This window comes from Oryza glaberrima, chromosome 3, assembly GCF_000147395.1.
Source record: "Oryza glaberrima chromosome 3, OglaRS2, whole genome shotgun sequence".
Classification (NCBI taxonomy): Eukaryota; Viridiplantae; Streptophyta; class Magnoliopsida; order Poales; family Poaceae; genus Oryza; species Oryza glaberrima.
In genome coordinates, this window is record NC_068328.1 from 13,230,538 (window position 1) to 13,299,794 (window position 69,257).

Below are 69,257 nucleotides of genomic sequence, written 5' to 3' on the forward strand. Positions count from 1 at the left end.
TCCAAGATCATCTCGGTACCGATTGATAAGCATTCGCGTCTTCTGGTTCCACGGACACAACACCGATCAATAATGTCTTCTTCGTTTTCATACCAACTAGCTATGGTGTCCAGCGTAATACATTCCAGTGATGTCGTGCTCTCGAGAATATGGCATGTTAGCTCGACCATGCTCTTTGCAGAGCAGAAGCCAATCATCGTCACATTTTTTAGATTCTTGTGCTTCTTGTGTTCAGCCATCAGCCTCATAGGTGAGGCATCGTCAAAAACAGAGCAATGCTCCATGTACTCCTGTACTACCTGCAAAGGACAAAAAAAAAAAAAAGGGTAATGCCTAATAATATGAACCTTAGAATCTTAGATACTGTAGTTGATATCTTTTGCAAGAAAAAAAAAAAGAAGTAACTTACCCTCAAGATGAAAGTCTCTAGAACAGGAGAAGCATCCAGGAAATAAACCAAAGACAAATAATCGCATTCTGGGGAAATGCTACATGCTGGAGCAAGCTCTGTGCTCAAGTACTTGAGGTGGAGGAATTTGGCAGTGACCATTGGAGCATCAACCCTCTGCATAATTTTAATTAAATCCCAGGGTATGGCTACTGGTATATGTCATCACAAGTATCTAAAAAATATAGAGTTTCAGATTATACCTCAGTGACTGACGACACGACAACATACGGAAGCTTGGTAATAACATAGCAGAGGACATCGAACTTTTTTAAACAGGTCATATTCAAATCCTTCACTCACAATAATTGTCCAAGTGAGAATTGTACTGTGCTACCGGTGAAGTTAAAAGTGGAGAGGTTCAAAGCTTTGATCTCTATCATCTGTAGCATATTGCACGCAAACACATTCAGGTAGCTGAGTTGCTTCAGGAGTGGTACCTTCAGGCAGATTATCTCACTGCACTTCATAAGTTCCAACTCCTTCAAAGCAAAAGTATTGGCAAGAAGGCACCCTAACTCGTCCCCTGTAATAAGCACTTGGCACAAACGCAACTTTGTTAGGCTTCTCAAGCAAAGGCCAACCAAGGAACAACCATTGATGTCAAGATACCGAAGCGACCTTCCACTCCCACCAAATAAAAGTGAGCATGGGAAGCTGTACACTTTCCTGTGCTTCAAAGGCAACACAAGGGTGATTTCTTGAATCCCTGGCTTAATTGCATTCTGGAGCCAATTATTGAGATCACAAGTGTTGAGATTGGGACAGTCAAAGATGTCAAGGTTGAGTGTCTTGATTCCATTGCCCGAGTGATTTGTCAGTATGTGGTCAACTATGCAAGTGAAAGCCCTTGATATATCACTTTTTCTACATGCATTTTGTTCTAAGCCCAGTGTTCTCTTACTGAAGATGAGGTTGGGGTGGCATCTCCATGAATGCAGAAATGCACGAGACACACAAGCAGCACGGGAGGCATCTCGCAGTGGCATTAGGGAATGTATATGGCTCCAGATGTCCTGTATAAGGATTGAAAGAATAGTTAAACATTGGGATCAGAAAGGCAGATGGCCACCTCAACAAAAAATAGGACCACACAGAATAGCATTCTACCTCAGGTGCTTTATTATGCATATTTGCACAATATGTGCTGCATCAAATAAGTAGAAAATAATGTGTTTGACAATTAACAGATACTTTCTCCTTTCTTTGAATCCAGCTAGTTGAGATTTCCTTTCATAAGTGGATACATTTTGACTGCCGCCTTCTATATTGCGTGCATGTATCTTAATTTCTGTACTTTGTAGATTTTTACCAGCAGTTGTTCAAATCATAATTATGGTTAATGTATAAAAATGTGTGAATACATTCACATTTCGAACGGATATCAAACTATGTTGGTTTCTACTCCAACAGTATACCATATAAGATAAAGTGCCAAAGTTCAATTTTGAAAACCATGTCGATAAAATATGCCCTATAAAAACATGAATGTTATTTGATTTCAGAATATTGTACTAAGCAGAACTATAGAAGCATCCTAAATGAGCTTTTTCTACATGATGCATCCTTTACCTGTATTTCCTAGTTACGATTATCTAATTGATTGGAGTGAGGGCCTTTTTCATTTACTTCCACTGACTCCTAAATGCCTCACGGTTATTTAGCATGTGGAAAGGGACTTGCTAAGCAGAAACATCTGACTCTCCAAACATCTTCTTTATGTATCAACATGTCAACTACTATCAGGCTGGCTTTTAACTGATCATGGTTCTTTTAGGTCGCAAATTTCTGTTTGAGAGAGTAACCTTTTTATGTCACTTCTCTTTGGTCGATCCGCCGCTCTGGCGTGTTGATTCTGTAGTTTTTTTCTCCTACTTAATACAAAGCTGTGCAATTCTTTTGCACATTCCCTTAAAAGATGGATTATGACAGGATGAAATTTGTCCATTTGTATTTCCAGGCTTTTAACTGGGGCGATCAAAGCTCTCCAGGTTTTTAAAAACTGGACCTTCTAAATGAACTCTTCTATTATGGTTGGTAATAGGCCATGTAATTAAACTCAAGAAAGCTAGAGACTTACTCCTTAATGTCATAATAGCAAAGTAGAAGGTCTGTTCTTAAATTTCGGTTTAGCTATCTATAGGTCGACCAAATTGTGCAGTTACAGCAGTCATACAGATATTCCACTTGTGATATAAATCTTCCGTAATCAATAGTTTGCAACACATACCTCTGGAAAGTTTGGCCATGAATATCTTAATCTTTTACCACATTGATAATTATTACCCTTTCTTTCAGAAGCAATCGATCCATCTGCTGCAAATCAAGTATTGTTATGAACAATACAGATATTAACAGGTCTTTAACAGCAGGAAACACGGTTTTAACAGAATTTCGAGTGAAGAGGTAGTAAAATAAAGAGGGGGGGGGGGGGGGGGGGGGAACTTGAACAGCAGAAACACAAAGTTTAAGGAGATATTTCGAGTGAAGAATCTGGTGTGGCAGGCAGAGATAGATAGATCGATCGATAGCCGAGAGGATCGAACAGGGAAGGAGGCTTACCGTGGGGTTTCTGCGCCTTCTGACGACGTCGGCGCCACTCCCGCTGCCGCTGCCTAGCCATGAGCCGCTTCAGCGATAGCATCCCCATTGATGATGTTGATGATAATTGATACCACCACGGTGGTTCGTCTCCAGATCGAGACGGGAAATACCTCAGATCAATCCCTCGATCTGCCCTGCCCGACCGAGGGAACTCGCGTCGGCGGCGGCGGCGAGGAAGACGACGACGGCGACGGCGACGGCGACGAAAAGGAGAAAACCGGACGAGGAGCGGACATGCGCAGCCCAGCCCAAGGCATAGCGTTCCTATGAAAGCGACACGGCCCAAAATCGCGCTGGACGGCACACGCCGTATCAGCCAGCCAGCCTATTTGTAGTTGGAATAGTTCACTGTGAGTCCCTTAACTAGTGGCAGAATCTGATTCGTATTCCGGAACCACACCGAATATGTCAGGAGAGCACTACGTGTCGGACGTATGGCGCGAGACGAAAAATCGGACGCATCCATGAGCCATCCGATCCGCGCGCTCGCCGTCAACCGTTTGATGTCAACAAGAATACATGCATGCAAAACAAATTTTAAACTATTTTTTCTCTTAAATTATGTATCCAAATCATGATCCGATTACACCATTAAATTCGTTACAATTAAATCTTTAAAACAAGACCACACATGGATATATTCCGATGAAAATTTTTTTAGCTTATTATTGAATTATTTTTAAATGTTGCACGCTGTTCCACCAAATATATCGAAATTGTTTCACTAGGTAGATCGAAAATGTTTCAATCGTTTAAATCGGGTGTTGTTTCACCTTATATAAAAACAATGTTTCAACAAATTGTGAAAGAATGTTTCAAGTCATTGCAACATTTGATCCATACAAAGTGAAACATTATAAGTACACTAGGTGAAACATTTTTGGTGGTACAAAAAATAAAACGAATTTCCTTAATAGAGGGTGTCCATAATATGTGGGTGATTTGTTGCAAAAGAATATTTCAATTCACTGCAACATTAGATCTATACACAGTGAAACATTGTGAGTACATTAGGTGAAATATTTTTAGTGGAACAAAACATTAAACGGATTCCCTTAATAGAGGGTTTCCATAATATGTGGGTGATTTGTTGTAACGGAATATGTAGTGGGGACACGTGGCAGCACGAGGACACGTGTGGGAGAGACGTGGTGGGCCCTGGCGGCTGGCATTCTCTGTGTCCTGAGCGTCCGACGCAAATCATAGGATCGGACGTCCGGGACGAAGCGTTTTCCGAAAGTCTTCGTTGGCCCGATGACTCCAATGAGAGCGCTACGGCTCGGACGTCCGATATCCCGCCAAATATCGGACACCCAGCCCAGCTCTGAGCGTATGTGCATGTGCATGTTGCTGCACTTTATTTTTCACTCCACAATCATGAGGAATCTTTCCATCTGACGTCTCATGTCCCAACAAAAATTGGTTGGTCAAATGTTCCTAGTTGACCATTGAGTGAAACATCAAATTATATATGGTGAAACAAAAAAATCAGCAACTGAAACATTTAAAAATTTTATGAAACATGATGAAGATACACGTTGAAACATGTCGCTACCACATATGAAACAACTAGTGTTAACAGATTGAAACATATGTTTTTCTTTTATCAAAATATAATCATATGATATCTTGTTGTAAAGATTTAATTACAACGAATACAACGGTGTGATCAGATCATAGATTGAATAATTAGTTTATGAGAAAAATCATTTTAAAGCTCGCAAAAATGCATACATGTATGCATGTATGAGGTGGAGAGAGATAGGATTTCTCTCTCTCCCCCTTGGGTTGTCTGCGGGGATAGCTGGAGCGGCATGGCGGGGGCTCCGGCCTCGGTGGCTTTCAAAGCCTCCTTCTTCACAACAGGATCCAAAATCCCGCCCTAGAGTTCATCTACCTCCCCTTCCAAAACTTCTTATCCTTCTCCTTCTTGCTAATCTCTATCGATCCATCCATCCATTGCCTCACAAGCACCTCATTCTTTTTTCCTTTGATTCTTCGCTACTAACGCCACCAAAACAAACAACAGATTTACAGTAAACAGAAATAACCCCCACCAAAAATAAGGGAGAATAATTTTTTTTAAAAAAAGGAAGCGAAATTAAGGAAGGGCCTAATATCAAATAATTAGAAGGGGTGAGGCTTTGAACCCAAGTGGTCTAGCCCACCACATTGTAAAGATAGCCGAAAGACCCCTGGGCGTTTCTCAACTTTTTTTTGGGAGGGGGAGGGGGTGTTAGCGTTCTCCGTTGTGACGAGAGGCATGCGCTCATTGTGGACGCCACTGCACCTGTCGCGCACGCCTTCACATGCGACACGACACGCTTCCCTACGCCACTGCTAGGCCCTGCCACCCCCGCGGCGGCGGTGGCGGAGAAGCCGAACACGACTGCGTGGTCGGCCTACCTCTCGTCCGCACACTGTACAACGCGGATGGCTGGGCGCGCCATACTTCTTTGCCATGCGATGTTGTTGTGCGCCCGCACGGCGCTGCCACGTTGCCCGGGCATGAGTTCAACCTCACCAAGGTGGTGGCCAAGGCCACCGGCCCATGCTCCGGTGGCGGGCTTGGACTACTACTTCCCCTGTCGATGCAGTTCCCTGACTTGCTCCGCCATCGCTGCCGCCGCCGCTCCACCGCCCACCCTCCCGCCGCCTGCCACCTGGGGCTTCAGCTCTCACCGTAGACGACCGGATAGGGAGAGAAAGGGGAGAGAGAGAGGGGGGAGGAGGAAGGAGAAAGAGAGGCTGACATGTGGGATCCCCATGTCAATGGGTCCCACAATATTTATTTTGTGAATGATAAATGGGTCCCACGTATTTTTTAATTCTAATGTTATATAAGCGTCACGCCAACACCGCCACATAGGTGCCACGTCAATGAAACCGCCTTCAAAATCACCGAGGGAGTTAAAATTACACCGCTTTTAATAGTTGAGGGGTCGAGATATCCGGTATTGCGGTTCAAGGTTATGAATTATATTCAACCACTAGGTACGTAAGGGAGTCAAAGTGGACTTATTCCTTTGCACTTCCCCTTTGTTCCCGCTGGTCTAAAAGTTTTTCGAAAACGATTAGGCTCGGGCACCCCATGCCTAACGAAATATCGAGTGCCTTGTCAGCCACTCATTCCGCATGCCTTCTTTGCTACCGCCGACCTCGCCTGCACCGCCATCGCCTGCACCGGCTTTCGCTGCGTCATCACTGAGCCCTCCTTCCTCCATCGGATACGCGCCATCAACAACCCGCCGTTGCTCGCAATGTTGTCAATTTCACCTGCCCCTTCCTCTCGTCGTCCTTGGATCTCTGGCGCCACCGCGACATTTCTTGATGGCCATGTCCTCTTCTTCTGTGACGCTGACGGCCCCCGCGAAGACCGAAGGTGAGCACCGAGAGGCAGTTGTCGGCAACCCTGTGTTCGCCGGAGAGGATAAAGATGCAGTCCAAACCAGTTTTTTTTTTTGTGTGTGTTTCAGCTAGTGTACTCGTGTTTGGATCAAATATTGCAGTGGATATTTTAATAATGTTTCATATTTTAATCGTTGATGTACATAGGGTTTGTTGATGTTTCAATGGTTAGAAATCAATGTTTTATATGCTGTAGCAGAATGTTTGAAGTGTGATTCGGTTATGTTTCATTGTTTTAAATGCTGATATTTTTCTCAAGTACTGATACATTTTCTTACAAAGAGGTGAAACAATACCTGATTTTTGAGGAAATATTGCAATGGGGTTTTGATGGTGTTTCATATCCATGTCCTTGACTGATATGGATTGTTGGTGTTCTATTAGGGTGAAATTGGATGTTTCATATGTTAAATCAAAATGTTTCAGTCGTAGTTCAAATGTGTTCCAACATTTTAAGAGTTTGAAACATTTTCGATCTAGCATATGAAACTTTTTTTCCGATTAGTAAAACAACGCCCGATTTTCGAGAAACAAAACGAATGCCCAATTAATAGTTACTTCAAAGGTTTTTGTCCGTTTGGCACCGTCTCAACTCTAGCTTTACCTCTTGTGAAGCTATAACCCAACCAAATGGTTTCAGCTCCGTCCAAAATCACTACAACAAATATATCTTGTAGAGACATTTTCCTAATACTATAGAGACATTTATAAAATGCCTTCACAGTGTTATAGAGACATTTTGAAGAGTGTCTCATAAGTGCCTTTTGGTGTATTGTCTCTACAAACTAAGAGGCATTTTGTAAGATGTCTCTATGCAAATAGAGGCACTTTGTAGAGGCATTAATATATTGAGGCAACTATAGCAAATCAATATGAAAAAAAAAAGAAAAATATTATCCCTTACCAATCCTTGAACTCATGACCTCTTGAGTTGGCTATTTTTTATCTTCAATGCACTAACCATCTCAACCTCATTTAATTATATATAAATATATGATTTGTGTTACTTATATCTAATTACTTGATATATATATATTAATATTTGAAAAAAATGCCTTTACATCGTTTAAAATGCCTTAAGAAAATGCCTTTACATATGAGGTAAATTTTAAAGTGCCGAAAGGATGTCTCTACAAAATAAATTTAATAAAGTATACTAAAAATGTCTCTAAAGTGTCCCTAAAGTGTCCCTAGAGTAAAAATATTTTAGGCAATTTTCAAAGTGCCTCTAAAAAGTGTCTCTAGACTATAGAGCTTTAAAACTTAGAGGCATTTTGATTAGAGGCATTTTGAAAATTGTCTCTACAAAAGAGCCTCTATATAAGGTTTTTGTTGTAGTGAATGGAAGTGCTCTCACAATCAACATTTATCTAGCCACATCATTCTATGAATTTTGTTCGTTGAAGGGCAAAACGGAAGTCTCAGCTGATGTGAAATTGAAGTTAAAAGACCTTTAATTCTCCTCTATTAATATGCATTTCATCGTTGTAGTTATAATACGTTCATGCAGGTTAGTTGGAAGATTATCAATCTCCCCAGCCATATGACTGAGGAGTTGAAAGTCCATTTTAGTTATCACGTAGCAACGTGCAAACCGTTGCTCACCTATTATTTTTTATTAGGACGGATGAAAAATTATCACCTCTTCTTTTGCAAAAAGAAAACAAAATCTGACCTATTGCTATGAATCAATCGCAAAAGTTAAAAAAAAAACGATGTTGCTTCTGCTTCACACAGATTTTGCATAAAGCAGTGTTACAAAGCTTATGGAAATATACTACCTTCTTTTCTAATATATGACGTTGTACTTTTAAAACATTAATCATTCTTATTATTCCAACTTTTTAAAAATATAAAGTTATTTAAGCCAAACTTAAAGATCATTTAATTTATCAAGTTATAATAAGAGAAATAATAATTACATAATATTTTTAAATAAGATGGATGATCAAACATATATTAAAATTCAGCGATGTCATACGTTAAAAAACAATAACGGATAGAGTACTTAGGTTCACACAAAGTCCTCAAGGTACATATTTTTCAGTAGTTAGTTATTGGGTTGCTTCTGCTTCACACTACGGTGGCCATGGATGTGTGAATTGTGATGTGTCTCTACTTGGAGGAGAAGGCCTTGCGCACTCTGGAGCTCACCCTGGTCTTCCCCTTCCCTTGCTGCTCCTTGTCACCGCCGCCCTCCTTCGCGTCCGCCGCGGCGGTGGTGACATCAGCGGCAGCAGCAGCAGCCGGCGGCGGCACGGGCACCGGAATCCCCGGTGGCGGCCTCGTCGTCGTTGCCGCCACCTTCTCGGCGGCAGGTGCGCTCCCGGTCGTCGACGCATGTGCATGCCCATGGCGACGCGACGGTGGCGGCGGCCTTGCAGCCGGCGCCGACGGCAACACGACAGGCGCCGGAGCGTTGCCGCCCGCAGGCTTGGCAGCCGGTTTCACTACCGCCGGCGGCAGCACGACGGGCGCCGGAGCGTGGCCTGCCGCCGGTGGCAGCACCGGCCTCGGTGGGCCGCCGCCGTGCGTCGTCGTCGTCGCAGGCTGCATGTCTACTGTACTTCCAGGCGCACCACCACCACCGTCGTCGTCCTGGCCGTGGCGGACGCCGAGGCGGCGGAGAGGCCGGAACGCCGGGCGGGCGTGGAAAGCTCTCTGGAGCCTGTCACAGAAGCTCGGCGGCTTCTCGCCGGCGGCGGCGGCAGACTCCTTCTTCTCCGTCTGCATCCTGCACAAACTACAAACTAAGTCTTCAACTGCAGCGAAATGGAGACTGAACTCGTAGTGTTTATATAGGCCAAAAAAAAAAAAGAAGAAAAAAAATTACTAACTTACAAGCGAAGTGAACCGAATGGAGTGCATTGTGTTGTATCCCTTCTTTTTTTTTCTTCAGATACCCAGCGCACAAACTAAAAAGACGGCGTATCATGCATGAACCGACGAGAAATGGCATCGCATTCTCCACATCCACAAGACAAAAGGACAACAAAAGTGTCTCCTTTTAAACCGTCGATCTCCACCGCCAGCTTGACAAATTAGATGTTCAGTTAATGAATTAATTAACCGCGAAGAAGAGCATGACACAGTGTAACATAGATCACCACAAGTCCACTAATGTTCACACGTGGAGAAAAGTTTGGTGTAGCATGAAATTAATTAGTACTATTAATTCTTTAGATCTAATTCACATCCGCACGTTGCGCAACCTTTAGATCTAATTCTTTAGCTAGGCTCGATTCACACTTCGAGGTCATCCAATTTTACGTGCCCATACAACACATCCCATTTGCACATATGTTATTACTAGTATAACACAACTATAAATTAGCACATATTTTAATCTATCATGCATATGTACGAAACCCTAGCCGCCCGCCACCACCCACTCCCCCTCATCCTCCGCCTCGCCACCGTCGGAGCACGTTGCCTTCTCTAGGCGGCGAGCATGGGATGGTGGTAGTAGGGCCAAACCTTGGCGAGGCTCGCCTCCTGCGCAAGGGAGACGGTGAGGAGTACGACAAGCTGAAGGCGCGGGGCGCTGGTATAGTGTCGTCACGTCTAGATCCGGTGCGTGGTTGGATCCGGTGTCTCCGCGTCAATTTTGGCCAGGGTAGCAGTTGACGCACCTGCGGGTGTCGGGTGGCCGGCGTGGCTAGCAGCAGTGATAATAGGAGGTGGCGGGCTCCTCCACCTCCTGCCCCGTCACCGCTCGAGCCACTGGATGGCACCGGTGCAACCTAGGGAAGTCGCTGGATCTGGGGCCTCTGCCCTTGGTTCCGACTGTGGGTGACGGGCCTCCCACTGGCCGGCAAGCGGATGGTGGTGGCGGTAGAGAGGGCTCCCCCTCCTAGCGTGCGGACATCAACAATAGCTCCTGCTCACAGGGCAACGACAATGCCCTCGAGATGACGATGGCGCGACTGCAGCAGGCCGACCCGTTCGACGGAGTGGTGGCGACGCGGTTCCGCAGGCAATGGCATTGAGGGGTCTAGTGGAAGACGGTGGCAGTAGGGCTTTTGCTTTGCTGGTCAACAACGAGGGGTGATGGGCCACTGGTTTTGGGACATCCGGACATCCGGTGTCTCTGTTGGTGGTGATGGCGGTTCCAGTTCCTGGTGGTTGGGTGTGGCCATGATGCAGGAGAGAAGGTCATCTCAGCACGCTGCAATGCTAAAGTTTGCTTGCACACTTGAGAGCGGGCGCAACATCGATAGTTGGTTGTCTTCATAGTGGTAGGTTGGTGGAGGCCTAGGCAAAAGGGTGAATGGCGACGCTAGCGGGCGTCGATTCCTCCTTGGAGACGTCCTTTTGGTTTCTCTATCGTGCTGTGCTTGGAGCTAACCCATAGCAACTATGCTCCACTTTGGCTTCTATGGGTGGCTTTTGGGAATTTGGAGCTGCTGCGTCATGTTGACGAGCTTGGTAACGATGACTCAAAGCTATGGTCGGTTCTAAGAGGTTCTGTATGCTGTCCTTTAGGGAAGTCGGAGCTGCTACGCGGTTACAAGCTTGGCAACGATGACTTAAGTCAGAGTATAACTGTCATGTTTCGCTCCATTGTAGAGTTGCAAGCTTGTTGGTTTGCAAGTCTCTCCTGATCCCTAGCGTTTCTTGATCAAGTTGGAGTTGCCCGATCGCGTGGGTACCTATGTGATGACGATAATGCCATGTCTCCGCCCATGTGAGGGAGCCTTTGCTTGTCTTCTCGCTTGCTTCTTTTTGCAAATCTTGTGGTGAACAACATTTACTTAGTGAACCTAGCTGTTCTGCTTTTGCGGCCTTGTAGTTTAGGTTGGTTAGTTGTGAGTTTGTTGTAGTTGTGGTTTTTGTCCCTTTTTTCCTAATTAACTGTGCACTGTAAGGTTTAGTCTCGTTTTGTCCTTAGAATGAGTCACCTTCTAACGTCGATAACGGCCTAAACGTTCGAAAAAAAAAGACATGCGTTAAAAAGTCAATGACGTTAAGCGAATGCCCTTCTTGGTAGTTTTAAACTTTTTTTCCATACTTGTACACTTCGAATAAAACATGATCTTAACTACTTAAAAAATCTGCAAGTTTCTTATCATCACATGCGATTTTGTCGGTCGCCTTTTGGCATGCATATGACTGGGCCATGGAAACATGCTAGGCCCCATGTTTGCCACGTGCATAAGATAAGAGACTTAGCAGTATCGTACGTTGAGACGGCGAACCACATCCTCAACTGCGTGTTTGCTTGGCAGGTCTGGCTCCGTGTGCTGTCGCCTCCTGGATGGCTGCCCTCTCTCCCCCAGTGGCAACTGGTTCTAGGACTGGTGGCCGTCCTCCAGGGCCTACTTATCAGAGCATCTCCGTGCTACCTTTGACTTCCTGGTGCTCTTGGTCTCTTGGTAGCTGTGGAAGGAACAAAACTCTAGGGTTTTCGACTCTGCGCTCTCTTCTGTCTCCGTGGTTCTGGAGTCCATCCACTCGGAGGACCATCTGTGGTCTTTAGCTGGCATTACCGCTTTTGGGGATTTATTGGGAGTCTAGCGTAGATTGGCCCCTTCCCGCTGCTTGGAGTTTGTGTTTAGCCGCCGTAGTTTTCTTAGCTCAGCCTTTTATTTTGCCTTTTCTCCCTTCCCTTGTATAAGCTGGTCTAGCTGATTGCGTCGTGTAACTATAACTCTTTTCTTCTAATATATTAACGTGCAATTATTTTGCACGTTCGTGAAAAAGGTTTCATCGTATGTATAGCAGTTCTTGTTGGTGCGTGCGTGCGGTACCGTAGTCCTCCTTTTGGAATCGACAGCGCCGCCGCCCGATCCATCGTCCCGCCCAGCGAGGCTCCAATTGATATTGTTTTTGAGCGGGGCGAAGTGACCCCCGGCCGAGGCTCGGCGCGCTGTGGCCACCCCCAATAATGAGTCAATTTTTCCTGGGCACGCAAGTATCCAGCTCGCGTGGCCGGCCAGGCGTCGTGGCCTCCACCCTTGTCAACATCGGACGCAAACCGCGAAGCCGAAGTGGAGACATAAGAGAGTGGACTGAGCGGTGAGGGCATTGGGATGAGGATTCAGAACCCTAAGCCAAGGTACGTTGCAGTCGCGAACTGGCGAGGAAGCGGAGCGGTGCTGCAGGACGGAGCCACGGCGGTGAGGCTTCTCGATTTGGTTTTGCTCTAATCCTCAATCGTCTCATGGCCTCCCTCTCCTCACAAAATCGTAATCCTTGAGGTGCTCTCCATCCTAGCTCGCCGACGCCAGCCGTTACATTCTGGGTCGGCGCCGGCCTTCGGCTACTCTACTCGAGTGCAATCTCATGATCTCATCTACCACGACAGTGTTGTTGTGGATGCACTTCGGCGGCGGATGCAGCAGCATCGTCATCCGAGTCTTCAACACCCTGATCAACGCTGCGTTGCTATGTCTTCTCCAATCTCCATTGGTATGGAAAGCGCGGGCGTCTGCCACCGCTACCAGCGGGCACCACGATGACCACAAGAACCAATAACTGGCGCGAGGTGAACCAACCCAAGGTAGCAAGAGAGTCTCACAAGACAACTGCAGAAGCGCAACACACTGAATGTTCTGCAGTTCAAATTCTCTGACGCTATTCAGAACAAAACGTAAAGGTGTTGTATATAAGGGCAACAAATTGGTCCCTAGCACTAACAGGCCAACATATTCCATCTTAAGCCTCACAGCTCATAATCAAACCAAGATTGCCTTAAGGAAAAGAAGGCTGGTATCAAGAGCCTCTGCAGGACAACAATCAATCATCATAACAACATAATTCAGCTTTACTAAGAATCAACTGACTCTGTATAAATAACCAGGGTAAACAAAAGGGGTCAAGGAAATTGTAAGTTACTTGTCTCAAGATATAGTGCAAGTTTAGTACAGGTGCTGAAATATGATCCTCACAAAAACCAGACTTGTCCCATCTGCCGGGTAATTTTTCACTTAGTTCAGACACCATCTTCCAAGTGGTAAAACTTTAATAAGTACTAACTGAAGCACATAAAGGTTTCAGTGCAAGGGGATCCCTCCACCAGCATATTCAACCTCCTGCCAGCAGAGAATAAAACTCAATCAGTTCGAGCAACCACTGCTATATATATACATGGTATCAATCCATATAGATCATAAAAGTAAATAGTGGCAAACTAACATTCTAGACTTTCAGTTAGAAGTATCGGTGGCTAAGGGAGAAAGTTTATCAAAAGGGATAAAATTTTGGTCGCAATATTTACAATTTGTACCAGTAAATGTGTGCATACATTAAAAGAAAAAAGAGCCAAGTCTCTAACAGAAATTCAAGTTTGGGCTTTTGGCTATTTTGTTGAAGCAATTGACATAGCCAGAACAAAAAAAAAAAAAAGAGAGAGATGTGGATATCATACAGGTGAACATGAACCTGTTGTGACTAGTCGCCACACATCATGAATTGTACCATACAATATTTTAGGGGGAGTCTTCAAGCTATGGTACTTCTCAGTTCTAAATTCCTCAAAATGTTTCAATCTCAAATTTTGTATTATTTATCTTTGTTGGGCAAAAACTAACTGTGTATATATCCCAAGTTTCATGCCAATCAGGAGGTAAATAAACAATCTCACAAAACAAGTTTCACTGAGATTGGACAAATATCAAAAGGTTTTGTGCAGTTTGCAGGTTATAGTGAAGTTGCAGATGCCATGAACAGGTGAAGCAATTAACAGAACAAGCAACTGGTAGCAGCAAGTTGATTGAGTCCCAGTTTTCACAGTATTTGCCATCAATTATGCAAGGACGAACTACCTCCAGTCACAAATACTTGGTCGTTTTTAACATTGTCATGGGTTCCTAATTGTAACTTTACCAATAATTCTATTGTAATAGACTTGAAAACCCCAATAAAGTAATCATATTATAAAGTACTTTTTGAAACAAATCGACACATGACTCTCATATCCAATCTAAATATTTTTAGAAGATACCAATACTCAATTTTTTTAAAAAAAAAAAGACCGGATGTATGTCCAAAAGGACAAGTATTTCGTGATCAGAGAGAGTAACACACATTCCCAGTACAACAAACCTAAAAGTGACCAGATAAATTCAAGAAGTAATTTGGGTGGTATCAGCAACATACCCGAGCAGGAGCCAGTGAAAACACCCAATCTGATGCATTTGTTGGAAGAAGACCCAACGTATTGAGCTGTAGAAGAAGCAGCTAAGTGCCCAAAGTGCTTACAGAGAAACATGAAAATTCTGACTAAACCATGGTACTATAACTTACCTTCCATACACCTAAACCCATAGCTGCCAAGTTGAGAGCAATAAAGACCAACTTAGGTGCTAGAGTATCCACCCTTGGGTCCTTGAATGGTTCAAAAACTGCAAAAGTACAGAAGGTTTATTAAGGAAAAAAACTCAACACCTAGACTACAGTACTGAATGTCACGAGCATTTTTGTTGTCACAACTTCTGGTACATGGCTGCTAAAATATGGACAACATGAATGTGGACTGTAGCCAATCAATATCAGTCACAAGTCCAGAATAATACTTCATTGTTACATACAAGCAACTGAAGGTTCAATCATCATGTGCCAGAAGATAGAAGGCTGATGCGAGTTAATCATGAGCATTTTATGCAACAGAATAGCCATCTTTGCATATTTTTATTCAGGTTGACAGTGATATTCATTTTTACGAATCAGCTCCACTGTAAAACAAGCAACGTTATTAATCATTGATATGTCCAATTCTCTTGTATTTTCGTATACTTTTGTTGGTCTATTACTACAGTTCAGGTAAAGGTTTTTTTTTTTTTGGAAACGTAAGATGATTTTGTTATAAACAATATAGTAAAATTAACAACTATAATTTTAGGGATGATGTAGCATGAACACACATCTAAAAATTTCAGGAGTATGAAAAGCATCCACATTAATTTTTTAGCATAATATGCCTAGGTATTACATGCGCTTTACAGACAATCTAGGTGACAAGCAGCAGGTGACCAGGCATTAAGAATTCTTAACATGAATACACATCAGGTTGACCAACAAAAGATAGACCACAATATGGAAGCCCAGGTACAAGCAGCCAGACTACGCGGACGCCAGAAAAGAAATTGCATAAAAGAGGCTAAACTATTCATTGATCAGGAGCTCAGGACTTGCCAGTATGAATCGGTAGCACTAACACTGTTAATCTCGAGCTAAATTAGCAAGTGACACCAACCAAATATAGGCAGGAGGAAGTACCTTTGCCAACAGAGCGGAGGGCGCTGATGGGCTGCCACAGAGCGGAGAACGTGATACCTATGCTAAACAGGTGGACGGTGCTCCCGGCCATCCACATCATGAAACCCATCATCATCAGGTTCTTGAACGGCGCCTGCGCCACCTCCCACGCTTTCTGCCCACACCACGAGCACAGACAGTATAGTCAACACACACAGACCTAAAACCTAGATACCAGCATATGCAATTGCAAGCGAAATTTCGAGCACTCCGCGGAGATAACGAGGCAGCAAGATCTGACGCGTCCTAGATTCGACAGAATTCGTCGATTCACACCGAATTTCTCGTACAGCCATGGAAGAAATCTAAAACTCCGGATCTACCGTACAATCACGCAGGGAAAGAGGGGGAGATCGAGCTCACCTGCGCCTTCCACGCGGTCTCGGAATCCTTCCGCTGCCGCGCGCCGGCGGCGTCGTCCTGCGGGAGGCCAAGAGAGCACACGAGTCAATCCCGCGATCCAGGCGGGAGGGGGAAGAGAATAGAGCAGTTGGACGAAAGACGGGGGGGGAAGAAGAGGTAGTACCGCGTCCGGGGCGGATCTGGTGAAGCCGGGCGGGTCGGGGATGGAGGAGTGGGAGGAGGAGGAGGAGGAGGCGTCGTGGAGCTCCACCGCCCAGCGGCGGGCGAGGCCCTTGCCCTTCTCCATCGCCGGCGGCCGGTGAGGATGCGGGAGACGACGGATCTCCTCCGGCTCTCTCCGGGTTTGGGCTTCGTTGGCGATCGACTGTCGAGGGCGAGTCGACGGGGACTCCCAACACCAAGTTCCAATTAGTGAATCCCGTCAAATTACCGGAAGGCCCCTACCGCAAGTTGTATCTACGAGTTGCTCCCGGGTAAACTAGTACAGCAAGCACACAAGACTGGGCCACTTTGGGCCCAAATTAGGGCCAGGCCCATCCCATTAAAAGCCTTAGAGCCGTTTTTATGGACCTTCTTTGGAGGACCCTTTTTAAGAGCTTGTTTAGCATAGCTTCAACTCTGCTAGACCTTTTTAGGAAACTAGAGCACGGCCAAATAATTTCAGTTTCATCCAAAAAATAAGTGAAACAGGTTAAAGTGTTCTCGCAAAATGAATTAGAGAGATTGAGTTGGGTTTAGGCCTTAGAATATAGTACAACCTTTTTTTTAGAAGAGTAGTTTAAAGATGGAAAAATTACAACCAAATTTAAGCAAAGGACTTAAAAGAATTGGAAAAATAATTAGGTGCTTCTATCTTCTCTGCCCACAGCAAGACTTGGAGTTGGACGACACGATTGACGATGGTGATTGCACAATGAATTGCTGAAGATGTTGCCTTAGCACAAACTCAGTTGAGGCCTCACATCGATGGAGGTTAAGACCTTGGCATTCCATAGAAGCAATCAGCCACACACCTTGGATAAACATCACTAAAGCCGAAGAAGTTGGCCGACATTGGAGCAGGAGCATCGAGGATGATAGCCAAAACATTGATTGACAATGAGGACAAAGATTGCATGACATACTGCAGAAAATGGCACCAAGGAGCTTACCCAAATGAGCCCTCCGCTGACTAGAGGTTAAGGCTTCTAAGGTATTGCTCAAAACTCAGTTACCTGTCAAATTGTTGTCAACGACAAAGGAAAAGACGGTTGCCCTTGTACAAAGCTCACTAGAGATAGGTGATATGGCTGGCACAACCTTGACCTTACTAGATCTGGCGCGGTGGTGGAAACTAGCACGTAGACTATGAAGAATGCCACCAAGAGGAGCTCCTATGCACTCTCCGTGGAAACCAGGGCAAGGATGACCAGCCCCGATGACCTCCCTGGGAACCAAAAGAATAAAGCTACCCAAATAACATGACCTAATGAAAAGATCTGACTATATATTTTTTAAAAGGAATCAACACGAGACTGTGTTATTTCATTAAAAATAGAGGGAACAAAGTATAACCCTTAGGGGTAACGAAAGAAAGAAACTGGAAAAGAAAGATCTGACTATTACTGTGGATTTACAAGGAGGGTGGAGACCCAACCCCTCTACCTCCCATCACCAATGACAGGGCCATAGGAACTGAGGAGAAAGAGGGGTTGAGGAGGAAGAAAAAAGCCTTTCTCTCTCTATCATCTAGAGTTCACGAGAACAGTTAAGAAACCTTGAGACGATTGTTTTCAAGGACTCGTAAAGTCACGTTTGGAAGAGCTAGATGTTCTTGGAAGTTGATGACTGATGGGAATATAGAGATCCCATGTTTTCCAGCTTCCGATTAGTAGTTCATTTTTAAATTCCATAGTTACTAATTCTTATAATCTAGATAGAGAGCTGAGTATTCTGGATTCTAGAAGTAGTTGCGGCTGCAATAAAGCCCTGAAGCCAAATAGGGCATATAGATGTATTTGCTTTTGAATTTTATTTTGAGAATATTTTTCTCTGCCACTTTTGTTTCGCGGCCTGGTTAGCTTTACACAATTGCTATGAAACTCTATTAACTTGTTTGTTCAAGAGCTAAGACTACATTGTTCTTGCCATATGGGTGTCTCGTGTTTCTTTGTTACGAGTGTTAAATAAGCAGTGCAATGGCTCTTGTATTTTTGACTTTTTGTCTCTCGAGAGGACATTCCCTCATTTTAGACATTTGTCTCTTATAGGCATTGCCACATAGTCCTTCTCATTCTATCACTCGACTTTGATCCCATGCATGTCCCTACAGCTAAAAGAAAACACTCGCATTGCTTGTGGCCATGAATTTTCGCTCCCATTTTACAGCTCTCCCCACAGCAAACGACATTGCAGGCTTGCAGCGGTAGAGCTCAACGTGTGGCTGTGCTTTTCCTTCCCCCACGCCATTGCACCGGACCAGCTTCGCATCTTCCCCTCCCACTCCCAGCAGCGAAGGAAAAATCCCGGGAGATCACAGCTGGCCCAATCACGTCTCCCCGCGCCACCCCCTATCCACCTTACCCCACCCCTCCTTATCCTCCTCCCTCCTCGCCACCCGCCAAAAAAAAACCATCTCTCTCTCGCGACCTCTCCCCGTGTTCACCACGCCGTCCCCGAAGTTTACAGTCTCCACCATGGAGGAGGTCCTGCTGCGCCACGCCCGCCTCCCGAGGCCCACCGCGCCCACCGCGCGCCGTAGCCGCCGCCTCCGCGTCGTCGCCGTCGCGCTCCGGACCAGGCCCACCAGCCTCGCCGTCCCGGGCTTCCCTCCCGCGCCCGCGCCCGCGCCCGCGCCCGAGCACGTGCTGCTGCCGTCGCCGTCCGTGGCCGCCGGCGCCGCCGAGGTGCTGCTCGCCGCGGGGGTGCCGCCCGCCGACCTCAGGCGGGCCGCGGGGATGTGCCCCGAGCTGCTGTCCGTGCCCGTGGGGACCATCACGGCGGCGCTGCGGTTCTTGACCGACGAGGCGGGGGTCCCGGCGGAGGACCTGCCGCGGGTGCTGCGGCGGCGGCCCAGGCTGCTGGTGTCCCCCGTCGCCGCGCGGCTCCGCCCCACGCTCTACTTCCTCCGCGCGCTCGGCGTGCCGGACCTGCCGCGCCGCGCCGACCTGCTCTCCTTCTCCGTCGAGGACAAGCTCCTCCCGCGGATCGAGTTCCTCGAGTCGCTCGGCCTCCCCTCCCGCGCCGCGCGCTCCATGGCGCGCCGCTTCCCGGCGCTCTTCTACTACGGCATCGACGGCAACATGCGGCCCAAGGCGGAGTACCTCCTCGGCGACATGGCCCGGGACGCCGACGACCTCTTCGAGTTCCCGGAGTACTTCTCCTACGCGCTCGCCACGCGCATCGCGCCGCGCCACGAGGCCTGCGCCGCGCGGGGCGTCAGGATGCCGCTGCCGGCCATGCTCCGGCCGGGCGACGACAAGTTCAGGGCCACCCTCGCCGGCTGCGTCGGCTCCACGCCGCCGCGGAGGCGGTCGCCGCTATGGCACGCCTACTGGGTGGACGACGCCGGCGAGGTGGAGGAGATCGGGGCGGCGTCGCAGCCGTGACACGCGACGCGACGCGACGTGAGCGCGGCATGTGCATTATTTAGTAGTAAGTAGCGGGTGTTCGTTGCCTGTGTAAGCTGTGCATAAACCACATTGTCATCATCTCTGTAAGTAACATAAATCATCCGGTTGATTTCTCCTGTTAATCAATCATCAATGGAAGCTCTTATAGTTCACACTGATATACCTTCAGCTAATGGCAATGGGTCCTCATTACACTCTTTAAGGTAGTATACTAGATAGATTTCTTAGATCAAAATGGAACAGGTTAGTCGCAGTTCTGAACAACCTACATATATAGCTCTCAATCTCTCATCAATTTGAGTCATTCCAATTTTTATAGGCTCAATACTTCAAATCCGTTTTGGTAGTCATTTCAGCAAAAATAAAACTAAAACAACTAGATCTACAACTAGATCTTGATAAAAACTAAAACAAAAATATTCCTTTACCTCAGCACCATAACCCTTGGCGTTGAGACTCAATATCTCAGCACCAAATCCATTTGGTGATGACACCTCTAACGTAAAACTTAAAATGATACTACACGCAACTAGATAAGCAAGTGAATGTGGTGCATTGGTAAGTGGTCTTGTTTTGTCATTAAGATCATAGTTTGAATCGTCACTGTAGCATGATTATTATTATTTTTTTTTTGACAAGAGGCTGGGAGCTATTCCGAAGTGACAAAACCAAGCTGAGAAAGTCATGGCAGTGAAACCGAAGAGGTGGCGCCAAGATGTTGGGTGTCAGTACCCAGGTCCATAAAACTAAGGTAGAGGTTCGATTTTGGTTATAGTTTTATCAAGATCTATTTATAAAAATAAGTTTTATCAAAAGGTCAAAGTGTCAAACTAGTATAATAAAGATAAACATATACCAGTCAAAAGTAAAAGAATGAGATAAATCTAGTCTAAAAGAAAACTAACGTTAAAAAATCTCGAATTATAATTCATTTTTTTATTTATAGTATTAAAGAATGTTGCAGTTTATGGCGACTAAATTAAGATCAGACAACCCACTCATAAAAAAAGAGTCATGTTCATCTTGAGCCGTAAACTTGACCAAGTTCATTGCACCTTTGTGTAGCAGAAACGGAAATTAAGATCAGACAGTTCACTCATAACAAAAGGAGTCATGTTCGTCTTGAGCCGGAAACTCGTCCAAGTTCAATGTACCTTTGTGGAGCAGTGGAGCAGAAACGGGAATATCATACGGAGTACAAAACAGTGAATATAGATGAAGATTTGTTTAGCAGGTGAAAATATGTCCCAGTCTCTAATGTATACACGGTAAGACGATGGAACCAAAATGTCACGGTATCTTGTTGCGACACAGGAATTTGCGTAATGGATCGAACAACCCAGATAATGCACTTTCTTTTTTCCCCCTTAGAAACACGCTACAAACGGTGAGCTTACAACAATGCATGCTCACTCCATGAATACGCACAAGCACTCTACCCCTGTAAACACTTCTAAAAGATTAGACTATTACATCTTAATATTAATATTAACGAAGTCATCACATATTTCTAGCTATTTAATGGATGTAACATCTACTTCTCAAAGCATAGTAATTAGTCGTAAATGCCAACACTGTAGGTCAAGTCTAAAACTTAAATCCAGATAGGTTAGTTCCACTCTAAAAAATCTTAGGGCATGCTCATTTTGATATCATTTTAAATCATATCATTATTCGGTAAAATTAACAAGTTTATTTTCAGATAATGGTAATACTTAGGAAGTTTTGGTAACATCACATTTAGCCTATCCTACTAAAATTTAGCAATATTATTAAACTAAAATTTTGGTATTACTAAATTTTGAAAAGGGTTCATTTTGATACTAATTGTAAAAACATAAACGATTTTTGTGTACGAGACCTTACGATTTTTATAAACGGGCAACAACTTGCCGCATTTAGAAAAATCAGGTAGTATTTTCACATACGGCTCCTTAAGACGCCCATATGAAAAAAATCGATTTTTCCATACGGGCTCTTAAGTGGTCCGCATACAAAAATAAGCCGATTTTGCTAAACATCACACGGGTGATTTTTTCGTTGATATTTGACAGATTTTTGCCCCTACAATTATGCGCCGAGATCAGTACACGATTCTGCGTCGATGTTGTCGTGAGGTGGAGATGATACCTCGTGGGTCCCACGTTTGCCGCTGATCACGATTCACAAGAAATTTACATCCTAGCTACGTGTAAATATCCTATATAACTAAAATAAAATATAAAATTACAGTACTATTTAACTAAAATTGTATATGTAAATTCAGTTGATATTAATTACAATCCTATTTAACTAAATTTATATTTGTAAATTCAGTTGATTTAACATGTAAGTGCACTGTAATTTTGATAAAAATATTATGTAAGTAAATATGTACTTATTATTTTCTTTAAAATATAAAATTACAGTCCTATATAACTAAAATTACATTTGTAAATTTAGTTGATTTGACATATAAGTGCACTTTAATTTTCATAAAAATAATGTGGAAGTAAATATGTACTTATTATTTTCTTTAAAATATAAAATTACATTCTTATATAATTAAAATTACATATGTAAATTTAGTTGATATGGCATGTAAGTGCACTGTATTTTTTATTAAAATATTGTGTAAGTAAATTTGCATTAGTTATTTTATTTCAAATATAAAATTACAGTCCTATATAACTAAAATTACATATGTAAATTTAGTTGATATGACATGTAAGTGCACTGTAATTTTGATAAAAATGTCGTGTAAGTAAATTTGTATTAGTTATTTTATTTTCTAGTCTGTTGGATGCAAATCCAAGGGAAGAAAAAATCTGGGTGATTTTTTCTCAAAAATCACCCGAGTGATGCATAGGCGGTCCCAAAATAAGCTGTACTATTCGATAATATTTGATTACTATTTCATATCCGGATTTCTGATTCCGAAAAAAAATATAAAAAATATAATAGAGCTAGTTTCCACCCGTGATTCGTTTTCATCCCTAACAAACCTCGCAAAACCGTCATTCGCGAAACGTCATGGTGTTGTGTACTTATTATCCGTTTGGAGGGCAGGGCCGGAGGGCCCGTTGGCACATACTGGTCCTGTGGGCTTTTAAGCGGCGTCGCCGGTGGCCACGCACGCACCCAACTCTCACCTACTCTGCTTCTGCTGCCCTCCTGCATCGACTCACTCCTCCACTCCCGTGTCGTCGTCGTCGTCGTCGTCGTCTGCTTCGTCGGCCGCCGCGCGCCGCCCGCGATGGCGTCGTCGGGGGACAGCAGCGGCAAGCAGCGGAGCGACAAGGAGTGGCGCGCCGTCCTCTCCCCGGAGCAGTTCCGCATCCTCCGCCTCAAGGGCACCGAGTCAGTATCCATCTCCTCCCCTTCTTCCCCCTCCTCCCGTCGCAGCTGCCAGCCACGGCAATCTTCTCTAGTTATTAGTCGCCATGTTCGCCCATCCATCATCCATGGGTTATCCATGGGGAAAGATTCGATTCCCCATCGAGGAAAAATCGCCGCGCTTATTAGCCGCACCCGCAGTTTTGTGAATCGATGATCCGTGCGATGCTGTCGTTCCCTTCCTGCCTGCCTCATCTCCTCAATGGGCTCGTGATGGATGGATTGCTGCCGTGGGGATTTGTCGATTGAGATTGAATTGGATGGAGCTAGATGTTCATCAAATGTTCTCGATTTGTTGTGTTATTGGTTGTTTTTTTTTTCTTTTTTGCCACACCGACGAGTGATTCTGGCCCTCTAAAGTGCCATTGACTTTGTTGGTCTACTTAACTATGCTTCATGCCAATGCTTATTGGAGCCTCCTATAAACTACTGCAAGTTGTCCTCTCCTCATATAATTAGTATATAAGCCAACATGTCCAAGTTGACTTACGATAGATACCAAGGAATCTGGAGGGCATAGGGGATGTACGGTCAGTGGCTGAGTGCCACTTGTTAAATCTATATTTTAGTTATAAGTCTGTTCATGCCTGATGGGATTCACAAACCAATATAACAGAGCCATTTTCTGAAACCATGATATAATGAGAGTGTGTGCAGAAAGAATGACAGAGCTGATTTGAGTGTTAGACTTCCCAAAATTACAGATTCATGGAATTAGTTTCATTGCAAGTTCTACAAAATTCTAAATTGGATTCTGGAAGGTGACTGGAGCGCTATCCTAATCTAACAAAGGGATGTATTTGTTTGTATCACTATTGTTTTCCACTATGGGGATGCAATCTAGGCTCTTTATATGTCCACTCCTTTATACAGGCACTGGTTCCTGGTGGAAAATATACAGGCGCTGGAAACGGGTTAGTACATGTTTATAAATGATTTCAAGTGTGTGACACTTGGAAATGGAATGGTTGCCCTCTCATAGAGTTTAGTTGAATAGGAAATTAAAAGTTAGTGCTACCTTCAACATTCCTTCATGTGTACATAATTAGACATCCATGTGTAGTGTTAATTGAACAGTTGTTATGGACCTAAACCTGTTTGACATGGCATTACGAGCTTTAGACATTCAAGGTGCAAAACTGTATATTTTTGGAAGCTTATGCTGCTCCATAGCCTGTGTCTCGTAGAAGAACAGAACATTGAATTATGTGGAACTATGGATTTACTGGTGCAAGTCCATTCTCAATTACTAGGTTGATTGAACTCTGAATGTGTTATGGTTATAGGGACCAGGGCAGCAGCATCCCAGCCCTTAGTTATTTAAATTAGAAGTATGGTTAAATTGGAAAGGGTTAGTTTGGGCCTTAAGCCATTAGGAATTGGAATAAGTAAGAGTTCCAATTGTTAGGGCCACTTGCACAAATATAAGTTAACTAGCAAAGTACCCGTGCGTTGCAACGGGAAGAAAAGACAAGAAAATTGAGAGAAATAGAGTGTGGTTGGCAGATGGCCTAGTGAGATGGGTTGGGATTCCAATTTCTAGCAATGGATAGAAAAGATATATACCTTTCTTTATGATAAAACTTAGGTTGTCGATTTTATTTTAAATTCTCTCTGATGGTTGCAAATTAGTCCTAAAATCTTGTAGTCGCAGTTGCATGGCATTTAATTTTCTCCCGCTTGTCATCTTTTGTCTTTTTTTCTATTGAGCCAATATATTTTTCATCCTCATCTGTAAGAGAGAAATTCTCGGTGTCATCTAACTCCGGCGTATCAAACTTGAACTATAATCAAATTAACCATCTCTATGCCCATTGCCCATATAAAATTTGATTTCATTGTTCAAATCATGTCTCCTAACCCATGCATTGATGCACACGTTACCATATGCCATGGAAAAGTAATCGGTCAACCCAGTAAACAATATCTAGTCAAATCTTGAACAGTAACGGGCCTAAATCAAACTAGCCCAAAATTTCCCTTTTCTTTTCGTTCTATTTTTTTCTTCTGGCCAGATGGCTCCTCGCCACCTCAAATGAATACGTAGTATTTTTATTATGCTGAAATTGCTAGGCCGTTAGGCTGAATCGGATTGCTCGATCCAGCAATCTCACGACATAGGAAAACCGATGTGCACTGTGACAATGTAAAAAAGAAAACAGAAACGATTCGTTAGCGCGCAAGTCACGCTAAACCGACACAGACGGGCTGAACACGCGGACGACGTACACAGGACTCGGAAACAATGAATGAGGATTAGGACACTGCCTCGGAGGATCGGACTAATTGACGGACGAACCAAAAAATTGTTTGAAGCAGATTTTAGAATATCTCAAGTTCTCCCTCGCCTTGTTGTCCCTGACTTCCTCCACGTGACGTCCTTGTTGCCACGGTTCTCTTCCACTGGCTGCCGGGAACAACACCTCCATTGAAACAATCACTACTAGCCCATAACAAAATGAACGGTCAATTGCTAGGTGGATTGAGCTCTGATTGAATGGTCAGGCTGTTTAGATTTTCCTCAATTATCGTCACTTGAGAGGTAAGCTGTTTACTGACGGATATATGTTGGAACACTGCATATGGCATGTTGTCGGGTAAAATAGCGTAGTTATTAAGACCATGACCGCTTTGTTTGTTACTTGATGTGAAATGATTTCTAGAAATGTTGCCACTATGCTGAAGCAGATGTCCTTTCAAAGATATTACTAAACTCTAGTTTCCATCCAGGTTACCTGGAACAGGTGAGTACAACAAGTTCTATGGTGATGGGGTCTACAACTGTGCTGGCTGTGGAACACCCCTGTACAAATCCACAACCAAGTTTGATTCTGGTTGTGGCTGGCCAGCATTTTTTGAGGGACTTCCTGGAGCCATAAACCGAACAGTACGCTTGCATAACCATTTACTAAATCCTTAAAAAGTTCTTTTTTTCTCGTAAGGAATACTGAATTTTGTATTGCGTTTTTGTAGCCGGATCCTGATGGAAGGAGGGTAGAAATCACGTGTGCAGCTTGCGGTGGGCATTTGGGTCACGTGTTCAAAGGAGAAGGCTTCAAGACGCCTACTGATGAGCGTCACTGTGTGAACAGTGTTTCGATCAAGTTCACCCCGGCCTCCTAATTCCTTTCCCAGGTCATTATTATTGGAGGTGAATTCCCCAGGGCTAAAGCTGTGGAAAGCACTACAAAATAATGAATAAAATCACAGAGACATATCCTGTTTGTCCATATATGAATCATCTCCTGTTAATTTAGCTGTAAACTTGTAACTTAAGATTGCTGGGAATGGTAAATGAATGAATAAATGAATCTGGTTCATTAGTTACTGCTCTGTATTTCACGTTGCTTTGTTCAATTATTATATTATATTCAAACCATATGGTTAACTGGTTAAGTACAAATGTGGGTGTGGCCAACAATTTCTTCAGGTAATAATAACTTAACTTAGCAAAGTACTCCATGCTCATTCAAATCATCCTTCGTACTATATCCTAGTGGGGTTGTTTCTCAGATGTATTGCACTTGCAGCACAATATCAGTTTGTCTTTGGTTCGCCAAAATGTACTATTCTGAAACAACTTGAAGTACAATTGATTATATTTTGGCCAAACAGGTAGTGGCAGAAACTAGCTTCCATGCTTACCAAGATTTCCTGCTTAATTATTGCTCAGATAAACTGTGTACTCCACCCGGATTTAGTATCCGTACAGTAGAGGATGCGGTGCTGATGGCGACGGCCAACGTGTGCATATGGTCCCAGTGTTCGTAATCGATCGGAGAGGAGCAGTTAGATGAGCATGCATCATCAACTTTTCACTTCGTCAGTGAGGGAAGGGCCCTCATGTTTAGGAAATTGACCAGGATTATTCAGCTAAATGAACAGTCCTGACAATATCTCCCTTCAATTACTTCCAGATTGCAGCTTTGCAAGCGCTTGGCCTTGAAAAGAAATTTTGAACTTTGTTTCCTTTTCACCCCGATTACATGAACAGCAGGCACTGCGCCATCATGTTCACCACAAAAGCCCACGATCTTAGCTTCATTAACCCAAGAGAAACTTCAAACTTTCTATTGCTACACGTATAAGAAAGGGATCTCCTATGGAACATTTGGCAAAAAATCCCTTTGATCTCAACTATTTTTTGATTGTATGATTGCATCAATAGTATATTATCCTTCCGGAGAAGACAAGGAGCTTCCGGAGACAGAGGAAGAGTCCGAGTACGATTCTTGACACGGCTCTGATAATCCAAAATTCGATAGAAAACCCATCAAATTCCTGTCAATGATTGCATCGCAAAACCAATTATAAAAGTTACCAAATGAAGACATTACTTGCTGTATCAATTATAACAATAATCCTGCTTTAAGTAACTGTCCGTGCTGAAGCATATCCGTGTTTCTGGGATGCAGGAAAATCCTGCCAAAAATGCGACTCTGTGACAGCTTTGATTGCCTGATACCGACCGTGTACCGTGGCTGTGTGAGTGTTACACAAACCCCTGGAACCAGTACGTATTTTAACCAATCAAACGGCTAAAAATTGCACTTATATATGCACATGTACACACTACGGATACCAAACGACTCTTTAATTACGTCATTACGCTACTACGACGAGGACCATCTAAACCGACGCACAAAGTACTCACTCATCCCTCTACCACGTATAGAGAGCGAGAGCTACGTCGTCGAACACTCTAGGCGCGTGTAACGCGTGTTCACCGCGGCGGCGTCGCCGTCGTCGACGTCCATGGCGTCCACGGTGAGGCGCGCGTTCCGGTGCCTCCTCGACGGCCTCCGCTCCCTGCCGCCGCGCCGCCGCCGAGCGGGCGCCGGCGGCGGGGCCGCGCGGAGGTCATCCAAGGCGCCGCCCCGCGTCGTCGTCATCCGCCGGTTCAGCGGCAAGCTGGATCCCCGTCGGGCCAGCGCGTCGGGCGGGCCGCCGACGCCGCCTGCGGCGGCGGCGGCGGCGCCCGTCACCATCCGCGTGGCGACGTTCAACGCCGCCATGTTCTCCATGGCGCCCGCCGTGCCGTCGCCGCCGGATCACGACGACTACGACGGCGACGGCGAAGGGTGCTCCACGTGGCGCGCCCCGGCCTCCTCCTCCTCCGGCAGCCGGCTGGCGCGGCGGCCCAAGAAGGGCATCCTCAAGGCGCAGAGCAGCTCGAGCGCGCCGCCGCCGCCGCCGTCCCCCGACGTCGAGCTGCTACGGCGGCGGCGGCACGTGTCGATCAGCCTCCCCGACGACGACGACGAGATCGCCCCGCACCACAGAAGGAACAGCAGCAGCAGCAGCAGCAGCGCCAGCGCGCGCCTCGTGACGAGGCCGGCGGCGGCGACCAGCGGGAGCGGCAGGTGGAGGTCGGTGTTCGGGGCGGTGTGGGAACACCAGAACCATTACCAGCAGCGACGGCAGAAGCAGAAGCAGAAGCAGGAGCGGGAGCAGGCGACGGCGAGGCACCGGAGCAGCAGCGGCGCGGCGCGGCGGCGGAGCGTGGCGGAGGCGCTGCGGGAGGCGGGCGCGGACATGGTGGCGCTGCAGAACGTGCGCGCGGAGGAAGGGCGCGGGATGCGGCCGCTGTCGGAGCTCGCCGAGGGGCTCGGGATGCGGTACGTGTTCGCCGAGAGCTGGGCGCCGGAGTACGGCAACGCCGTGCTCTCCCGCTGGCCCATCAAGCGCTGGAACGCGCGCCGCCTCGCCGACCACTTCGACTTCCGGTACGTACGTCACACCCGCGACACACGTCAGATCGTCATCACCACGCACGCCATGGCCGCCACCATGCGTGCCTACATTTGCTGCCTTACTAGCTTCGAATCACGCATATCTTTTTCACGAACACGTAAAAGGATTGCACGTCGGTATATTAGAAGAAAGCAATACCGAATCATGCATATCATTGGCATTGCAGTAATTACATCGTCTCATATCTTAATTACATTACATTACACGTGCGCACTTATATACATGCCATCCAAAGTTCCAAACAATTATGAAATTTTGACATTTGGGAAAAAAATTAATGACTATAGATTATGCTGTTATTAAGGCTAGTAAAATCAAATCAAATCCAGCTGAGCATAGTTTTACACTATTTACGACCAAATTAGCGTTTCTCCCTCCTCCATATGTGGTTCAAGTTTAGTTTTGCATCTGTGTTAGATGACAAATTGCCCCTTGACTATCAATAACGAAGCTTTATACTATTTGATGATATGCACGAAACGAGGACACGTTGCTATCAAAGTCTATCCCTTCAGTAAGTAGAAAACCACCAATATAATACTATTTGTATTTCTGCATACATAGGAGAGCAAGTCAAAACTTTTGACAGAAACAACAAAAAGTAGCTGATTTTTCTTACTTTTTCCATATTCTTAAGTTAAGTGGCAATTATCATATACGACAATGGGACGATGACAATTTAGATGAGAAGGGCATACGTATGTATGCACTTTGGCAAGTACAATCACAAAAGATTAGTCATGGAGTAAGTGTAGCTGAAATGTTGCCTTTTTTCCCCCACTTAATATAACAGTAGTTGATGAAATGCTTAGCAGTTCAGCTGCTGAGATGCTTACCCAATGGACTCAGCCTGATCTAAGCTAGTAACTGAGCTAAAAGGAGAATTAGGTTAGCTGCTCCATAAGCATCGAGAGGCCAACAGCTAGCAATCAGCAAAGGTTGCTGCAGTGTCGATCGATGGGTCACAGTTATTATCGCGACAGGATTAGTAGCGTGACATTATCAAATTATTAATGCTTTGGTTCTTCATTAAACTAGCTGCCACAGTAGGCCACACGGGCACCTCGATCGCACTTAATAGGTCCCGCCGGTGTACCCAACGTGAGTATACATACGCACATTCTAGCTCGGAGACAACAAACAACAAAAAATGCGTTCATTTGAATCAAACATGCATTATAGGGGCTCATTTAAGACTCTAATCGAATTAATAATGGTTATTTTATTCAGCAGGTGAGAAGCGTGACTCATCCATCCACTGCACAAATTAAGACAAAATGTCCCCAAAATCCTAAATTAATTCCAAGCTAGTAGCATTCAGAACATAAATAGTTGGATAGAGTAGCAGCGTATGTGTATGATTAGACCTGAATTTGGTATGGTTAAAATCCTAGATAAGTTAATGATCAAGAACAAGGAACACAGTAAGTAAGAGAGTAACAAACATATTAATAAGGCATTAATGGTGCAGGAACGTGATGAGAGCCACCATTGAGGTGCCGGGAGCCGGGGAGGTGAACCTGTACTGCACCCATCTGGACCACCTCGACGAGGGCCTCAGGATGAAGCAGGTCGACTCCATCCTCCGCTTCGCCGACGGCCACCACCACATCCTCGCCGGCGGCCTCAACGCCCTCGACGCCTCCGACTACTCCGCCGACCGCTGGGCCGCCATCGCCAAGGTACACACCACACACCCATCAATCTATTAAGTTGCATGCACCAGCCAGTTACACATAAAAGCCTAAGCTGGTAGGGAAAGGCGGGCAATTCACTTTATACACTCCAACACAATCAATCAATCGATTTTGTCCAAGAAACCATCCTGATCCATCCTGATCATGGGCAATTTCCGGCCGGCGGCGGCGTGCGTGCAGTACCACGAGGAGATCGGCAAGCCGCCGCCGAAGTCGGAGGTGATGAGGCACCTCAAGGCGAAGCGCTACGTCGACGCCAAGGGCTTCGCCGGAGGGCGTGACGCCGGCCTGGTGGTGGTTCCCAATGGCCAAGGTTAGATTACTGACAAATCTTATCGCTTGCAGAATTATTCCGGCGATCTGTAGCTGCTGCTAATTAACATCGCTGAGATCTTCTTCTTCTTCTTCTTCCATGGTGGTACGGTGCAGATGTGCAGGGGACGTGCAAGTACGGCACGAGGGTGGACTACATCCTGGCGTCGCCCAACTCGCCGTACAGCTTCGTGCCGGGGTCGTACGCCGTCGTCCCGTCCATGGGCACCTCGGATCACCACATCGTCATGGTGGACGTCGCCGTCGCCGCCCACGATGGCGGCGGCGGCGGCGGCGCGGCGAGGCGGCGGCGGAGGCGGAGGGTGGTGAAGGTGACGAACAAGAGTTCGGCGAGAGGGATATTCGCCGATTAGACTAGGTGGATTATTATTGGGCTTCTGGTTTCTTCTTCCTTTTGAGTGAACTGTATATGTGTCTCAGTTTACGGCCCAAACACTTTTTTTTGGTGGGGATACGGCCCAAATAATTATCTGGCCGAATAAGCCCATTAGTAATGTGAACCGAATGGTAGCGAGCGATCCAATCTTGGGGTTTGGGTTCCAGGAAGGCCCGTCAACATTTTCGTACGCACACAGAACATTTTCGTATGGAATTAGTTCATCTGAGTCCCCTTAACTTGCCAACGAATCCGATTTTCGTCCTTCAACCATCCTTCAACCAGAAAACCAGATACAACGGGTCCCTCAAGTGTTAAAACCGGTTTAATATAGGTCCCATGACGGTTTTAATAGACGTGGCGCTGACGTGGCTAGTTTCACTCGGTTTTCATATGACGTGGCATTGACGTGGTATATATGAAATAAAATTTAAAAATAAAACATAATATATGGTCCCACATGTCAGTCAAAATAATAAAATTAAAAATAGTGGGACCCACATGTCAGTGTCCCCATTCATCCACCTCATTCTTTTTCTCTGTCTGCTCCCCTCCTCCTCCCTCTCTTCTCTATCACCTCATCCCCTTCTCCCTTCTCCTCGCCAACGCCTGCACGCCGCCCACGCTGCCAGACACCGGGAGGGTGGTGGAGGTCGAGGGCCAGATCACCAGGTTTCATGCGCCTTCTTTTCCATCTTGCCGCGCGCAGGCCACGACGCCGTCCTGCTCGGCCGCCGGCCACGCTACCATCCTCCCCTGCCGTGGGCCACGCCGGCTCCGCTCCCCCGCGGCGCCCCCCAGAGTTGCTGCGGTCACCGGAACCGTTGCAAGAAGCTGCAGCCGCCACCGCCACCGAAAGCTCCTGCAGGCGTTGTCATCGCCGTCGCCGTGGTAGGGCGTGGCTGATGTAGAAGTTTTTACTATAGCCCACGTCTATTGATTATACTAAATTATACTACATGCTTGGCTGATGTAAAAGTTTTCTATATAAATTAAAGTTATTTTAAAAATCAAACAAATCAATCTCTTTTAAGTTTATAAAAAATAATACTCGATTAATTATATACTGATAACTTGTATCATTCTATGTGCTATCAGAATCTCCCTGTACTCACTACTCACACAGTATGAAAATGGAACTGAAAATACCCACGCTCGTGGAGGATTCATAGTTTCATATATACCACACGTACCGACGTACGACAGTTGAAGGCATCACATCCCCAGGAGAAGTCGCGATGAACTTCAATTTTTCAGACCCAAATTTTCCAATTCACTAGTGAAAAATCTAAACATTACACTTGAGTTCTGAAAATGTGAAGCATGAGCCGGGCTGGTTCCAATGTATTCAGCTGACTTACCGATTAATTGGAGACCGGTGATCATGTGCATACAGGCATATCATGTCTTGTATCAAACAATATGTTTCTGGCCGGGCCACTAATAGCTACTCCCTTCACCCCACTTTAAGCGCAGCCAGGATTTCATGTCCAACTTTAATGATTCATTTTATTTATTCTTTTTTAAAAAATAAAAAACAAAAACTACATATAAAGTATCATTCATGTCTTATTATATAATAACAATGAAAAATTAAAATAAGATGCACGATCAAAGTTAGACACAGAAATTCATGGCTACATTTAAAATAGGACGGATGGAGTAGTATGAGTAACACAGTAGATTGATCACATGAGCGAGATCATTTTTTCTAGGCAAAATTTTCTATAGGACACTCAAAAAATATGTATTTAGCTGTGAGACACCACAAAGACGTGAATTTGCCGAGGATACTTCAAAAATATGGTAATTTGTTGCAGGACACTGGGCGCATTAAAGATGTAATATCCACCTAGTTGATGAGAGAGAAACCATATAAAATAACAGTTTTGCCCTTGTTTTTCCTCCAAGTCTTCTTCTGGCTCACTTGGAGCGAGCTCCACCAGCTTACCCATGGCGGACAGCCACTCGGCTCAACATCACAACTCAACACCCTAAATAAAAAAAGAAGAAGGGCATCGGCATAATAAACAAGAAGGCGACAAAAAAAGAAAGATTTTTAAAACATTGACCATGAGCTAGTGATGAGTGAGTGTGAGCGATAATGACTACACACACTGATTAATTGCTCCCATCCATGGCGATGGCGCCTGCCGGCATACACCACATGATGCTGCACCCGGTGTTGGGGTCCTCGTAGCATTGCTGCTGTTGGTAGTACGGCTGCCGGTTGCCATAGTACCATCCCTGGTGGTCGTACGACGCCGTCGCTGAGGCCACTCCGTAGTACCCACTGGTCACCGGTTGTTGCCGCCAGCGCACGAGCCGCAGCGGCACGCGCCGCCGCAGCCGCAACCTTAGCCGTCGCCGTAATATGAGGACTAGTTGTACACCGGGTTGTTGGGTTGTAGTTGTAGCATGATAGGAACCAGTGGGCACCGGCTAGATGGACGGCACGGCGACGCCTTGCACAGTCGGCTCAGGCGGCACCATCATCATCGGCGGTGCGATTGGCTAGCCGCGTGGCAGCTCGAGGTTGGCGTGCTGTCCGCCATGGGCAAACTGATGGAACTTGCTAGGAGTGAGCATCGGAAGAAGACAGAGAGAAGGGAGAAGGAGATAATAAGGGTAAAATTATCATTTTGTGTGGTTTCTCTTTCATCAATAGGGTGGATATTATATTTTAATGCGTCCAGTATCCTACAGTAAATTACTGTACTTTTGGAGTGTCCTTGGATAAATTCACGTCTTTACGGTGTCCTACAGCTAATTACACATTTTTTGAGGGTCATGTAGTAAATGTTGCCTTTTTTATATCTATCGATCTGAGTGACGCTTGTTCTGGTTATAATGTGTGAAAGTAATGTGTGAATAATTTTTAGTGACTTAAAAGCCAATGGTAAAAAATAAAAATAAAAATCAACTGAAAATTAAATTTTAAATTTTAAAAGTCAGTTATACGTTAGAGAGTAAACGAGGATCTGACACATTTCAATATTTGACCTCTGTGGTAGCATGAGGAATGCATGCATGCTATACAACAGAGGAACCCGTTCCTATTTTGCATGCTAATTTCATAAAGTAGAATATGGATATATGCAGTTCTTAAATTCTTAAATTTAAATTTACTCATGCACGCCATGTACTAGGTAGCTAGGTACTGTTTTTAAATTTATTCATTATTTTTTTAGGAATAATTAACTACTATTTGCCACTCTTACGTGTGGTTCTAAATGATTTGCCCTTTATGTCATAGACAGTGAGTGACAAATCCTTAATTGCCACATCTTAAAAGTGGCAAATAATTAAATGCCCCATTTTTTTTACCTGTAGCGACCAATCTAAACCGTCTTAAAAAATGTTGTCTAAAAGAGTTTCAAGGCTTTTACCATCTTCGTTCTAAAATATTGCTATCTTTATCCCATCTTACCATATTTAACTGTACACAATGCACTAGTATCCTAGTCGCTAGTGCCATGCACTATTTGACATTTGCGGAGCCATCGTTTCTCTTATTCGCGGAAACTTTTATATATATGTTATTAGCAAACTAAAAGCAAAGGCTAAAAAATAAACTTCAATGAAAAACCTCAAAATCAATTCTAAATTTATGGTTAGAAATTCAAATATTGGCTGATAAGTATAAGTATAAGCGAAAAGATAAAACCCTTGATGTAGCATGATGTTGCGCTAGAGGAACCATCGTTCATATTTTACCATCGACAGGTATATATATACGTATATACTTCCTCCGTATTTAAATATATGATACCATTGACTTTTTGACTAACGTTTGACTATTCATTTTATTAAAAAATTTTGTGCAAATATGAAAATATTTATATCATGCTTAAAGAATATTTGATGATGAATCAAGGTACATGAAAAATAAATGATAATTACATAATTTTTTTTGAATAAGATGAATGATCAAACGTTGGATAAAAATTCAGCAGCTATAGAGGTAGTATTTCTTTTTGCAAGTTGCCAAGTTGGTAAGCCGGTCGATGTCACCATGCCATAACCGTGGAGCGTGTCCATGTCACCGCATGCTATAATCGTTGAGCTAGCCGCCGGCCCTCCACGCTTAACGGATCGTCGTACGTTTTCTTCGTTCCCGCGCGCGCGTGCATAACGTGCGTATGACGATCCATCCTCCTCGTGCGTATCCGCATCTCACGCGCACTACACGCTGCTAATTAATTAACACGCGGTAAATTAATCCACCTAAGTGGAAAAATTACCGCAACGAAAATATACTATATTAAGCATGTCGTGCACGTGACAGCGATGCGTACGTGCGTAACCAATGGCCGAGAACGGGGGTACGTGTGTTTCGATCTGTAATTTTCTTTCCCCCAACTCGCGGCATGTCGGCATGTAATGTAATTCTCCTGCACTGATCGACAGAATCATGGGCAAATTAAACATATCAAAATCACAACATCTGGGAACAGCCGCACACGCTTCACACTCGCATGAGCATATTAAAAATCACAACAATAGCTATATATATAGGCCTCTATAGCTAAGCTACCTCGTCAATTAATTAATTGTTTTATCGTGGAAGATGGCTCACGTTTCAGCTCTATAAATACAACTCTTCAGATCAGAGCTAGGCACACCACTTCACTTGTGTAGTTGTGTTCTCCCTCCATAACTTCACTTCACGTACTTCAACTCAAACACATCAGAGTTCGTCGCCTCCTTGTCATCACTGAACACACACACGCTGCTGACATGGCCGCGATCAAGGCTGAAACAGCGAACCAGCAGCTGGAGATGAACGCTGTCGTCAATGGCGGCGCCGGCTTTGACCCCTCCATGTGGAGGGACTTCTTCGTCACCTACGCCCCTCCCCTCTCGCAGGCACGGGCGTGATATCGATCCAGTGGCTCTCATATGATTTCTGTCAAATTTCAGACAAATTTTGATCAATTTTGCGCATGTTTTAACCGATCATATATATTAATTCATGCAGGTTGTGGAGGAGCGGATGAGGGCGCGGGCGGAGCGGCTCGCCGGGGAGGTGCGCCGCAGGATGTTCGCCGCCGGCAGAGGCAACGGCGACGGCGAGGGCCGAGTTACGATGAGCGTGGCCGAAGCGGCGACGCTGGTGGACACGCTCGAACGCCTCGGACTAGATGGGCACTTCCGGCACGAGATTGGTGTGCTGCTGGGGCGTCTCCGCCGCGAGGAGGCGGATTTTGCAGGCAGCGACGACGACCTGCATACTGCTGCCCTTCGGTTTCGTCTGCTTAGGCAGCATGGGGTTTGGGTATCTGCAGGTAGGTAACCGTTAGTCTTGGATTAATAATTAATTAATCCAATAATTCATAGAGGAAAATACAAGAAAATTGGTTTTGCATAAACGATTTAAGAACGAATAATGGCAATAAATATAGTTAACGGATTTGATAGAAAACTTCAGTCAAAACTCTCATAATTGTAACCATATGATCTGATCACCTTGAGATTTATGCATGAAGAAAAAAATTACTAGAAAGAAATTTTCTCACACATATCACGCGTAAGATTTCAGTGCCAACTAACCAAACTATAGTTGAATGCAAGTTTTATATAATTTATATTGTAGTTACAACATAATTACTCTTCATTTATATTATCCCTATAGTTAATTAACTAATTTGGTATTACGTTGTGTTTACGTACGTGTGCAGATGTGTTCGACAAGTTCAGAGATGGCTCGGGTAGTTTCAGCTCGAGCCTACGTGATGACCCGAAGGGCTTGCTGAGCCTGTACAACGCAGCTCACATGGCAGCACCTAGAGAGATCGCCCTAGACGACATCATTGCCTTCGCAAGGTGCCACCTCAAGGCCTTGTCCATGGACGGCGAGCTGAAGTCGCCATTGGCGGAGCAGGTCTCCCGTGCCCTGGACATCCCGCTCCCACGGTTCCCAAGGCGGCTCGAGACCATGAGCTACCTCGTCGAGTATGAGCAAGAGGACGAACACGACGACATGCTGCTGGAGCTCGCGAGGCTAGAATTCGAGCTCGCGAGGTGTCTTCACCTTGAGGAGCTCAAGGCTCTCTCCTTGTGAGTGATCGTTTCTTATCGTCTCATTGCTGCTGCCACTGTCTTCTTCGTCTTCGCTATAAGTGTAAGAGGTTGATGATCTTGCAGGTGGTGGAGAGAGCTTTACGAGAGCGTGAAGCTGAGCTATGCTCGAGATCGCCTAGTGGAGTCCTACTTCTGGACATGCGGCGTGTTCCATGAGGAGGAATACTCTCGTGCCCGGATCATGTTTGCCAAGGTATTTGGATTGCTGTCCCTGATGGATGATACCTATGACGTCCATGCTACCTTGGAGGAGTGCTATAAGCTCAATGAAGCTATACAGAGGTCTGAATTAATTAATCTCTCATGATGTTGCATTGTTGATTGATCCTTATGTTGGTGATTCAGCTCACATGTATACATGTCGATGTGAAGATGGGACGAGGGCGCGATTTCTATTCTGCCAGAATATTTGCGCATGTTTTACATCAAGCTGCTGAGCAACTTTGACGAGTTGGAGGCTAGCTTAGAACCACACGAGAAGTTCCTCGTGTCCTACGCCAAAAATGCGGTAAATATTCATAGTAAAAATCACATTTCAGTCTATGAAACATGCTAATATGTAGAGTAAAATCAGTAGAATCTCACGTGAAATTCTCCCTTTCCTGTCCATGTACAGTTTAAGCTGTCATCTGAATACTACCTCCGTGAGGCCAAATGGTCGAACACCAAGTACATGCCGAGCTTCGCCGAGCACCTGGAGGTGTCCGTCATGTCGTCGGGCTTCCCGATGCTGGCGCCGGTGGTGCTGATGGGCGTGCACGACGACGCCGCCGTGGCGACCGCGGCGGCGTTCGAGTGGGCCACCGCCGCCGGCGTCCCCGACGTGGTCATCGCCGCCAGCGGCGAGGTGGCGCGCTTCCTCAACGACATCGCGTCCCACCGCGTGGGGAAGAACGAGAAGGACGTGCCGAGCTCGGTGGAGAGCTACATGGCGGAGCACGGCGTCGGCGAGGAGGCCGCCCTCGCGGCGGTGGCGGCGATGGCGGAGCACGGGTGGAGGACGATCAACCGGGCGTTGATGGAGATGGACCCCGGGCTGCTGCCGGCGGCGCGGCTCATCGTGAACCTGACGAGGACGCTGGAGGTGATCTACCTTGGTGGCAGGGACGGTTACACCTTCGGCGGCGACATCAAGGGCCTCGTCGTCAGCCTCTTCCTTGATCCGGTCGCCATTATACGTATTTGAGCTGAATTTGAATGGCCTCGATCGATCCTGTATAAGTTGTGTACCCGTGTATTCCAGGCTTCTAGCTAGGTGTGTGAAAGCTAGGCCAGTAAGGTATAGTACCGTTGGAAAAAAATGGGTGATTTATAGTAGTAGTTGTTTCTAAGAGATAAATTACACAAACTATTGATGCAAAATAAATTTTGAGACAGAACTCGAAAATATATCCAAAATTTTGAAGAATAAAAAGTTCTATTAAAATTGGTTCTAATGCTGTTGAAAAGAAGGTGTCACATTTAGGGGTGAAAACGAATCGAATATGGTCGGAAACTAGCTCTACTATATCCGTTTTCATATTTCTTTTCACGGAATTGGAATCAGAAACCCGGATACGAAAACAGAATCGAATATTACCGAATATAGATACGGAGTGAATACGAATCGAAACGAATAAGGTAACGAATAATTATCGAAATATCAAGACCCCTCAAAGTAAGCTTCTTAAATCGAGGAAGAGGTGTAGCCATTAGTTTTCAAAAACAAAACATCAACATGTTCAAATTTTATCTCTATTTGTAAGTGCAAGGGGGAGATAGAAAATGTTGTGTTTACTTTCATACAAATTTATGTTATCATGAAACAAATAAATTAATGTGTATCACTTAAATTTTCACAGGCACATTAAAAGTTTTGAAAATTGGTTGAGTATTTTAAATTTTGGGTTGAACATTTCAATTGGAGTTGAGAGTTTCGAAATTGAATTAAACGTTCTAGAATTTAAGTTGAATTTTTTAAATCTGAGTTGAGAGTTTTGAATTTGAACTGAATATGTGGAGAAAGGAGGATGAAGAATAAGATGGCTGAGAATGACATGTGGGGCCCACGTGGACCCCACCATTTTTAATTAATTCTTTTAGTGTAACTGACAATGGGGTCCTTGTTTTTATTAATTTTCACATCAAATTGCTACGTCAATGCCACGTCAGAAGAAGAACGGGTCAATTTAGCCATGTAGGCGCCACGTAAGCTAAAACCACCATCTAAATCACCATGGGATCTATATTGCACCGGTTGTAATAGTTAAGAGACCCGCTATATCTGGTTTTCTAGTTGAAGGATGAAAATCGGATTCGTCGACAAATAAGGGACCACATATGAACTTATTCCTTTACTATTTGACAATTTTCATATTGCATGGGCTACACACATGAAATTTTATGGATTTGGCCCGTTATTGAATTTGATATGTTTTCATGTGTTTGTAGCACTGGGCACATGGGCCCAATATATAGCCCACATGTAGGCTAATTATTATTTTTTAATTTGTTTCAAATTTATATGTACGAAAGTTATACGTACAATGTTTATATGCATATGCGGAGAAAGTAGGGCCAGGGCTTCCTAATGCACGCGCTGCTCTGTGGGGGCAAGTCGTGCACCCCCAACAAGCGTCCCCTATATTACTTAGCGCACCCCCGACCCGCTTAGTGTTAATCTGGTTCAATAACATTTTGTAATATAAATTAACGAAAAAGTGTTAAGTTGAAAGTTTCTGCCAATGTTATGGATAAGGCATACTCAATAGTTTTGAGTTAAACTCGGTGGGGCCCACCATATATTAAGTCCTATACAGAATCTTGCCTCGTATGCGGAAGGTGGTTCAAGTTGAAGTTTAAAATTCGAGTTGAAAGTATCGAATTCCAAGTCAAAAGTAAATTTGATATGAAAGTTTTGAAACTTGAGTTGAAAGTTCCAAAAGTTGAATTGAAAGTTTTAGAATTTAAGTTGATTGCATCAATTTGAGTTAAAGTTTTAAATTTCAGTTGGAAGTTTTTGAAATTTGAGATGAATGGTTTGAAAATTGAGTTGAAAGTTTCGGAATTTAAGTAGAGTTTCAAATTTGATTCAAAAGTTTCAAATTTTAAATATAGTTTTCAGATTTTAGAAAAAGAACAGTAAACACTAGTTTGAGGAAAAAAAACCGCATAGAGGGTTACCAAATTTACGTTTAATTAGATTGTACAAAATGACTAATTAGCGCATGTGAAGAACCCTTGCGCCGCGAGCCTCATGAGTTAAACAAGTTGTGCATATGCACGGAATAGATTTTTCACACAAAGTATCAATGTATTTGGTTTTTATGCTTATTTATTTTGGAAAAAAAAAATCTGAATTACCCCTTGAACTATTGAGGTAGTACAATTTACCTCTAAACCAGTTGTTTTGCACCCCTTACTCTTTAAGCGCCGCCGCTCACCGACCTTGGGTTCTTGGCCTTTTCCCGAGAGAGGGAGAGGGGTGAGAGATGTCATGTGAGCCCACTTGGATATTTATTTTGACGTTTTGTTGCTGATTGGAGTGTCAGGTTCGTGCCACGTGTGCAATCCTATGCCAAAACCACTTCAAACCATGCTCATGGGTAATCCATCAGGTTTAAAGAGTTAGGGGGTGCTAAATGTTTGGTTTTGTGATGTAAGAGATTAAATCATATTATCTCAATAGTTCAGGGGTTAATTTTGACTTTTTTCTTTTCTTTTTCTATGAGTAAACTTTCTTTCTGGGCTAGGGTTAACACGAAGAATTCATTTCCAAATTCATACGCATGAATTTTCTATATACAAAATTTCTACGCAAAGTATCTATGTATAAAGTTTTACGTATAATTTTTTAATTTATGAAGTGTATGTGTATAACTTTTTTAACTGGACAGCATACTGTTTGTTGGCTCAAAGTCCAACCAGAATAAAAAACAAGCATGCGCTGTGGCGGGTTGAATGCCCAGGGAAGAGAGGAAACTTGTGGTCGTATGCACACTGTTTTGTCATTTTTTGCCGCGCACTCGTGATGTGCGCGATTGCTTGCTCATCAGACTGATCTCTATTTATGTTCTTGAGGAGATACCATATAACTGAAGAGAGGTGCGAGGGTAAGTTTATATTTTCACGTTAGATGGATGGATATGCTGTACGGATGAAAGAGGCCGGTGTTCTCAGTTTCTTACGCAAGCGCGCTCACGTAATAACTCATGCATACATACCAAGGGTTTGACGGCTCGTGCAAAGTCACCTTCCAAATGAATAGGTATAGTATGCAGACGGCGAGTTGTGCTGAGGCTGTGTTTAGTTCAGCGTAAAATTTGGATTTTGGTTGAAATTGGAGATGATGTGACTGAAAAGTCGTGTGTGTATGACAAGTTGATGTGATAGAAAAGAACTGAAGTTTGGATCTAAATTTTGGATCTAAACACAGCCTGAGTACTCCAGTAGTTAGGCCGGCCGTTATATGTGCCAATCAGTACTGGAAGTCTGAAAATATCGGTCGATCAGCAGTACACGTATTCACGATGGGAGTGTATGTATGTGAGGCATGTGCCAGTCAGTGCTTGCTGCATGCATCATGCATGCTGGGCCACAGCCTACAGCCCCTACAGGGAGAACAGTACAGGGTGCACATGCAAAATGAGGCCCTCGTACGACAATTCGATCGTCTATTCTTCTTTTTGCTGAAATCGTCGTCCCTGTGCGGCAAGCGGTCCATGATGGACCATTCATGCATTGTCTTCGTTGGTCAATCTCGTCACTACGCGCAAGCGGTGACACTACTTGTACTGTTGTGTCTAATAAATGTACAGGTTCTTTGAAAACAAAGGAAAAAAAACAATTGTTGCACTAGTCGCACATAAATCATCCTACGTATAAACCTGGACCTTACTTTTCATGTATGATATATCTCCATTATACCAACCTGTAGATCGTGATATATCCTGCGTAGACGAACGACGCTGTTGATCCTGTTAATGATATTTTATCAGCTATTACACTGGTTGAAAGATCTTTCTCAAACAACCCACACCCACGCGACTTCACGGTCCACCGAGAGATAAGGCACTCATGTGTCCCACGCCCGCACGTACGGTGACAGCACCTCGTGCTTCCGCTGCTTAATTTCCCTATACCGCGCTCCGTCTCCTCTTCTTCACGGACCACGGCCACACAAAACCTATGTTTAAATGTGCCACTTTCACTGAGAAAACTGCTGCGCCCTGCTAGAAAACTTGCAACCTCCTCTGCCTTGGAGCTCCGTCGCTGCCTTTCCCAAAGCGCCCGATGCCGCAGCTCTCCGCGGAAGTCATCGCCTCCACTCACCTGAGCCGACCCGTCGAGCTTTTTCCCCGTACCGTAGTCTACTACACTAAAAAGCTCGCGTGCCCCGTAGCTTTCTCGACACCACCAATCCGCTCCGATTTCCGATCAACTACCACAACCAAAGCCGATGAATCACCATACTATATATATATTTCTAGCCACTAAACAACCTGAGTGTCAAATCTTATTATCATCTCTCTATGGTATGCATCTTACTGAAGACCCGTGCCTCCTTGCTCAGAGTGTTCGACTTCAGTGAAATCCCTAACCTCACTGAAATTCTATGGATAGCTTAAACACATGTGCTTAGTATTTGTAGGCATTATGATTTAAGTTCTCTACTGGGTAGAATGATGGCTTAAACACATGTGCTTAGTATTTGTAGACATCACGATGTGAGTTCTCTACTGGGTAGAATGATGTACCCGTGAGGCCGTGACTCCGCTTAAAAGCACCTAGTTATTGAGGCAGACGAGAAGAACTGAACAAGCAAGAACCATCATATGCTAGGAAAAGGACGATTTTTGTTTTTGTTTTTGTTTTTGTTTTTGGAGTCGTGACAAAATGCCCTGGGTCGTTTTCTCTTTATTTTTTTTATCACAACCGACTCAATCCACCGGCAAATACAAAGACAAAGCACTACACACAAGAGGTATAGAGCTCCTGGTGGATTAATCTTATTTGTAACCAGGGCAAGTGTGTGAGATGTACAACTGTATTGGCCCCTTTAAATTATATATTTTGATATACCAATGTGTTCTAATATATTTAGAATCTTTTTACTTCTTTTTTAAAATTTTCTTTGTGCTTCAATTGAATTTTCCTAGAACGAGATTTTTTTTCTCTGACAATTGTTTGATAATCATAGATACCTTGTAGAACTATATTCATGACGGTAGTGAACGTGTGTTCTAAATAATAACAATATCATTTGTCCACTTAATTAATAAAAAAATGAACTTGGTGCAGCGATTCTTCTTCTGCCTAGCTAGGTCGTCATAGACGGCAGGGGCAGATCTACAGTAGAAGGGCCGGTGTTAGGCGACACCAACGATTTTCAGCAAAAACTATAGCGAAACTACACAATGATGTAAGTATAATTAGCACACGATGATACCGATAGACACGTTCTGATACTAACGAATCAATTTTCTAGATCCGCCACTGATAGACAGGTGAGTTTCTTTAGCATACATTGGCTATCGCCAATACATATAAGACCTTATTTTATATTTTGAATAGGGCCACAATAATTTAGGATGGCCCTGTTTGTAACATACGCATGCATACCCTAGTATTTATTATGTGGGCGTATAGTGTATATGTTTTTAGATAATGGATAAAATCCAACCTTTACTTCAACAGAAGCTATAGCCACTTATTACATAGTTATTGGCTGAAAAACAAGTATAACAATTTGTAACAAAGAATAAAGAGACGACACAATAATAAATGTCACCATCATAGGAAAGAGAAACAATTTACTCAAAGAATAATCTTATTATTAAAATTCCATCCAAATTTAGCGAAAATTTAAACGGCGGTTGTTTCCAAATTCCAACATGTAGCATGAATAGTCACCATGTCCTCTTCACACATTTGTAGTTGGACATAGAACCGAAGCCAGTATGCTCTGAAGAAAACCGGCATATATGATTTAGTTGGTGTTTTATGAAAAACCATATTAATTCTATTCAACCATAGAGTCTAACATAGAACAGACACCCTAACTAAAATAAAATATATATGTAGGATCGAAGTTACGCACACGATTTGGACGAACACGTCGGCACGTTGCTGTGTGCATGTCTAATACACGGGAAGGGGATCAAGAAAGAGGTTGGAGACGAGACCCTTGAGGTCGCCACCGACGGTGTACCCGTCCCTGCCGCCGAGGTAGATCACCTCCACCGTCCTCGCCAGGTTCACCATCAGCCGCGCCGCCGGCAGCAGGGCGGCATCCATCGTCCCGACGGCGGCGCACTCCCCGTTGATCGTCCTCCACGCGCGCTCCGCCAGCGCGGCCACCGCCGCCACGGCCTCCCCCCCGCCCACGCCGCGCTCCGCCATGTAGCACTCCACCGTGCTCGCCATGTCCCCGCCGCTCTTCCCGATCCTGTAGGAGGCGGTGTCGTTGAGGAAGCGGGCGAGCTCCCCGCCGGCGCGGACCAGGGCGGGGACGGGGACGCTGGTCGCCCACTCGAACGCCTCCTTGGTTGTCGCCGCCGCACCGCCGCTGTCGCGCACGCCGAGCAGCAGCACCGGTGCCATCGCCGGGAAGCCGGACGACATGAGAGAGATATCCAGGTGCTCGGCGAAGCTGGGCATGTACTTGTCGCTTGACCATTGGGCCTCACGGAGGTAGTATTCCGACATCTGCTTGAACTGTGTACATGTATGCATGTGCAGGAAAATTAATCAAAATGTGTGGACGAGGGCACGAATATCACTTTAATATGCCTTTTTTTTTTTTGGAGAACAAGATTTTACCGTAGTTTTCGCGTAAGACATGCTGTACTTCTCATCCGGCTCCAAGCTGTCCTCCATCTCATCAAAGTCATTGAGCAACTTTATGTAAAAGATACGCAAATATTCTGGTAGAATAGAAACCGCACTTTTGTCCCATCTGCATAGATATATATATCGAGGATATATTTATATTAGCTAGATCATTGATTAGTAATGCTCGTTGGCAAATTGACAACCTACTAGGCCATCATTAATTCTACCTCTGCATAGCTTCGTTAAGCTTGTAACACTCCTCCAGGGTGGCGTGGATGTCGTAAGTGTCATCCATCAGAGTCATCAGTTGAAACACCTTGGTGAATATGATCCGCGAGCGAGAGTACTTCTCCCCGTGGAATATGGCACAGGACCAGAAGTAAGACTCTACTAGACGATCTCGAGCGTAGCTCAGCTTTACGCTGTCATAAAGTTGTCTCCACCACCTGTCAATCATATTCACGCACGCACATATTTACTAGACCACGTAATTGTATTTATGCTAACTGTGCAGTGAAGTGAAGTAGAGTAATTTTATGATAGTTTTTACTGACAGTAATATATATTCCACTATCATAATCTGCTGATGAGTAAAAGCAGGGCTATTGCTTATAACACAGTTGCGTGAAGCAGAGAACGACAAGGACAGTGAAGCAAGAAATTATTGTGGAAGAAAAAAAATAATATGCATAAGAGAAACTTAAATGATTACAAGGAGAGGGTCTTGAGCTCCTTGAGGTAAAGAGGTCTGATAAGCTCGAAGTCCAGCCTCGCGAGCTCCAGCACCACGCCGTCGTGCGCCTCCTCCCGCTCGTACTCGGTGATGTAGCGCATCGTCTCCAGCAGCTTGGGCGCCCGTGCGAGAGGGATGTCGAGGGCGCGGGAGACCTGCTCGGCCATCGGCGATCCCAGCTTACCTTGCAAGGACTTGAGGCTCCGTCTCGAGAACGCGATGGCGTCGTCGAGCGCCGCTTCTTCGCCGGGCATGGCGAGGTGCGCTGCGTTGTAGAGGCTTAGCAGGCCCCTTGCGTCCGTGCTCAGGCTTTCTCTGAAACAACCCGTGCTATCTTTGAACTTGTCGAATACATCTGCATGAACAAATTTCTAGCTGTAAGGGTGTACACACTAGTACTATATATGCTCCAGGGATTATATTTATCCAAATGAATCAGAGATGGGAGAGATGTGTGTTCAAATAACAAGCTTTAGATCGAACCTTGTTTGATCTTTGTCGTATTTTAGAATTCATTTAGTGTTTTTTTCACCGTATTTTTTTTCAACCTCAGTTTTTGGACTGTTATATACTGAATTTATTTCCATTCTTTTGATTTTGTGTCCCAATTTATACGCTCCTAGCTATCAATGAAAATGTCTTCTAACTGATTCAGCAATTATATTCATTCTATATCAATATGTACATATATAACAAAATATTCTCCTAGAAAACTGCAGAGAGATTGAATTATACTCCGAGTTACCTGCAGATACCAAGAAACCATGCTGGCGAAGTAGACGAAACCTAAGGGATTCAAGGTGGAGCAGGTCAGCAGCAGCAACGCTGTCGGCGTGCTCCTTATGGTGCAATAATAATACATGCTGTAACGCTACGGTGATCTCGTCGCGGAAGTGGTCGTCTATGTGGAGGCGTTCGAGCACGTCCACTAGCATCACCGTGTAGGCCATACTCGTGGCCTTCGACAGCTTGCAGCGCACCTGCCTCTTTAGCTGATCCACATGTTCCCTCATCCACTTCTCTGACATCTGAAAACATATGCACGAGCAATTAAATCCAAGAGAGCCATAGTTAAAGGGGAATTACATCCATGCGTAAAGTCTCATCTTCAAGTTCATATTATACAGAGACAAAAAAAAAACAAAATTATATACTCTCAAAACTATCATAATTTTTATCATGTTTGTTATGGCTAAAATATAATAAATTTGAGGTTAAGACTTTACACATATGTGCCATATTATTGGAAGTACTTGTATAATTTTATTTTAGATTTTTTCGGGTGAAATTTGTTAATTGGAGTATACGGTGTGTATACGAGAAGAGACTTGTGTGTACATGATATGTTCCCTAGTTAAAGTATCCATGTATTGTCAAACTACTAATTAAGCTATCTAGAATATTGTATATGATCAATTAACAACATGCCATTGAAATTTCACGCAATCTCTTGCTCCTGAACTTTTATAAGATCTCTCACACATCCATTTCATTAGTTGACCATTAGTTAATTGTTAGTTTTATATTTTTTAAAGAAATGGCCATATTTCCCTTGGCATATTATTACTAAAAGTTTGACAATTTACCGAATATGTAGTTTTGGGTTTAAAAAAGTTAGGGCAAAATTACATAATATGGAAGTAATTTCATTGAAATTTTAAAAACTTGTGAAACTCTGCATCAAATCAAATTTGAAATGTATTTTTTAATGAACAATATTCAGTTTGAAAATTGTCAATTTTGTCATAGCCATGTACTCTCTCTGTTTTAATTAATTGACATGTCGTTCTAAAAAAATCTAACAATAAATTAGTAGTTGGCAAATTACATTGCTACCCTCGTTAATTATTTCCTAATCATCTTTCCCAAAGCAAACATTCAAATATCTTGAGACTTATATATATATATATATATATATATATATATATATATATATATATATATATATATGAAAATATTGATGAAGGATAGTAGGGAATATAGATCTCTAGAAATGTTTTCAAGTGTGATCAGAACGACAAAAACGTTTTGACACGAATTAGAACGAAGAGAGTATTCGTCACTATTGTCATTTCATGCAATTTTTTTCAAAAATTATTTAATATTTGAAATTTTGTTTTTCTTATCAAGTGAAAAATTTTGAAATTTTCAAATGTATTTTAGGCACTATATAAAAAAATGAAAATTGTTCTTTTAATTAGAACACTCAACATTATGTAATACATAAATTAGGGTAATATGGTCATTTTAGGAAAAAAATGATCAACTAAAGGAAAGGAGGTGTAGAAATCAACATAGAAGCTCTGCATATAAAAGGGATTCGACAAAACTCAAACATATAAACGAATTAGCTAAATATTTAGATACAAAATGATAATTTTCTCTATAATGTACTCCCTCCGTCTTATATAAGTCGTTTTGAATTTAGTCAAAGTCAAACTACTTTAAATTTGACTATGTTTATAGAAAAATATAGTAATATTTACAATATCAAATTAGTTTCATAAAATCAATGATCGAATATATTTTCATAATAAATTTGCCTTGGGTTAAAAATGTTACTTTTTTTTTATAAATTTGGTCAAACTTGAAGCAGTTTAACTTTAACCAAAATTAAAATGACTTATAACCTGAAATAGAGGGAGTATATTTCTTGTGTGTGCACATATATATTATGTTCAGTAATACTAGTATTAATTTGCATGCCTGTGGGCTGGGAGGGGTGTAGGTGACGAAGAAGTCGCCCCACACGGAGGGAGCACAAGTTCGGCCGGTGGCAGCTGCGGCATCAGCTAGCTGCGTGGTGCCACCTTTAACTGCAAGCACCTCCGTATCGAGAACACTAATCACCTTACTCCCAGACATGAGATTAGCTACTTTTGGTCGGTGTGCTCTAGTCAGTTACAGAGGTCGTGAAACTCTTGCTGCTTTTGGATGGTTTGAATCGATTGGTCCTACTATCTCTCCTCTCATCTCATGGTCTCTATTTATAGACAAATATCCTTCCCGGTGATGATTATTAATGGACCATCTAACCTAATTTTTCTGTTACAAGAAGGTGACCTTTTTTAAGATTTTATAACACTCCCTTCTTTCTCACATACTTATCTCATTGTTTCCATGTACTATTCTAACTTTGATCTCTAATAACCTTCAATAACAAATGAAACTTTTTTAAGGATACAATATACTTTAATGTTACAAAAACTTTCTAAAGTATTTATAAACGCTTTTGAATAGTAAAAAGACGAGTGATCAATCTGAGAACCATGCAATTAATGGAGTATCCGAGGGTGGTCCGGTGGTCCTCGGACCAGAAAAAAATCGCCAACCCAAAGCCCATTTATGGTAAAAAAAAAAGAGATAAAAACAACTCCTATGTGTGAATAAAAGTGTTGGTCAATCGGTTTGGCTCCAGATATATAGTAGTCCCTCACTCATCTGTGTTGTTTCCTCTCCCACACGTGTGCACCGTGCGGCTGCCGGCTAAAGATCCTAGTGAGTGGCGACGGTGGAGTTGCGGACAGCAAGGGTGTTAGGGCTCCCGAGTCTGCACCCGACAGGTCAGGTCCGTCAGGAGATTAACTGGTTGTTTAGGAATCTTTTTCACCCTTCTCACCTCACCATGAATGTAATGTGTATTACAGATTAAGTATGAAAGAAGATGGAAATAATATCGCATCTCTTTTTCCGAAACATGAAGCAAATAAGATGAAGATTGCTTCTCAATCACCTCCTTCCTAGGTTGTGGCAGAAGAGCACACTAAAATCAATCTTCTTCAAACATCTGTAGCTGAGTAAGCTTCTTTTAAGTCAAATTTTATGAATCATGATGAACTTTCAATAATTATATGGGTAAATTCTAGATGTACCATATTTAATAATTTTATATAAGTTGGACTACCCATGCCTAAAATTCTAGATACGTCACTAGAACCATAGAAGTATTTTATACCAACCTTTTTTAAGAACAGCTCGTTTAGAGTTCTTTAAATTCAACCTTACTGTAGTTGCCGGAAAAAAAGGAATCGACCTAGCAAAGGTCGGTCAACGGTGGAAAAAAAGGAATTGACGTAGTTGCCGGAAGAAGCTCGCCAAAGAGAGGTCTTTGTTGTCATCATCGCTGAAGGGAGGCTACTTGTCTACACATTTCCTTTTCTCCATCGGAGGAAACTCGCTGGAGGGAGGTGAAGCAAGCTCGCCACCCGCTATCGTCATCGTCCATTGGGAGAGAAAGGTGGATAAACTCTGTGAGAGAGAGAGAGAGGTGGAGAGAGATAAAGAAATGGGTTGGGCTGCTGGGCTGTCGAGAGTATTCGCAAGGCACTAACGCTCACCCAACAGACCCACCTGTGGGCCATTAGTTCCTGTTAACAAATGGAAAAAAAATGTCCACTTTTGTTCATAGCCGGGTTTAGAGGCTCTTGTAACTATTAAAACGGTAATACCGGGTCAATTCTCACCTCACTAGAAGAAAACTGTAAAACTGGGTCAATTCACCTCACTTGGTAGCCTACACAAAGGTTTCATCATCCTAGCACCTACATGGCACGTTGACCTAGTCTTCATCCAATGTGGAGCCTACGTGATGCAAACATTGCATTAAAAATGTAAATAAAAAATAAAAAAAATAATTAAAAACTAGTGAACCCATAGCTCTCATAAAAAACAGTGGGACCCGCATAGGACCCGTGCGTACTACCTCTAACACATCCATTAGTCACGATGATGGCTTTCTTAAAATAAGGGAGGATGATGAGCCTATGGCTTATCAAGTTATTTCTTTTAAGCTTGTTGAAAATTGTTACAAGGTAACAAATAAATATTCTATGCAGTTTGGTTCATTTTTGTTTGATTTAAAGGAAAACAAGATGAACGAAGGAGGAGGAGCCCTGGCTATTTATGCTACTATGCCATGCACATTTTTTTTTAGAATTACACAGTACAACACAGACAAAAAAATAGTGGGACCCGCATAGGACCCGTGCGTACTACCTCTAACACATCCATCAGTCACGATGATGGCTTTCTTAAAATAAGGGGAGGATGATGAGCCCATGGCTTATCAAGTTATTTCTTTAAGCATGTTGAAAATTGTTACAAGGTAACAAATAAAGATGATGGCTTTCTTAAAATAAGGGGAGGATGATGAGCCCATGACTTATCAAGTTATTTCTTTTAAGCTTGTAACAATTAAATATTCTATGCAGTTTGGTTCATTTTTGTTTGATTTAAAGGAAAACAATATGAAGGATGGAGGAGGAGCCCATGATACTTCTGCTACTATGCCATGCATGTTTTTTTTTTTTAGAATTACACAGTACAATTCAGATAAAAAATAGTGGGACCCACATAGGACCCGTACGTACTACTTCTAACACATCTATCAGTTACGATGATGGCTTTCTTCAAATTAAGGGAGGATGTTGAGCCCATGGCTTATCAAGTTATTTCTTTTAAGTATGTTGAAAATTGTTACAAGGTAACAAATAAAGATGATGGCTTTCTTAAAATAAGGGGAGGATGATGAACCCATGGCTTATCAAGTTATTTCTTTTAAGCTTGTAACAATTAACTATTCTATGCAGTTTGGTTCATTTTTGTTTGATTTAAAGGAAAACAAGATGAAGGAAGGAGGAGCCTTGGCTACTTCTGCTACTATGCCATGCATGTTTTTTTTTAGAATTACAAAGTACAACACAAACACTCACAACGCACGCACACTCACCCCTATGAACTCATGCACGTAAACCCTACCCTTATGAGCATCTTCTAAGACTGGACCGACAAATCTTGTAGATTGACGAACTCACCACAGGCGCCTCACTGTCGATGGGTACGTCGCCTACCAGTGAAAGCATAATGCCGTTAAATCCCGGAAAATTCGTTTCCCATGGGAAGTCGAACTTAGGATCTAAGGTGCTACTAGGACTCTTATAACCACTGGCTACATGCTCTTTTGCTATGCCATGCATGTTGATAATTCATGGCTCTAATTTATATAAGAATAAAGAAGAGGAGACCAAGACAAAGAAGAAAATAGTAGATCGAGGATGTGTTTTGTATTTAAGTTGGTTCCAATCACATACCAACGAATCAGCTATGGTCCTAGAGTTATTGAGTACAAATAATGTGATTAGCTATGCTGTCGCAATTTTTTATTGGTAATCATTGTTCAAGTCATTAGGCAATTAACCAATCATTGTTTGGTCCAATTAGGTGTTCGAGTCATTTTTTTTTTGGTTTAGGCTGGAGCCGGACTTGGTTCACGCTCGCCGAGTCCTAGTCTGGTTCGTACGTTGGGTTGTGCCTGCGTGCACCTAAAAGGCCACAGGTCGGTCATGTACGAAGCAGATTGGATTTTATTTTTTGTGAGGGTTCCTCCACAAACACCAATGGCGATTTGCTGCGCTTTGTCGTCGCCACCACCACTGAGGTTTGAAGGATGCCCGTGTCCGATCGAGTGATCATTTTTTCTTGGATCTGGTGAGATCCTCCATCTTCTGTTCGTGTTTTCTCAGCACGGGTGGAAGAATATATAATTTACCTAGAGGTTTATGTTCCCTGAAAATTCTTCTACTCTCACAAAGAATGTTATTGTTAAGTCCTTTGGAAGTATTAGTAGAAAGGAAAATAAAGGGGGGTGTTGCTTTTTCAGTAAGAGATCAGTGCTTGGATTTCAACAAGCCACAATTTGTTGTGAGGAATTGTAATGGATCAAACCGAGATGATCAATAGTAGAAGTTTTTCTTCCCCTAAGCACCAGGGCAATGCAACCTCTGCTGCAAAAGAAATTCAAGGTGAAGCGCTGACAAAAGGGGATAAATGTCCTTGTTGATAAACCGATGCCAACGGAAGTTGTTGCTTTGAGTGCTGATATTTCTTCAATACCAGGATTGGAAACTACGGCTTGTTTTGATGATCCTCTTGGTGACTCATCCACTGATAATATAGATTATAATCAAAATGGTTTGTCCATGATGGCTCGAGAAGTACAAGCTGGTTGCACTGTTAATGATGTGAAGGGACAACGTTCCAATATTTTTGGGTCATATAGTGTATTATCCGTGAGAATGCAAGTTAATTGTTAATATAATGGAATATAATGGTGGTAGTTTCGCTAATGCTATCGGTTGGTGGTAGTTTCGCTAATGCTATCAGTTTAGATTTGGTGCATGTTTTATATTTGTCTACACGAAAATTTCTGATACCACGCTATTGTATTCAGTGGATGAATCAATTAAGCGGATACACTGAAAATTACTCATAAGGCCCAGGGTCGTATTTTCTATTGGGAGCTATGGGGATAAGGTAGTCTGTGATGTGGTGCCGATGACTGCTGTCACATGTTTTCGGGAAGGTTGTGATAGTTTGATCTTAATGCAATACATGAGGGTCGATCAAATCATTATTCTTTTGTTCATCGTGGAATTAAGCATGTGGTGAAACCGGTGAGTGAAAGAGCTATTACCGTGGAGGTATTTGCTGTTTAGAAGAAAAGGAAATTGGATATTAAAAGTAACTCAAAGATGAAGGCTTTGTTTAAACCGGGGGAGAATGATGTTAGGCCCATTTGATTCAAAGGAAATCCATAGGAATTTTAGAGGATTTCATTTCTATACGAATTTTTCCTATATAGCTCTTTGAATCAAAGGAATAGATCTTATGGAATCCTATGAAATTCTTATGAAATACCTAATGCCATGCAAGTTTTGGAGGAGTTCTAATATGAGGTAGAACCTCATGGAAACTTTCCTTTGAGTCTTTATCTCTCCTCTAATTCCTGCGTTTTTCCTGCGGTTCAATCAAACGGTCATTCATGTGTTTTTCCCGTGTTTTGTAATCCTCTGTTTTATACTTACGTTCCTATTAAAATCCTAAGGGCCCCTTTGATTCGCAGGATAGGAAAAACACAGGAATAGGAAAAACACAGGAATTGAAGTAGTATGATTCTTCAATCCCGCAGGAATCAAAAACATAGGAAAAAAATGAAAGGTGCCCTTTGATAGTGCTATAGGAAAAATACAGGATTTCTCTTCCGGTTTGAATTTGAACAGATAGCCGTTGGCGTTCAAAGCAAGTACTAGCCGTTGCATGTCCTTATATATATTGCTGTAGCTGCAACTGGACATCAACAAAACTAGCTCACCTCACCTTCGATTGTATCGGCCAAGCATGACAAGAGCTCAAACGTGGCAATTCATTTGGTAAGTCATAAATGATTTTTTTTTCTTTTTGGTATGTATGTAAGGATTAGCAACTTATTTGCTTGCTTCTGCTCTCCTATAGATATTGGTAGACTAAACCATCAGATTTATTATTTGTTGTTGATTTCCCCTGTGATTGTCATGGATCCAAGTTATCGACGACGGTCACAGAATGAAGATGAGTTCATGCTTTTTGTTCTCCCTACCATCGAAGGAGATTCGTCACAACCATCATCTAGTAGGAAACCGATGCACACATCAAAACTTTTAGGGGCTTGTCGTGTTAATGAAATCTTAACAGGTCATCAGAGCCTAAGCAAAAGGAATTTTCGCATGGAAGTTAATGTTTTTCGAGCTTTAGTCAATAAGTTGCGTGAGAAACAACTACTTGCTGATGCAAGAGATGTCTCAGTAGAAGAACAAGTTGCTATATTCTTGTATGCACTAGCAAAAAATGCAAGTAATGAGACCTTGCAAGATCAGTTTCAACACAGCGGGCAAACAATAAGCAAGTATTTTGGGGTTGTGCTTGATGCAGTTACACAACTTACATGTGTATATATACGGCCACCTTTCCTACACCCCCATCATATCTTGAGAAGACCAAAATTTCACCCCTTTTTTGAGGTATGAACAGATTCATGTTTTGATTTTTTTTTTTACTTTGAGTTAAACCAATCATTGTACATAAAAAGACTTAATCAAGGTTATATTTGTATTTGTATAGAATTGTGTTGGCTCTATTGACGGGACACATGTACCAATGATACTTCCACTAGACCAGCAAGAACCATACCGGAATAGAAAGCAAACAATTTCTCAGAATGTTATGGTAGCTTGCGACTTCGATCTGAAATTTGTACATGTACATGCCGGCTGGGAGGGATCAGGTTCAGACGCAAGAGTTCTTCAAGATGCACTAAACCATGGTTTTGAAGTACCTCTTGGTAAATTTTTTCTTGTAGATGCTGGTTATGCAAATACAACACAGTTTCTAGCACCGTATCGTGGGACAAGATATCATTTAAAGGAACAGGGCAGAGCTAATCAGAAGCCACAAATTTATAAGGAGTTATTCAATCTTCGGCATGCACAACTCAGAAACCATATAGAGAGAGCAATTGGTGTATTAAAAATGAGATTTCCTATACTAAAGACCGGCTCACACCACCCAGCTCGTAAACAAGTTGATATTTCGGTTGCTTGTTGTGTTCTACACAACTTCATACGCCTGCATAATGGAGATATGGTGTGGCCAAGTAATTGTCGTTTGGAGATTGATCCAGATCATATTGTTGATGTGCCAAATGGAGACGAGAACTATAATGGTGATGTACAAGAATTTAACAACTCTAGAGAAGCTGGGAATAGAAAACGAGATGACATGGCACAACGGATGTGGAACCATTACGTAGCACGAAGGAAATAATATATTGCATTTGACCACCATGGCATTCAAGGTCAATTACTAGTCTTGTACTCCAAGTTTGTCACATTCTACTTAATGAAGTAACTACTTGCATGCACTCCCTCTAAGCAAAAGTATATCCTACTACTATCTGCTTCACAAAAGTACCCCCTTTGTTTCACAAAAGTACTATCCTTCTATTTGCATGCCATCTGTTTCACAAAAGTACTATCCTACTACTTGCATGCCATATGTTTCACAAAAGTACTCACTCTAATGCTGCGATTTCCTTTCTAATCCAAGCCAAGCGTAATGCATCACTTGAAAAGGACAAGAAAACTTCCCTATTATCCTTACCTTTGAAGATATCAGCTGCCACCAATATATCTCCTATTTGTAGACCATGTAAACCTTCAAGCACTGTGATACACTTGTTGATGTTGTAAGGATCCTCCAATTTCTTCTCCTCAATTGCAGCAAATCGATCTATTTCTTCTTTTTTAAGTTTTAGGTATCTCTCATGAAATCCATCATCGGGACTAACAGATTTGATCTTTTGTTTCTTCCCAGGTCGAGATTCAGGAACCTCTGAAGGTGTTTGTGCCGAGCTAGGTGGGACTTTTGTGAGATGGACAGGGGTAGGTGAATGCTGTGAAAAGTCCAAATTGGCTGTCTCAACCTCTTCACCAAAAGGAAATTGCAAACCTGATTCACCTGGAGCATTTGAATTAGGGGATGGTGACTGATATGTATCAACCGCATTTGCTTCTTGTGTTGAATGAGCTGGTGCATTCTTTGTCTTCCTTGCATAATGGTCCATACCATGGCGAGTTCTCCCTTCAGCATAACGACCTGCACAATTATATTCTCCTCACGATCAGCATAACTTGCCTAAAACATTTCAACAAAACAAACAAACCACTGATAAAAAAAAATATAAAGCTCACCATCATAAAGTGGAGCTAAATCATCAAAATATGGGAACGACTTATCTCGCCAATGAATTGCATCTTTGTTCTTGCGATCAGCAAAAGTGTCCCAAACACTTTGTGGTGCACTCACCATCATTCTGTCACTATCCCACCCAAAACCACTTTGATCCAACAAATCTTTAACACTGCGATAATCTTTCTTCAAATCCTGCTCCTTTTGCTTGACTTGGTTGGTCGTAAATGATGTACCGAATTTTGTATTCAGGCGGCAAACAATATTTGTCCATGCTTCCTTACTCCAAGCATTTTGTGTTCGAAAACCTGGCACGTCATGATCTGTTAGGAGCTCAATAAGGAACATCTTCATCTGGTGACTCCATCTGGCTCTCTTTGCCGTCCCTAAATTTGACAAACATTTAACAATTTCAGTTTCAGCAGCAATATGAAACAAAAAAGGTTTGATGCAAACAACAAGTGAAACTGAATTTGCAAATATTACCTATTTCTTGACGCTCTGCAGTCCCATGCTCACTGTCAACATCAACATAAACCTGTGATAGAGGTTGCTGGCCTCGTCGATCGGACAAATTGCGTTGATTTGTCATGGTCATCTGAGAAGAGCCTTTCGATGGCATTGCTTTCCTAACCCCAAAAAAAAAGAAAGAAAAAAGAAATACACAATCCTTATCACAGAGGGATTTACACCTACAGTGCCAATGAAACAAACTAGTTCCAAGTAGTCAGCTTAAAAATTCACTAATCCATAGATCCAAAGTACAGAAGCACTAATAAGTCAATAATAAGTCAAGTATGAAAGCTCAAAAGTGCAGACAAATACCAAATCGATGGCCTTGGTTGCTGCCCTCGATGGCGGACCTGCCGCACGCCTCCGCCTAGCGGAGCCCAACCTGCGCGCCAGATGGATGCTGTGCTTGGTTGCTGCGTGCTGCTAGTTGTTGGGCCGGCGTCCCCAGCGGAAGCCGCATACGCGACTGAGCCGGCGAGCCTCGCCTCCGCCTTGCACCCCCAGCGGCCGGCTCAAGCTGCTGTCTATCTCTATCACAGTTGGCTTTCTTGGCTGCTAATATGTGGTCCTCGGTGTTCTCGTTCCCATCTTTCTCTCTCTCTTTTTTTCTGGAAGAAGCGTGAAGGGCCACGGTTTACCGCCAAACACACAAAAGTGGCGCCAACGACGACGTGCGCACGCGTGGGCGCGCCCTTCTTTCGCGCCAGGAAAGTTTCCAAAGAGGTCAGACCTCTTTCTTATTTTCCTGTGAAAATGAACTAAAGGAATGCAATCCTTAGGAATGTTTCCTTTCATTTCCTATGAATCAAAGATATACATAGGAAAAAATCCATAGGATTGTAAATCCTACAAAAATCCTATGCCAATCCTTTGAATCAAAGGAGCCCTAAGTTTTTCCTATTCCTACATTTTCACATTCCTGCGATTCAAAGGGGCCCTTAACAGTCATGTTCCAGTCATGTGAAAACAGGCCAGCTAGGCTGCAGGCTGAGAAAGGAAATGGGCTGAAAATGGCCTAGAGAGAAAGGAAGGTTTTATTTAGATATTTATTTAAATAAATATTGAAATGATGTTTGTACTACTAAAATTAGCAACTAACCTTTGAAAATTCCAAGAAAATTTCAGATAGTGTAATTAATCATGGATAATTTAAGAAAAAATAAATCCAGCCATGTAATTTTATTTATCACACTTACTTTACTTTACTTGTAAATTAATTTAATTCTACACCTACCTACTTAGAAATACCTAAGTATTCTGAAAAAATTGTTTTTAATTAATTACATAATATAAATATTTCTCATTTTTCTAGTCTTTTCTTCCCGTTGCAATACACATGTAATTTTTCTTGTTTGTGTAAGAATAAAGAAGAGAAGGAGACCAAGACAGAAGCAAAGTGTACAGGATGTGTTTTCTATTTTAGTTGGTCCCATGCATATACCGACGAATCGGCCAGATCCATTTTTATTGGTAATCATCGTTGAAGTATCTCTCTCTCTCTATTCCTCTCCTCCGAGCGGGAGTGGGAGCTGGTGATGACGATGAGGAGGTGGCCAGGAGCGGCTCCATCCCCGTCGCCGCCCGGCGCCGCAACACTTTTGCGCTTAACCCCCTCCACTTCACAGCACATTTCATATACCTCCTTCTAGCTATAGTGACACTCGAATCAAAAAAAAATTCCCCAAATCCTTCTTCCCTCTCAATTTTTCTCCTTACAGGTATAGAAAATGCAGCTCCAATTAGCAATTGCCATTGGTCTGCGCTCCACGATGACCTTATCCTTGCGCAACAGGCACTTGATCACTGGTACCTTCTTCCGGCGACTGCAAGACGAGAACGAGCATGGAGAATCCATGGGGATGCCGAGCATGCAAGCCGCACTACGCTGCCTCCCGTTGCTACTCTGGCCGCACCGTGCCACTGCTAACCTCGCCGCACTGCGACACCTTCTGCTATAATCTCGCTGCCTAGGCGACCATAGCTGCTACCTTGCAACTCCCGCCACTAACCCTTGCAGTCGAAACCTTAGCCGATTTGAGGATATTTGGGGGGATTTGGGTCTGAATACACTGGTCCGGACAAGTTATGTGAGAAGGTATATGCAGAGGGGGCTTAGCGTAAAAGGGTTGCCTGTGTGGCGCGCCATGTTAGCAGTTAAACGCAGTCAAAGGATGATTGGACTAAGGATGGTACATTAAACCAAGTTCATGGATCTAAACGTGTAATTTTCAAGTTTACTGATCTAAGTGACATCACTGCATAAGTTTAGGGATTGACCATATATTTCACTTAATACCAAATATTGGTGTCTCTATGAAACATGTCCATCTTTTTACTTATACATATGCTTACCAAGCAAATTCTACTACCCCGTCTCAAATTAGTAGTCGCTTTAATTTTTTTTCTTGTAACGTTTGACCATTCGTCTTATTTAAAAAATTAGTGCAAATATAAAAACGGAGAAGTCATACTAAAATACTTTTGATAATAAAGCAAATCACAAAAAAATAAGTAATAATTATATAATTTTTTGAATAATACGAAAGATTAATATTACAAACAACAACTCGAAGCGACAAGTATTCTGGGACGGAGGTAGTATAAAATAAATCACGATGAAACAACACAAAATCAATTTAAAAAAAATAATGATAAAAACCCATAAAATCAACTTCAAATTTAAATTTGAACTTACAAAGATAAATATAAGACAAACTGTATGATAAGGTTAAAATGTCTCAACGTCGTGCGATTAATTTCCCTGCTGTTGTGCTAGGCGTACGTGTGCAACTCCGTATGATTAATACTCCCTCTGTTTTTAATACATAACACCGTTGACCTTTTAAGATATGTTTGATTATTTGTCTTATTCAAAAAATTTATATAATTATTATTTATTTTATTGTGTCTTACTTTATTGTCAAATGTTCTTTAAGTATGTCTTAAAAGTTTTTATATTTGCGTGAAAATTTTAAATAACACAAATGGTTAAAACGTTTATCAAAAAATTAAATCAACAGCGACGTATATTGAAAACGGAGGTAATAGTACGTAAGAAGAAATAAGTATGACCATAGTACTTGCTAATATAAATGATTAGATAAGAACTTCAGTACTGAGGTTAGCTTTAGATATTTTCTTTACGAACAAGAAAACGAATGTAGTGACTAGTAATAAGTACTTGTGTGGGCCTTGCGGCTGCTTAGCGAGCCCGGTCATAGTTCAAGCATGCATGACATTAACATAGACACATATATAGGACGAGATTGCTGCTGTACGTGCTTGTTCAGGTCACGCGTAAGTCAAAATTTGTGCATACAGCTTTCTTCTTTTCGATTTCGGTTTTAACTTCAGACTATGCTTGCACGGCTGCTTGTTTTTGTTCTTCCTGCTATCAAATACTTCCTCCGTCCCAAAATAATTTTATTTTTCATCAACTTACTTGTCTCAAAATAACATCAATCCTCAAACAACCATTGTATTAAAGTTTATAGAAGTGAAGGACAAATACATTAGGATGTGTTAATTAAAGTGAAGAAAAAGTACATCAGGATTTGTAGTTAAAGTGGATGACATTTTAATCTTTTTGCTTTTGTGTTGTATTGGTATTGTTTGTGATGAGTGAAAATGAAATTATTTTGAGCTAAAAAGTAGTACTACTATCAGCCAACTTTGACTGGCCTTTCGGGTAAAAGATAAAAAAAAACAGACAAATACGGACAAAGGTCCATCAGAGTGAGTCTTGGCGCAACATCCTGGTAGCACAACACATGCATGCATCATTTCATTTTCATGGCTGCGATGATACCCAATTGCAGTTACCGTACGACATAACGGAAGAAAAGATCGAGAAAAACTAAAGAACCATCAATGTCGGGAGTACACGATAGCTATAGCTAGCAAGGCCAACCTGCAACTTTAGCGTGCTAACTACTCCTTAAAGAGGTACGTGCCTTCTAATATTCAAAACAAATTAACTTTAAAACTGTAAACTGCATGATTATATAAACTAGGAAGGTTCTACGCGGCTACTTTATTTATTTAATGTTGGTTGAATTTTTATTACGAATATTTATGTGGTTGATTTTTCCTCTTGAAATATTAATTCATTAACTCTATTCTAAACATGTTTTCATCAATAATTTGTTTGGGGCTAATTTGTATGTTGGTTATTTCATCAATAATTTGTTTGGGGTTAATTTGTATGTTGGTTATGAATTTCCTGTAGTTACTTTTGCAAAAAAAAAATTTCTAAATTAAATTATTGTGTCACAACAATTGAGTTGGTTACTACTTCCTTCGTCCCAGAATATAAGCATTTTTAGCATAGTAACAAGTTAAACATTTTTTACTTTGGCCATTAATAACAAAAAAATCAATCATGTAAAATCGATGTTACTAGATTTATCATTACAAACTATTATAATATGCAACTCTTTTTATTTAAAACATCTTATTTTTATAGATATTGTTGGTTAAAGTAGCATCTCGGATACTATGTAAGGATCTAAAAATACTTATATTTTGAGACGGAGGGAGTATAAAACTATCATTTGTCCTTATGTGTATATCTTTTTTTTTTTGAATATTTAGCATATCTTAATTCTAGAGTTTCTGACTTAGTAACATTTTTTTTTGTCTTTATGGACTTTAGGAGATATTAATTGAAGATAATTTCTGTTGAAAAATTTTATAAATAGGAAAATTTCATCTAATTAAAAACAAACTTCTATTTACTTATATTCTCTCCTTTTTATATGCTTTCTTATTTTCTTTGAAAAAATGAATTTAAACTGAAATAAGACCAAAGTTTAAGTGTAGATATATCACTTCAAAATGTTTCATCTTCATAGACTACAGTACACGTTTGTTAGGGATCGATTATTATTATAGTATTATTTTATTGCATGAATTCTCATATATAAATACAATATGATTTGTGTTCCCTAATTAAGCAAACTTAGTGTGGAATACTACATATCTTGCCTATTTAATAGAAATCATGGAGGAACAAACATGACGTGTACTCCCTTTGTTCTTTTACTTATTATTTAGTACATTAATATCAGTTTGGTATGCTTTGTGTTCCCTAATTAACCAAGCTTAGTATGAAATACTCACGTACCATGCATATTTAATAGAAACCAAAGAGGGAAAAACATGATGTGTACTTGCCCTTTGTTCTTTTATTTATTATTTAACACATTAATATAGCCTCCAAAATATAGAACTTATACATGGTGTTAAATAGTAATGGTACTTTAGGTTAACCCCGTATGGGCCGAGTAGACTGGACCCTACTGTTGATGTGAAAACACGTGGCCTGAGAGATCTACTTAACTCCAGTATAGGTCCAAAACTTGTCTTTGGGTATGCTAGCGTGCCAGTTGATTTGATCCTACAATCAACAAGAAACAAAGACAAAGAAACCGCGGTTAAATCCATAAACGATAGCCGATCGGCTAGATGCCGATGACATATCATTTATCTTTGAGCCGATGTCATATATGCATCGATCGACAATCGTTGATAAGTAAGAAAGAACTAAATCTACTCGATCGGCTGTAGATATTAACGATATATAGTCCGTATATCGATATATACTTAAATCAAGTGATTGGGATAGATCGGTCGCCATGCCGAGACAGTATAAATCACTTAGATCGAAATATATATTAATAATGAGACTATATATGTTCATAGCATAGCCGATCAGATAGATCTAGCATGTATCGGCTAATACTTCGATACCACTCTATATTGAGATATTGAAACAAGTAGAATATATCAAACAAGGGCCTAATATACTTAAGTGCGACAAGATCTTAATATAAAGGGCAGATTTAACATGTCAATCGAGCATATAAGATAAATGTAGTTAAATCAGATAAGATCGGCTGAAACCCCGATACTACCCTAATCAGCAACCAAGAAGCAGGCTAGAGATTGAGATTCTAATCACGACTCATAAGATCAAACTCAACTGATGCAGCTATAAGTATGAAAAGAAAAACAATATCTAGACAATCAAGCCGTTGTAAGTGTCATAGAGTGGTGGATATCCTATATAATCTAGGTCAACATCGATGTTTAACCTAATCGGTTGCCCTCTACTGGCAGATGTTAGCCGATTGTGGGTTAGAAAACGATATTGCCGGAGATTATATAAGATATATGATAACTCGACGAATTACATAAACAAGATTAGAGTATCATAAAGATGGAAGCACTAATCCCGAGAACGCAAGCCGCCATAACAAGTTTTACCTCTTGTTGAAGATCAAAACCGATGCAGCTCAACCCAAAAGCAAGAACTCATCGAAACAAAACGAAAGTAAAAGGGTGGCGATGCGCCGAGATTGTATTGAACGTGTGTTAGTTTGACTACATGGGGCTCGGGGTCTATTTATACCCAACAATTACAGAATATGTCCATATCGGACACGACTCTTATCTCTAACAAACTCTAAGATACCATAAGTCTTTGCGGCAGACTTTTGCCTAAACATATTTCTAAGAAAATTATATAAAATATCCTAATTAATAGATACAATTGCCTTCTCAGAACTCTATCCATGCGTGGCAATCATCATGAAGCACATCAAACTAAACCGACAACATATGCCGCTTCATATTGTCGGATTCGGCTCAATCGGCTAACCTCGTCCGACTCGAACTCTGCCGATCTTAGTCGTAGCCGATTCGGACTTCAGCCGATCCTTACTCTGTTTCCGGAACGATTTCTATCTCGAATTCTATCTCGGTTTCTTCTTCACCTTCGATACTTAGATTACCAAATTTGGTTGTTAACACCTACATGGTAAGCATACTTATATGATGATATAATCCATATTCCTAGTTTTTTCATGATTTTTCATAATTCTCGAATACCATGCAAAGTGTCAAGCTAAGATAGGACATGTTACTTGTTCACATTATAAATCTAATTTGGTTTTCTTTAAAAAAATTCTAATTTAGTCGTGCATATTTGTGAATTTATAATGTTTATATAGCGATATACTATATATTATCATCTTTTTCATAATTTTGACGTCTGTTTGGATTGCATGAAAAAAAATAGGACCTAAAATAGTAATATAGTCGTGAATATTTGTGAGCTAATAAAAAACTTTTGAAAAAAAAAGTACTACTTGTATAGTTTTGGAACCCATTAATTTAGTATAGCTATGATTAAGAAGTCGTCACTAGATTGAACCCACATCATCTCTCTTTTCTTTGACATCGATGATGCTTTTGCTATTTAGATTATCACGTGATCTTTCTAGCCTACGCGAGTCTTCTAATTAAGGTTCAATTAAAATAACTCCAAACAAGTTGTACTAATAAAACCATGCTATGAAATATTATAGAATCTCACAAAACTTATACTCATATCCCTATATAAGTGATACGCTATGGCCGGGCCTCCTTTGTTTGAGATTATGATAGCTTATAAAAAAAAGGGGCGAGGTCACAACAAATAGATTTGTTTTTTTTTATGAAAATCGATGCACAATGGCGACACGAATTTAACGTGAAAAACCCTTGCGATAAAAAAGCCACGGGCACCGATCGGGAAATTATCAATATAGGGAAGTTGGATACAAACGCATGGAATACATACATTGGGCTATCACACCCTCCCTGTACGGCTTACAAGGGATATATATAGGAGAAAGTAGGAGTCCTAATAGAGTAATAGGAAACTAATCCTATAATAAAAAGTTCTATTAGAAAACTAATCCGAATATATTGTGGGCCAAAATTCGGATCACATATTTAACAATCTCCACCTTAATACGAATTTCCCTTGTATCATAAAAATCTTCAATCTCCAAACAACCTCATGATGATAAAATCAATGTACGCCAAATAATCACTTGGACTATAATTCATAACGCCCTTGATCCAGAAGAGGTAGACCATGCTTCAAACTCGCCATTGGAAATATATAACTCCTGAATCTATTGGTATAAGCCTGTGTGCACCAAACATATACGCGAAAACTGATGCACAACCAAACTCGCCATGGGCATAAAATCCTCAATCTGCTGCATGAATTTATGTAATCCTAGCAGAAATGCGAAACTCTTGCACTCAAAACGAAATACTTAGATCTCCTTCAAACGGAAGTAGCAATTCCGCCGGAAATTTTATCCACACCCACGTGATCTGGACATGAACCTTCTGGCTCCCTCTCGACGACTTCGCTTGTATGTCCTGAAACTGATAGACTGGTGTACGATGGTATTAGTTTCTCCTCCTCGCGGTAAATACCCCACTTCAAAACATCACTTGCCATAATTAGAATATTGCATCTCAATTCACGAGCGGTAGATCAAACCTCAAACTCGTCCTGGGAATAAAATCCTGAATCTGTTGGTATAATTTGTGGAACCTTAGTAGAAACGCGAAAAACACTCTGGGCATATAAAACGAATTATTTAATCTCCATAGAAAATCTCCTGGTAAACTGGCGTGTGAGCGTAGCAAAAACTGAACTTGAATTTATTCCCCTAAACAGAACCGAAGTAATGCAGATGAATTGATCCCTGTATGAAGGACGTATGCACGCAGCGAAAAACCAACGTGAATTTCAATTCACGTGAACAGGGAGTCAGGTCCCTGACTTGCCCCCTACTTTTTCTCGATATGCGTGCACTAAGATGATCATCGATGGCTTCAACCCTGATGATGCCCTGCTTTTTCTTCACATCGAGACCCGTGTGCACCTTTTCCTCTCCCTGACGCATGCGCTAGCTGCTGCAGAGAGGAGAACGACGTGATGCAACTTCGCGCGACGAACGCGATGGCAGCCGGACAGCAAATGATCTCACCGAACAGGTCGAAATTGAATTGTCGAGGACGATGAACAGATCGGCCGACGGCTGCGTGAACAGATCGCATCTCCAATGATTTGATATCACTTGTTATATATCAAAATTGATGTACAACATAGACACAAATTTAACATAAAAAACCCTTATGGAAAAAAAAATTTATGGACGCCGACCGGCAATGATCAATATAGAGAAGTTGGATAGAAATGCAGGAGACACTTTGGGTTGTCGCACCCTCCTGTAGTGCGGTTTACAGGGATATATATAGGAGAAAACTATAGTAGAAGTCCTGATAGAAAAAACTCGAAGTCCTAATAAGAAACTAATCCTATAATACAAAGTCGTATTAGAAAACTAATCTAAATCGATTTTGCTATATATTTATCAACAAATTTTCTCTCAAAAATTTGACAGATGTAATTACAGTACAATAGTAGTGTAATTGCACTGTAACTTGTATGTAACTTTCAAAAATCTCCATGTAACATGTTATTTCGGTAAAATGAAGGTCGTGGGAACAAATCCTCTCACATATATATATGTGTGCTGTGATTTTTTTTTGTCTTCCTCACCAGAACATATCTTGTAATAGATCTAACGATTCAAAATTATGTGAAACTTACATACAAGTTACACAGTATTTACATGTTGGTTACAGTGTAATTACACTACGATTGTACTATAATTACATCTGTCAAATTTTTAGGAGAAAATTTGTCGACAAATGTATAGGTGATCTCAATCCGAATATATCGTGGGCCTAAAATTCGGATCACATATTTAACAATTTTTTATTTGCCTTTTATTTTTTAAATCATATACTACTCTTGTGCTATCAAGTTAAAGACTAGGTTTAAGTAATTTTTTAAAGCTTTTGTGGACTAGAGTTGAGACTTTATGTTTAAACTTGAGGACACCCGCTTATCTCTACTATTATAAAAATAGAATATGTTTTTGCTAGTATTTTAGTACGTCATTCTTGTTTGCGGTTTTAAGTTTGTTCGCTTTTGGAAATACATATACGTGTTTGAATCAGATTTTAAATTCATTTGCTTTTGGAAATATGAAAGGAGTTGTATAAGAAATGTTTTTTTAAAAAAACATGCATAACTAATTTGAGTTGAAAATGACTCATAATTGCAGCTCATGATTATTAAAAAAATATCCAAGCGAATTCCCCATAATGAATTTCACAATAGCTAAACCGTATAGCAATAATAAGATTGAAATAGCATTAATTCACCCGTTGCAATGCACGGGTATCTTTTCTATTAAACCATAAAATTCAAAAAATCAACTTAAAACTCTATGCCAATATAATGATCTAAACCCAAACAAAAATAGCCAACTAATTAATTTTTTTAATGAAAAGAAAAGGAGGGTCTTTATAGTCCAGCACATAGTACCGCGAGCCGTTTATTCCGGCATGGGTAGGATCGGGAGAGAAAAATGCGCTCGGTATCGTTCCACAGCCGCGCGTGCGTGGTGCGCCCCCAATCCTTCATCCCCCGGCGCGTGCGCCCTGTCCGGCGTGGACTCCGCCTCCGCCTCCGCCGTTTAGATCGAAGTCTCGGCGCTAGAGGAAGAACATGGCAACGGCGGCAGAGGAAAACGGTAGCGGCGTAAGTGGGACATGGCGGTGGCAGCAGAGGAAAACGGCGACGGCGGCAGCAGCGGAAGAGGAACACGATGGCGGCGGCAGAGGAAGAGGAACACGACGGCGGCGGCAGAGGAAGAGGAACACGGCGGCGGCGGCGGTAGAGGAAAACTTAACACAGCGGCGGCGAAAAGCAACCAGCGCTGGTGCAACCAAAATTCTAGTGTTCGAGCTAGCTGACCATCAACTCTTCCCGATCCATCCTTCCAGAACCATCCATCGCACGCGAAGTTACTCTTTTACCCTTCTAACTCTCTTCTCTCTGCGGTACCATCTCAGGGACAATTTTGATACCTCGTGGTACCACGCAATACCATCCGTTGGATCGGACCAGATCCAACGGCCAGTAATATTTGGTACCGCACGGTACAGCTGGACCGTAAAAAAACTCAAAGAAAAATTAAATCCGCCACATGCATGCATGTATGAGGTTCGATCGTATGCTAGGTGATCCGTAGGCCATAGCTACACGGGTCCTAGAGGGGTGCTCGTCTATAAATAGAGAAGATGGGAGAGGTACTGACCATATCCAATTAGTAGCAAGCTACTCTAATTGACAACTTCTGTAAACTAGCGGTCGCGAACGAGCTCGATCAACCAACGATAACATGTCTGGGAGCAGTGTTCTCGCGACGGAGGTGCTTGCTGTTAATGGAGGCTCCTCGCCGTTGGCTGCCGCTGCCGTCGTCACCACAGGCCCATTGTTGCAAGGTTTTGCGCCGTCCGTGTGGGGCGACTTCTTCATCACCTACGCCCCTTCCAACTCACAGGCATGCAGATTAAACAGTACTGTGCATGTATATATACTTAGGTCTTGTTTGAGGAGCTTCTAGCATCTGCAGTTTGTATTATAATCTTCAACTCTCTTAAACATTCTCGTCCTGCTTTAAGTATAGTTATATAGAATCCAGAAAATAAGGTAGAAACCAAAACCAGGGTTTACTTGGAAAACCATTTTTACGGTTCCTCGTAAGCTAACTATTACACAGATCGACCGGCTGCTTATCAGTAATGGGCAGACTTAGACACAAATAGTGAAATAGAACTCTACACACACATGCATACCGTATTTATTTACGTGTGTGTGCTTTGCTTAATTGTACAGGGCAGGGGCTTAAATTAATTATCTGTGTACTCTCGATCATGTGCGTGTGATGCAGAGGTCAGAGCAGTGCAGGAGAGAACGAGCGGAAGCTCTAAAGGGGCAAGTGCGCCGCAAGCTGGTGAAGGCCACGAGCCGCATCAGCAGCGTGGCCGAGATGGTGGTGCTAGTCGACACGCTGGAACGCCTCGGCATAGACAACCACTTCCGCCACGAGATCGCGGCGATGCTACACCGTGTGCACAGCGAGGAGCACGGCGGCGGCGGCGGTGCTGCCGGCTCCCATGTCGCCGACGACGACCTTCACGTTACTTCCCTCCGATTCCGGCTGCTTCGCCAGCACGGCTTGGGGATATCTGCAGGTTCTTTCCCCCATTTTCCCAACCCATCTATCCCGTTTTCCGCGTGCACGCTTTTTAAATTGCTAAACGGTGTGATTTATGCAAAAACTTTCTATATGAAAGCTTAAAAAAATTATATTAATCCATTTTTTTAAAAAAATAATTAATACTTAATTAATCATGCAATAAAATAAACTTTGTTTTGCGTGTCAGGGACAACCCCTCCTCCGAACACAGCCTTAAGGTGGTAATGGATCCAACATTTTGACCTACAAAATGTGAGGTCAAAATGAGTCTCAAATGAGTTGGGCTAAAATTTAGTAGTTTTTTATGCTAAAAATATTTAAGAGTTGAGATGGGTTGTGAAAAAACCCACGAGTCTTGACCC

General features: G+C 42.5%; 9 protein-coding genes and 1 long non-coding RNA gene across 13 annotated transcripts in view; 5 read left to right on the forward strand and 5 right to left on the reverse strand.

Annotated features, from left to right (window-relative positions):
- The window catches only part of LOC127765282 (uncharacterized), a 3,533-nt gene extending 194 nt beyond the window's left edge, over positions 1-3,339 (reverse strand). Inside the window, exons 1-5 of the mRNA XM_052290147.1 lie at positions 3,011-3,339; positions 2,679-2,764; positions 652-1,464; positions 410-565; positions 1-299 (exon numbers count right to left, since the gene is read on the reverse strand). The exon at positions 1-299 is cut by the window's left edge and continues 194 nt beyond it. Of these exons, the coding sequence (XP_052146107.1) occupies positions 748-1,464; positions 2,679-2,764; positions 3,011-3,098 (891 nt within the window). The 5' untranslated portion in view covers positions 3,099-3,339 and the 3' untranslated portion in view covers positions 1-299; positions 410-565; positions 652-747. The remainder of the gene's footprint in view (positions 300-409; positions 566-651; positions 1,465-2,678; positions 2,765-3,010) is intronic.
- A 4,946-nt stretch (positions 3,340-8,285) lies between these two features.
- LOC127767835 (uncharacterized) lies at positions 8,286-9,247 on the reverse strand. Its single transcript, XM_052293291.1, has one exon. It carries the CDS (start codon positions 9,191-9,193, stop codon positions 8,576-8,578), a length of 618 nt encoding a protein of 205 aa, XP_052149251.1. The 5' UTR covers positions 9,194-9,247; the 3' UTR covers positions 8,286-8,575.
- Positions 9,248-13,202: 3,955 nt separating this feature from the next.
- LOC127764989 (uncharacterized) lies at positions 13,203-16,505 on the reverse strand. The gene is made up of 6 exons (XM_052289771.1): positions 16,245-16,505; positions 16,082-16,138; positions 15,680-15,833; positions 14,708-14,805; positions 14,561-14,626; positions 13,203-13,494 (listed from the first exon to the last, which is right to left on the reverse strand). Exons 1-6 carry the CDS (start codon positions 16,365-16,367, stop codon positions 13,456-13,458), a joined length of 537 nt encoding a protein of 178 aa, XP_052145731.1. The 5' UTR covers positions 16,368-16,505; the 3' UTR covers positions 13,203-13,455.
- A 2,145-nt stretch (positions 16,506-18,650) lies between these two features.
- Positions 18,651-21,806, forward strand: LOC127765567 (transcription termination factor MTEF1, chloroplastic-like). Of its 3 annotated transcripts, XM_052290489.1 has the most exons (4): positions 18,651-19,714; positions 20,332-20,443; positions 20,761-20,926; positions 21,747-21,806. In XM_052290489.1, the coding sequence occupies exon 1, from the start codon at positions 18,757-18,759 to the stop codon at positions 19,666-19,668; it is 912 nt and encodes a 303-aa protein (XP_052146449.1). In that variant the 5' UTR covers positions 18,651-18,756; the 3' UTR covers positions 19,669-19,714; positions 20,332-20,443; positions 20,761-20,926; positions 21,747-21,806. The 3 variants fall into 3 exon arrangements, with proteins under 3 accessions (XP_052146449.1, XP_052146448.1, XP_052146447.1); XM_052290488.1 differs by lacking the exon at positions 21,747-21,806 and having other exon boundaries at positions 20,758-21,043; XM_052290487.1 differs by lacking the exon at positions 21,747-21,806 and having other exon boundaries at positions 20,761-21,043.
- Positions 21,807-22,787: 981 nt separating this feature from the next.
- On the forward strand, positions 22,788-26,394 carry LOC127768363 (peptide methionine sulfoxide reductase B5). The gene is made up of 3 exons (XM_052293921.1): positions 22,788-23,031; positions 25,798-25,954; positions 26,041-26,394. Exons 1-3 carry the CDS (start codon positions 22,928-22,930, stop codon positions 26,188-26,190), a joined length of 411 nt encoding a protein of 136 aa, XP_052149881.1. The 5' UTR covers positions 22,788-22,927; the 3' UTR covers positions 26,191-26,394.
- A 1,259-nt stretch (positions 26,395-27,653) lies between these two features.
- LOC127768138 (uncharacterized) lies at positions 27,654-31,412 on the forward strand. Its single transcript, XM_052293668.1, has 4 exons — positions 27,654-28,793; positions 30,293-30,503; positions 30,699-30,831; positions 30,948-31,412. Exons 1-4 carry the CDS (start codon positions 27,823-27,825, stop codon positions 31,202-31,204), a joined length of 1,572 nt encoding a protein of 523 aa, XP_052149628.1. The 5' UTR covers positions 27,654-27,822; the 3' UTR covers positions 31,205-31,412.
- Positions 31,413-35,818: 4,406 nt separating this feature from the next.
- On the forward strand, positions 35,819-38,673 carry LOC127767949 (eudesmanediol synthase-like). The gene is made up of 6 exons (XM_052293438.1): positions 35,819-36,096; positions 36,209-36,515; positions 36,909-37,287; positions 37,375-37,593; positions 37,684-37,819; positions 37,928-38,673. The coding sequence occupies exons 1-6, from the start codon at positions 35,968-35,970 to the stop codon at positions 38,495-38,497; spliced, it is 1,740 nt and encodes a 579-aa protein (XP_052149398.1). The 5' UTR covers positions 35,819-35,967; the 3' UTR covers positions 38,498-38,673.
- Positions 38,674-44,107: 5,434 nt separating this feature from the next.
- LOC127765473 (eudesmanediol synthase-like) lies at positions 44,108-48,797 on the reverse strand. Of its 2 annotated transcripts, XM_052290386.1 has the most exons (7): positions 48,563-48,797; positions 46,602-46,884; positions 45,836-46,211; positions 45,351-45,569; positions 45,112-45,247; positions 44,390-45,006; positions 44,108-44,254 (listed from the first exon to the last, which is right to left on the reverse strand). In XM_052290386.1, the coding sequence occupies exons 1-6, from the start codon at positions 48,719-48,721 to the stop codon at positions 44,431-44,433; spliced, it is 1,749 nt and encodes a 582-aa protein (XP_052146346.1). In that variant the 5' UTR covers positions 48,722-48,797; the 3' UTR covers positions 44,108-44,254; positions 44,390-44,430. The 2 variants fall into 2 exon arrangements, with proteins under 2 accessions (XP_052146346.1, XP_052146345.1); XM_052290385.1 differs by having other exon boundaries at positions 44,108-45,006.
- Positions 48,798-56,264: 7,467 nt separating this feature from the next.
- LOC127765478 (uncharacterized) lies at positions 56,265-56,993 on the reverse strand. Its single transcript, XR_008016124.1, has 3 exons — positions 56,903-56,993; positions 56,419-56,802; positions 56,265-56,323 (listed from the first exon to the last, which is right to left on the reverse strand). It is a non-coding gene; the product is annotated as an uncharacterized LOC127765478 (long non-coding RNA).
- An 11,041-nt stretch (positions 56,994-68,034) lies between these two features.
- Positions 68,035-69,257, forward strand: part of LOC127766255 (eudesmanediol synthase-like) — a 5,227-nt gene continuing 4,004 nt past the window's right edge. The window contains exons 1-2 of the mRNA XM_052291351.1: positions 68,035-68,196; positions 68,587-68,890. Of these exons, the coding sequence (XP_052147311.1) occupies positions 68,035-68,196; positions 68,587-68,890 (466 nt within the window). The remainder of the gene's footprint in view (positions 68,197-68,586; positions 68,891-69,257) is intronic.

What these genes read in the sequence shown, in the direction of transcription:
- LOC127767835 (XM_052293291.1), bottom strand. Translation starts at nt 9,193, where the DNA reads ATGCAGACGGAGAAGAAGGAGTCTGCCGCCGCCGCCGGCGAGAAGCCG.
- LOC127764989 (XM_052289771.1), bottom strand. Translation starts at nt 16,367, where the DNA reads ATGGAGAAGGGCAAGGGCCTCGCCCGCCGCTGGGCGGTGGAGCTCCAC. An exon ending in CCAGATCCGCCCCGGACGCG is followed by an intron (nt 16,139 to 16,244) that starts GTACTACCTCTT and finishes GGCCTCCCGCAG; the next exon opens with GACGACGCCGCCGGCGCGCG. An exon ending in TTTCACTGGCTCCTGCTCGG is followed by an intron (nt 13,495 to 14,560) that starts GTATGTTGCTGA and finishes CTCTGCTGGCAG; the next exon opens with GAGGTTGAATATGCTGGTGG.
- LOC127765567 (XM_052290489.1), top strand. Translation starts at nt 18,757, where the DNA reads ATGGAGGAGGTCCTGCTGCGCCACGCCCGCCTCCCGAGGCCCACCGCG.
- LOC127768363 (XM_052293921.1), top strand. Translation starts at nt 22,928, where the DNA reads ATGGCGTCGTCGGGGGACAGCAGCGGCAAGCAGCGGAGCGACAAGGAG. An exon ending in CTCCGCCTCAAGGGCACCGA is followed by an intron (nt 23,032 to 25,797) that starts GTCAGTATCCAT and finishes GTTTCCATCCAG; the next exon opens with GTTACCTGGAACAGGTGAGT. An exon ending in CTGGAGCCATAAACCGAACA is followed by an intron (nt 25,955 to 26,040) that starts GTACGCTTGCAT and finishes GCGTTTTTGTAG; the next exon opens with CCGGATCCTGATGGAAGGAG.
- LOC127768138 (XM_052293668.1), top strand. Translation starts at nt 27,823, where the DNA reads ATGGCGTCCACGGTGAGGCGCGCGTTCCGGTGCCTCCTCGACGGCCTC. An exon ending in GCCGACCACTTCGACTTCCG is followed by an intron (nt 28,794 to 30,292) that starts GTACGTACGTCA and finishes TTAATGGTGCAG; the next exon opens with GAACGTGATGAGAGCCACCA. An exon ending in GGTGGTTCCCAATGGCCAAG is followed by an intron (nt 30,832 to 30,947) that starts GTTAGATTACTG and finishes GGTACGGTGCAG; the next exon opens with ATGTGCAGGGGACGTGCAAG.
- LOC127767949 (XM_052293438.1), top strand. Translation starts at nt 35,968, where the DNA reads ATGGCCGCGATCAAGGCTGAAACAGCGAACCAGCAGCTGGAGATGAAC. An exon ending in ACGCCCCTCCCCTCTCGCAG is followed by an intron (nt 36,097 to 36,208) that starts GCACGGGCGTGA and finishes TAATTCATGCAG; the next exon opens with GTTGTGGAGGAGCGGATGAG. An exon ending in CTCAATGAAGCTATACAGAG is followed by an intron (nt 37,594 to 37,683) that starts GTCTGAATTAAT and finishes GTCGATGTGAAG; the next exon opens with ATGGGACGAGGGCGCGATTT.
- LOC127765473 (XM_052290386.1), bottom strand. Translation starts at nt 48,721, where the DNA reads ATGTCTGGGAGTAAGGTGATTAGTGTTCTCGATACGGAGGTGCTTGCA. An exon ending in ACACCCCTCCCAGCCCACAG is followed by an intron (nt 46,885 to 48,562) that starts GCATGCAAATTA and finishes ATATGTTTTCAG; the next exon opens with ATGTCAGAGAAGTGGATGAG. An exon ending in CTTAACGAAGCTATGCAGAG is followed by an intron (nt 45,248 to 45,350) that starts GTAGAATTAATG and finishes ATATCTATGCAG; the next exon opens with ATGGGACAAAAGTGCGGTTT.